The sequence below is a fragment of the Medicago sativa genome, chromosome 3 (genome assembly GCF_051527215.1).
Source record: "Medicago sativa cultivar Bolivia chromosome 3, Bolivia_mono, whole genome shotgun sequence".
Lineage (NCBI taxonomy): Eukaryota > Viridiplantae > Streptophyta > Magnoliopsida > Fabales > Fabaceae > Medicago > Medicago sativa.
The window spans coordinates 79,228,010-79,299,077 of record NC_140751.1 but is presented as its reverse complement, the minus strand read 5'-3'; the positions used below and the strand labels follow the sequence as shown (position 1 = coordinate 79,299,077).

At 34.0% G+C, this 71,068-nt stretch overlaps 6 protein-coding genes across 7 annotated transcripts; 3 read left to right on the top strand and 3 right to left on the bottom strand.

Annotated features, from left to right (window-relative positions):
- Positions 1-14,650: 14,650 nt before the first annotated feature.
- Positions 14,651-15,816, bottom strand: LOC146940600 (uncharacterized). Its single transcript, XM_085749885.1, has one exon. It carries the CDS (start codon positions 15,788-15,790, stop codon positions 14,651-14,653), a length of 1,140 nt encoding a protein of 379 aa, XP_085606011.1. The 5' UTR covers positions 15,791-15,816.
- Positions 15,817-16,597: 781 nt separating this feature from the next.
- Positions 16,598-19,365, bottom strand: LOC146940599 (putative glycosyltransferase At3g07620). 2 transcript variants are annotated; one of them, XM_085754290.1, is made up of 4 exons: positions 19,071-19,365; positions 18,686-18,930; positions 17,450-17,798; positions 16,598-17,361 (listed from the first exon to the last, which is right to left on the bottom strand). In XM_085754290.1, the coding sequence occupies exons 1-4, from the start codon at positions 19,260-19,262 to the stop codon at positions 16,702-16,704; spliced, it is 1,446 nt and encodes a 481-aa protein (XP_085610416.1). In that variant the 5' UTR covers positions 19,263-19,365; the 3' UTR covers positions 16,598-16,701. The 2 variants fall into 2 exon arrangements, with proteins under 2 accessions (XP_085610416.1, XP_085610417.1); XM_085754291.1 differs by having other exon boundaries at positions 18,686-18,909.
- Positions 19,366-34,635: 15,270 nt separating this feature from the next.
- Positions 34,636-35,715, top strand: LOC146940598 (protein TIFY 5A-like). Its single transcript, XM_085754289.1, has 3 exons — positions 34,636-34,849; positions 34,945-35,026; positions 35,329-35,715. The coding sequence occupies exons 1-3, from the start codon at positions 34,806-34,808 to the stop codon at positions 35,542-35,544; spliced, it is 342 nt and encodes a 113-aa protein (XP_085610415.1). The 5' UTR covers positions 34,636-34,805; the 3' UTR covers positions 35,545-35,715.
- A 7,751-nt stretch (positions 35,716-43,466) lies between these two features.
- On the top strand, positions 43,467-52,927 carry LOC146940597 (uncharacterized). Its single transcript, XM_085754288.1, has 18 exons — positions 43,467-43,624; positions 44,415-44,487; positions 45,182-45,225; positions 45,892-45,934; positions 46,017-46,235; positions 46,355-46,471; positions 47,839-47,916; positions 48,605-48,649; positions 48,762-48,841; positions 48,943-49,007; positions 49,096-49,162; positions 49,306-49,419; positions 50,160-50,233; positions 50,987-51,084; positions 51,216-51,272; positions 51,347-51,415; positions 51,500-51,553; positions 52,642-52,927. The coding sequence occupies exons 1-18, from the start codon at positions 43,530-43,532 to the stop codon at positions 52,708-52,710; spliced, it is 1,461 nt and encodes a 486-aa protein (XP_085610414.1). The 5' UTR covers positions 43,467-43,529; the 3' UTR covers positions 52,711-52,927.
- A 1,504-nt stretch (positions 52,928-54,431) lies between these two features.
- LOC146940596 (heat shock protein 70 (Hsp 70) family protein) lies at positions 54,432-64,313 on the top strand. Its single transcript, XM_085754287.1, has 14 exons — positions 54,432-55,285; positions 55,943-56,175; positions 57,039-57,198; positions 58,012-58,257; positions 58,376-58,512; positions 58,644-58,980; positions 59,110-59,271; positions 59,876-59,950; positions 60,028-60,128; positions 60,234-60,303; positions 61,114-61,170; positions 61,270-61,331; positions 63,526-63,598; positions 63,696-64,313. The coding sequence occupies exons 1-14, from the start codon at positions 54,521-54,523 to the stop codon at positions 63,897-63,899; spliced, it is 2,682 nt and encodes an 893-aa protein (XP_085610413.1). The 5' UTR covers positions 54,432-54,520; the 3' UTR covers positions 63,900-64,313.
- Positions 64,314-65,622: 1,309 nt separating this feature from the next.
- LOC146940595 (Cysteine proteinases superfamily protein) lies at positions 65,623-70,748 on the bottom strand. Its single transcript, XM_085754285.1, has 10 exons — positions 70,552-70,748; positions 70,224-70,410; positions 68,920-68,993; positions 68,338-68,392; positions 68,141-68,215; positions 67,842-67,915; positions 67,695-67,743; positions 66,192-66,276; positions 65,964-66,020; positions 65,623-65,846 (listed from the first exon to the last, which is right to left on the bottom strand). The coding sequence occupies exons 2-10, from the start codon at positions 70,398-70,400 to the stop codon at positions 65,803-65,805; spliced, it is 690 nt and encodes a 229-aa protein (XP_085610411.1). The 5' UTR covers positions 70,401-70,410; positions 70,552-70,748; the 3' UTR covers positions 65,623-65,802.
- Positions 70,749-71,068: the final 320 nt, after the last annotated feature.

Below are 71,068 nucleotides of genomic sequence, written 5' to 3'. Positions count from 1 at the left end.
CTATCATGTCTAGTCTTACCACTCATCCAACGCAACATCCTCATCTCCGCTACGCTTACTTTACTCTCGTGTTGGCTCTTAATCGCCCAACACTCCGTACCATACAACATTGCCGGTCTGACTGCTGTCCGATAGAACTTTCCTTTCAGCTTAAGTGGTACTTTCTTATCGCACAAAACACCTGAGGCTCTTCTCCATTTCAACCACCCAGCTTGAATACGATGATGTACATCAGCTTCTATTTCTCCGTCATTTTGTACTACGGACCCAAGATATCTAAACCGTGTAACTTGGGGTATGATATGATCTCCAACTTTCACCTCTAAGGTAGACCCACTTCTCCTTTTACTGAAGTTACATTCCATATATTCCGTCTTGTTTCTACTCAGGCGGAAACCGTACGCTTCTAAGGCTTGCCTCCAAGTCTCTAGCCTCCCGTTTAACTCCTCCCTCGACTCACCAAGCAAGACTACATCATCTGCAAAAAGCATACATCTCGGTGCTAACTCTTGGATGTGTTCCGTCAGTACATCCAAAACTAAAGTAAAAAGATAAGGACTTAGGGTTGACCCTTGGTGCAGTCCTATTGTTATGGGAAAATCTCCGGTATCCCCATCCTGCGTCCTCACACTAGTTGAAGCCCCCTCATACATATCCTGGATAGCTCTAATATAGGCAATCCTCACCCCTTTCTTCTCCAGGGCTTTCCACAAAATCTCTCTAGGTACTCTATCATACGCCTTCTCCAAATCAATGAAAACTAAGTGCAAGTCTTTTTTATCCGTCCGATATCGCTCCATCACGCGTCGAAGTAAGTAGATCGCTTCCATAGTCGACCTCCCAGGCATAAAACCAAATTGGTTATCCGTAACGTGAGTCTCTTTTCTTAGTCTTCGCTCAATTACCCTTTCCCATAACTTCATGGTATGACTCATTAGCTTAATTCCCCTATAATTCGCGCAATCTTGTATATCCCCCTTGTTCTTATAGATTGGAATTAAGGTGCTTCTTCTCCACTCGTCCGGCATTTTCTTCGTCCTCATAATCTCGTTGAAAAGTTTTGTGAGCCACCCAATTCCTCTATCGCCAAGACTTTTCCACACTTCAATAGGTATGTTGTCCGGCCCAACTGCCTTGCCATTACTCATCCTTTTCAACGCTTCTTTCACCTCGTGCTCCTGAATCCGGCGATAATAGTTATAGTTTCGGTCCTCCTCTCTGATGTCTAACCTGTTAGAGTCTGGTAAGATCTCATATCCTTCATTAAATAAGTTGTGGAAATACTTCTTCCATCTATCCTTAATATCTCTCTCTTGCACCAAAACTATACCCTCTTCATCCTTAATACACTTCACTTGGTCCAGGTCTCTTGTCTTTCGTTCTCGTCCCTTCGCAAGCTTGTATATAGATTTCTCCCCCTCCTTGGTACTGTTATACCCTAATTTTGGACCTAAAAATACTAGTCAATTTTTCTTTTTTTGCATTATAAGTCATTTGAACTGTCTCTGATCAATTGCATCCTTCTCTGCATTTTATTTCAATGTTGTCTGCAAAACTCACATGTAAGGGCATTTTAGTCATTTCCTATGTCAAAGTTTCTTTCAGTCTTTTAAAAATTTGTTTGAGTCTTTTCAAATAGGTTGAATAAGTCTTTGTTTCATTCTATGTCAAAATCCATTCCAAATTTGCATTTGAAGTCATTTTGAGTCAGCTTTGCCCCTAGGGGCATTTTGGTCATTTCAAGTGCCAAGTCACTGTTTAAATCCTAAAAATTGTCTCTGAGTCTTTTAATGTTGCTTGTATGAGTCTTTGATTCAATTCCTTGTTAAAAAATCCATTTTAAAATTCGTATCTGAGTCATTTACAGTCGTTTTAGCCCCAGGGGCATTTTGGTCATTTCACACGAAATTTCGGCAGAGAGGTACTTTAAAGTACCTCATTTAGGCCATTGGTTCGTTTTAGTCCGTTTTGTCAATTTTAATTGTTTCACTTTACGTTATTTACAATTACCAATTTTAATTCAATTTTATTTTAATTTTAGTCCTAAATTTCTAATATTTGCATTATAGTCCATTTTTTGTCCAAGTCATCAGGTCTGTACATGTGTCAGTTTCTTATTGGTCCATTTGTCCAAGAGTTTGTTACAAGGTCCAGCGCCACGTGGCAGTATCCTATTGGTCCAGAAGCTACACTTGGCAGCCTATAAAAGGCTCCAATCATTGCAGTGCCATTCAGAAGCAATCATTACAATACACATCATCAAAAACACTTTCTCTTTCTCTCTCTCCACCAAAAACAGATCAAAACCATCAATATTCATATGAACTTGATGAACTTCATCAAGAACACATGAATCCCAAACCCTAACAAACTCAATTTTCTCCCAAAAACAACAAAAATTTCCAGAATTCATCAAGATTCAACACCACAGATTCGAATCGAACAATTTCAGTACCAAATCATCACAAATTCGAATCAAGCAATTTCGGTACCAAAATCATCACAAATCCGAATCCAGCAGTTTCAATACCGAACCACAACCTCATGAATTCGAAACCAGAAACCGAATCGCAACAATAAATTGGCGAAACGATTCCAAGCTGCAAGGTAACAACATCCACAGAAAGAGTGAGGGGAAGACAGATCGTGCTAAGAACGAAGGAGAAGACGAAGATCTCTTCGTTTTTGTTCGAAGATTCGTGGAAGTATCTTGCTCCGTTCGTCGTCTTCACCACAAAACGTTGAGGTAACCTCGTTTTCCTCCCTATTTATTTGTGTGTTGTTTTCGAATCGAAGAAAGTGTAGATCTAGGCTCACATGTAGCTTGTTTTGAAAATCCAGTACTGGATTTGAACAGAGGAGAAGAAGACGAGGACTTTGATGTAAAAAATCGTAAGAAAAACGGAAAAAAATAAGCTCCGGCGGCGGCGCCGCCGCCTCAGGGCGGCCGGCCACCGCGCTGGAGCCCTTGCCTTCGTCTTCTCCGTTCAACCAGTCCTAGAGAGAGAGGGAGAGAGTCTGTCAATTTTAGAGAGAGAAGGTTGGGATCAAAATGAAAAGAAATTGGGTCATAGGCTTATATAGGCCTAGGGCGGGTCGGTTCAGCCCATGGCCTGACCCATAACCCATGGATCAAGCCTGATCCATCCTCCCCCTAGGCCCAACAACGTTTTTTGCTTCTGCTGCTACTCACACCCCCCTGTTCCTGCGTTCTTGCTGTAAAAAACTGCTACATACACCCCTGCATGTTTATTTTTGTGCCATAAAACTCCATAAATTTTTTCATGAGTCCTTGATGTTTTCTTAAACCTTTTTGTGATATTTCTACGTGTTAAATTTTGATAAAAAGATGTGTGGTGTTTTCTTGATAATTCTTTACTATTTTGGTTAAAATTTGTGAAGTTTTGCATGTTCATGAGTCTAAAAATCTTTAAAAAATTCTAAAACATTTTCATAAGCATTTCTTGATATTTTTGTAGCATGTTGTGATAATTCTTACATGATAAAATTGGTAAAAAATAAGGTGTTAATTTTCTTGTTATTTTTGTCATATTTTGTGCTAAAAATAAGTGGAACTTTGCTTGATTTCAATCCAAATTGCTTGATGAATTTTGGTGACCTATACCATTTGATCTCATGGAAGTTTAGCCACTGTTTGTGCTTAATTTTGTTGCATAATTGTGAATTTTGGTAGGTTACTTAGCTTACAAGTCATTAAGTAGTTAAATAATGTAAATATGCTTCAAATTTGTTTTAAAATGTCAAGTAAATCATGTAGCCTTAATTTCCATTCCAAAACTTGTTTCTAAACCTTTAAAATGTAATTGGAATGTGAGGATTATAGGTCACTTGGTTCTTGCATTTTATGAACAAATTTTAGCCATATTTGCACTTATTTTGCCTTTATTCTCTATCCTTTATATTCTAGCATTTCTCCTACCTCATTTCCTTTGATATTGTCATGTCCTACTAACCATTTGTTCATTGTTTCATATTCATCATAAGCATCTTCATTTCATCTCATATTCATCTCTATTTTCTTTCTTGCAACTTAATTTGTACAAAGACTTAGTGTGTAAAAACTTAGGAATTCTTGTAATATTTTACTTTCATGCTTTTAATTTTCTTGGCAAAGAGGCCATAGAATGTATCTAGGGTATGATGTAAAGGACAATGGACTCTAATGATGTACACCGACACAAGCACCGACATATCATCGTTCTCTTGTGTTGAAGCAGGGTCCGCAGAAGGGACGTCATTCCAAGGCTTGACTGTTGAGGGTGCAGAGCCCCGGAGGGCTGGTGCTAGCATGGCTTCACTGAAAGATGCCCAGAAGGCTGTTCAAGCAGGGCAAGCTGCTGGCTGGGGTAACGTGATTCAGATCTTGGAAAACAAGCGTAAAGAGGGCCTTGGATTCTCCCCGACATCTGCTGTTTCAAAGGGAACCTTTTACAGTGCTGGGTTCATCAATGCTATTACTGAAGATGCTGCTGAAGGTGGTTATGTGCCTGCCTTTGTTATACCAGGAGGCACTGTGAGGAATTGGGAAGCCATTGATGTTCCTTTAGTCATGCATGCTTCCATGTAATGTGTTTTGTTGCTCGTGTCTTTTGTTTTCAAAATAACAATCCTTTCGCTCTGCCCAAGGCGAAAGTGATATCTTTGTAAGGGCATGTTTGTTTCGGCATTGCCGTTAATCAATAAAAAGTTGTCGTCTTTCCCACGACTCTTTGTTTTTTACTTTTTAGTGCCTTTTTCTTGGAAATAATGGTAATGCCAGAAAAAACCAAAACATCTGAATTTTTCTTATTAATTTCAAAAATCTGCATAAAAAACATTTTTCTAAAGTCATCCCAATCATATTATGCAGATTGAACCACAATAAACCCGTTGAACACGGTGACCCTATGGTTCCTCCAAATTTTGAATTCCCTGTATATGAAGCTGAAGATGAGGATGATGATTATGAAGAGATACCGTATGAGATCACTCGACTGCTTGAGCAAGAAAGAAGAGCCATTCAGCCTCACCAGGAAGAGATTGAACTCATCAACCTGGGTACTGAAGAGAACAAGCGAGAGATCAAGATTGGTGCAGCACTAGAGCCAGAGGTGAAAAAGAAGATCATCCAGCTTCTCCATGATTATCCAGATGTCTTTGCATGGTCCTATGAAGATATGCCGGGACTAGATCCCAAGATTGTGGAACATCGGATACCGACAAGACCTGAGTGTCCTCCTGTCAAACAGAAATTGAGAAGGTCTCGTCCAGACATGGCTCTTAAGATCAAGGCTGAAGTACAAAAGCAAATTGATGCGGGTTTCCTCATGACAGCTGAATACCCTGAGTGGATTGCCAACATTGTACCAGTACCAAAGAAAGATGGGAAAGTTCGAATGTGTGTTGATTACAGAGATCTGAATAAAGCCAGTCCAAAGGATAACTTCCCACTACCTCATATTGATGTGCTTGTTGACAGTACTGCTCAATCCAAAGTGTTCTCCTTTATGGATGGTTTCTCTGGTTATAACCAGATACGAATGTCACCTGAAGATAGAGAAAAGACGTCCTTCATTACTCCGTGGGGAACATTCTGCTATAAGGTGATGCCGTTTGGCTTGATAAATGCTGGTGCTACCTATCAAAGGGGTATGACAACTCTATTTCATGATATGATTCACAAAGAAATTGAAGTATATGTTGATGACATGATTGTGAAGTCAAGTGATGAAGAGCAGCATGTTGTGTATTTGAAAAAGATGTTTGAAAGACTGAGAAAGTACAAGCTGCGGTTGAATCCTAACAAGTGCACATTTGGTGTGAGATCTGGAAAGTTGCTAGGCTTCATTGTCAGCCAGAGAGGCATTGAAGTTGATCCTGACAAAGTCCGAGCCATCAGAGAGATGCCGGCCCCTCAAACTGAGAAGCAAGTCAGAGGTTTCCTCGGACGGCTGAACTATATTTCAAGATTCATATCTCATATGACCACTACTTGCGGTCCAATTTTCAAATTGCTCAGAAAGAATCAGCCTGTTGTATGGAATGATGAATGTCAGGAAGCTTTTGATAGCATTAAAGAATACCTGTTGGAACCACCTATCTTTGTCCCACCAGTGGAAGGAAGGCCTTTAATTATGTATCTGTCAGTGTTAGACGATTCAGTGGGCTGTGTTCTCGGTCAACAAGATGAGGCTGGTAAGAAAGAGCATGCTATCTACTATCTGAGCAAGAAGTTCACCGACTGCGAGACTCGGTATACGATGCTTGAAAAGACTTGTTGTGCTTTAGCCTGGGCTGCCAAACGCCTGCGTCATTATATGGTGAATCATACAACTTGGTTGATATCCCGAATGGATCCAATCAAGTACATCTTTGAAAAGCCTGCTGTTACTGGAAAGATCTCACGTTGGCAGATGTTGTTGTCTGAATATGACATTGTATACAAAGCTCAGAAAGCAATCAAAGGAAGTGTCCTTGCTGAGCATCTTGCTTGCCAACCTCTTGATGATTACCAGCCAATTAAGTTTGATTTCCCTGATGAAGAGATTATGTATCTGAAAGCAAAAGACTGTGAAGAGCCACTGATCAATGAAGGGCCAGATCCCAATAGCAAGTGGGGATTGGTGTTTGATGGTGCTGTTAATGCTTACGGTAAAGGAATTGGAGCCATCATTGTGACTCCGCAGGGGCACCACATTCCTTTCACTGCTCGAATAACTTTTGAATGCACGAACAACATAGCTGAATATGAAGCATGCATCTTGGGCATTGAAGAAGCCCTTGATCTGAGAATTAAGCACCTTGACATCTATGGAGATTCTGCACTTGTTATTAATCAGATAAAGGGTGAATGGGAGACTCATCATGAGAAGCTGATCCCATACCGTGACTATGCGAGACGGCTGTTGACGTATTTTACCAAGGTTGAACTGCACCACATCCCTCGGGATGAAAACCAGATGGCTGATGCTCTTGCTACTCTGTCTTCCATGTTTCGTGTCAATCACTGGAATGATGTGCCCGTAATTAAAGTGCAGCGTCTTGATAGACCTGCTCATGTGTTTACCATTGAAAATATGCCAGATCAAGCTAATAAAGATGTGAATGACAAAAAGCCTTGGTATTACAACATCAAACAATTCTTGCAGAATCGTGAATATCCACCTGGTGCTTCCAACAGGGATAAAAAGACTTTGAGACGATGGGCTAGCAGATTCCTTCTGGACGGAGAAGTCCTATACAAGAGGAACTATGATATGGTCTTGTTGAGATGTGTTGACAAACAAGAGGCTGAGAAATTGATGCATGATATACATGATGGTACCTTTGGGACCCATGCTTCGGGTCACGCCATGTCAAGAAAACTGTTAAGAGCCGGCTATTACTGGATAACTATGGAACGTGACTGCAACAGACATGCCAAAAGATGCCACAAGTGTCAAATTTATGCTGACAAGATTCATGTGCCTCCACATGCTCTCAATGTTATCTCTTCCCCATGGCCTTTCTCTATGTGGGGTATTGACATGATCGGAAGGATTGAACCGAAGGCTTCCAATGGACATCGTTTCATTCTAGTGGCAATTGACTATTTCACCAAGTGGGTTGAAGCTGCCTCCTATGCCAATGTGACCAAGCAAGTGGTTGTCAAGTTTATCAAGAATAACATCATCTGTCGATATGGTGTTCCCAACAAGATCATCACTGACAATGGTTCCAATCTGAACAATAGCATGATGCAAGCTTTATGTGAAGAATTCAAGATTGAACATCACAACTCTTCTCCTTATAGACCTCAGATGAATGGTGCAGTTGAGGCCGCTAACAAGAACATCAAGAAGATTGTTCAGAAGATGGTCACTACTTACAAAGACTGGCATGAAATGCTACCGTTTGCCTTGCATGGTTACCGTACTACAGTGCGCAGTTTAACCGGGGCAACCCCTTTCTCTCTTGTGTATGGTATGGAAGCAGTTCTCCCTCTGGAAGTGGAGATTCCATCTCTTCGGGTGATCATGGAAGCAAAGTTAACTGAGGCTGAATGGTGTCAAAGTCGGTACGATCAATTGAATCTGATTGAAGAGAAACGCATGGATGCTATGACTCATGGACAGTTGTATCAAGTGCGAATGAAGAATGCTTTTGACAAGAAAGTCCGACCTCGAGAATTCAAGGAAGGTGAACTTGTATCGAAAAGAAGAATAAATCAGCAACCCGACCCAAGGGGCAAGTGGACACCTAACTACGAAGGTCCTTATGTTGTCAAGAAGGCTTTCTCTGGTGGTGCTTTGATTCTTACACACATGGATGGTGTTGAGCTCCCAAATCCTGTCAATGCCGATATAGTCAAGAAATACTTTGTCTAGAAAGAAAAGAACAGCGTGGTAGGTCGAAAACCCGAAAGGGCGGCCTAGGCAAAAATGCGCTTCCCGGTGGATCGAAAACCCGAAAGGGCGATCCAGGCAAAAGTTAGGGACAAAAAAATGAATATGAAAGAGCTCGCTGAGATTGTACGCAACTCAGGCAAGAATGAGCGCCTCGATGAGCCGAAAACCCGAAAGGGCGGTTCATGCAAAAATGAGGTTGACAATAAAAGACAAGTAACTATATCTGGAAAATCACCATCACCCCTTGGGGCACCTGCAACTGTCAATGATCTTCTTCATCAGAGGCTTCTATACTTGTAAATTCAAAATTTCTATGAAATGTAGCGGTCATCGTGTTCAATGTATCACCAACCAATAAAATTACCATTTTCCAAACTTTGTAAATCCGTGAAGTCATGCCCTTGGCTGACTCTCACTCTTCTACGTCAATTTGAGCCTTTCTATTGTTTGAAACTCTATTTTTCTTCCTACTTTCAATGCTATATACAAATATTTTCTTTCTATTTTGATAATGTCAATGGCTGAAACAAACATCTTTGAAAATTGAAAAATCTTTTGTCTATTTTGAAAACAAACCTGAGCAATAGGGTACATTTCAATGAAATGTGCATGAATGAATGGGTGTCAATGTCTATTTCAATACATGTTACAAGCAGGTTACTCCCCGGGATAATCTGTGGTCAATGGCAAGAATGAAAAAACAGAATGAAAAAAAGTGAAAAGAAAAGCTCGCTAAGTTGAAAACCCGAAAGGGCGGCTTAGGCAAAAATGAGCACCCCGCTGATTGATAACCTATGAAGGCAATTCAGGCAAAAATGGGGCAATGAAAAGAACCTACTCCCCGGTGAATCGAAAACCCGAAAGGGCGGTTCAGGCAAAAATGGGGTTTTGAAAATGAAAAGTGAAAGAATGAAAAATTGAAAAGCATTGACCACAGATGCGAACATCCAATGTTTACCCAGCACTGACACGCCTAGCAACGGCGACCTGTATCCAAGGACCTTCCAAGGGTCCCTCCTCTACAAGTTTTATTGCCCTCAGCCATGGTTTTGATACGTCTCCCAACGACGGTCTCTCCAAAGAGGTTTTCCCCTGTGAATATGTTGCAGCACGAGCCACTACGTGCCCAATCTTCCAATGTCTTGTCCATCTCTGTGAAACTTTCTCTGTCCAATTGCCAACCAATCATGCATTTCAAGCATTCATACATGCATAATCATACAATCTATGTGCGCATACATCCAATAATCTTGCTATACCATACATACATGTTGCATATCCAACTTTCAACTGTCAACTGTCAAATTCAATCCAAATTCCAACTGTCAAATTCAATTTCAAATTTCAACTTCAAATCCCAATTCAAAATTCAATTCAATTTCAACCTGTCAAATTCGAAGCAATTTCCGATCTCAATTTCAATTTCAACTGTCAAATTCGAAGCAATCTCATTTCCAATTCCAATGTCAGTATCCAATGACAATGCCAAATTTCCAATCTCCAATTCCAATTTCAATGACAATCTCCAATGTCAATTTCAATGTCAATCTCCAATTCCAATGTTGACATCCAGTGACAATGTCAATGTCAATCTCCAATTCCAATTCCAATGCTAATCTCTAATTCCAATTCCAATGTCAATTTCCAATTCCAAATCCAATGTCAATGTCAACGTCAATATCCAATGTCAATGTCAATTTTCAATCCAATTTCAATCCAATTTCAATGTCAATTGCAATTCTCCAATCCAATGTCAATGTCTATGTCTCAATCCAATTCCAATTTCCAATCTCAACTTTCGATGTCAATTTTCAACTCAAATCAATGTCAATTTACTCTCAATTTACTCTTGGGCCAACAAAAATGGTCATGTCTATTTCCAAATCAAGTCAATGACAATTTACCCTCAATTGGTATCTTGTTAAACCAGACTCTCAATTTGTATCTTGTTACTGATCAAGCGCCAGGTTCGATCCAAAAAAGAACCACTTGTACTTGCTTATATACCTATGCTTCCGGACAAACGGCGAGTTCGATTTGAAGAACAGTTTGTACCCAGCTTATGCTTTGTTATCAGTCAGACAGCAAGTTCAATCTGAAGAACAGTTTGTACCCAGCTTATGCTTTGTTATCGGTCAAACGACAAGTTCGTTCTAAGAGAACAGTCTGCACTCTCCCACATGATGTGGTGATAATCCAACAAGCAAGTTCGATCCAAAGAAACAGCTTGTATCAACCCTTTTGTCTATGTGTCCAGCCAAACAGCCAGTTCAATCCAAAGGAACAGTTTGTGTCTGTCTATCTGTTTGTATTTTCAACCAAGTGTCAAGTTCGATCCAAAGAACAGCTTGTATCTGCCTATATGTCTATGCTTCCGGTCAAGTGCCAAGTTCAATCCCAAGAACAACTTGTACCTATCTCTTGTCTTGTATTCCGGTCAAGTGCCAAGTTCGATTCCAAGAACAGCTTGCACCTATCTCTCGTTTTGTATTCCTTGGTCAAGCGACTAGTTCGACCCAAAGAACAGCTTGTACCTTATTTTCTATCCCTGGTTTGTCTACCCTGTCAATGTCCACCTGAATCCCCAGTGACATGATAGGTTCCATAGACTCCAGTTGTTTGTCTTGCATTCATAATCAAATATTGCATAGCATTCATAATTTTGAAAGTCTGAAAGCGTATTTTTACGTCCAAAAACAGTGCAAATGTTAATATTTAAGTATCTTCGTCCCGTCAACTCTAAGGCTTCGTCTCTTGACTCTCCGGACAAAGAAACTTAAATAGGGGCAGCTGTTATACCCTAATTTTGGACCTAAAAATACTAGTCAATTTTTCTTTTTTTGCATTATAAGTCATTTGAACTGTCTCTGATCAATTGCATCCTTCTCTGCATTTTATTTCAATGTTGTCTGCAAAACTCACATGTAAGGGCATTTTAGTCATTTCCTATGTCAAAGTTTCTTTCAGTCTTTTAAAAATTTGTTTGAGTCTTTTCAAATAGGTTGAATAAGTCTTTGTTTCATTCTATGTCAAAATCCATTCCAAATTTGCATTTGAAGTCATTTTGAGTCAGCTTTGCCCCTAGGGGCATTTTGGTCATTTCAAGTGCCAAGTCACTGTTTAAATCCTAAAAATTGTCTCTGAGTCTTTTAATGTTGCTTGTATGAGTCTTTGATTCAATTCCTTGTTAAAAAATCCATTTTAAAATTCGTATCTGAGTCATTTACAGTCGTTTTAGCCCCAGGGGCATTTTGGTCATTTCACACGAAATTTCGGCAGAGAGGTACTTTAAAGTACCTCATTTAGGCCATTGGTTCGTTTTAGTCCGTTTTGTCAATTTTAATTGTTTCACTTTACGTTATTTTCAATTACCAATTTTAATTCAATTTTATTTTAATTTTAGTCCTAAATTTCTAATATTTGCATTATAGTCCATTTTTTGTCCAAGTCATCAGGTCTGTACATGTGTCAGTTTCTTATTGGTCCATTTGTCCAAGAGTTTGTTACAAGGTCCAGCGCCACGTGGCAGTATCCTATTGGTCCAGAAGCTACACTTGGCAGCCTATAAAAGGCTCCAATCATTGCAGTGCCATTCAGAAGCAATCATTACAATACACATCATCAAAAACACTTTCTCTTTCTCTCTCTCCACCAAAAACAGATCAAAACCATCAATATTCATATGAACTTGATGAACTTCATCAAGAACACATGAATCCCAAACCCTAACAAACTCAATTTTCTCCCAAAAACAACAAAAATTTCCAGAATTCATCAAGATTCAACACCACAGATTCGAATCGAACAATTTCAGTACCAAATCATCACAAATTCGAATCAAGCAATTTCGGTACCAAAATCATCACAAATCCGAATCCAGCAGTTTCAATACCGAACCACAACCTCATGAATTCGAAACCAGAAACCGAATCGCAACAATAAATTGGCGAAACGATTCCAAGCTGCAAGGTAACAACATCCACAGAAAGAGTGAGGGGGAAGACAGATCGTGCTAAGAACGAAGGAGAAGACGAAGATCTCTTCGTTTTTGTTCGAAGATTCGTGGAAGTATCTTGCTCCGTTCGTCGTCTTCACCACAAAACGTTGAGGTAACCTCGTTTTCCTCCCTATTTATTTGTGTGTTGTTTTCGAATCGAAGAAAGTGTAGATCTAGGCTCACATGTAGCTTGTTTTGAAAATCCAGTACTGGATTTGAACAGAGGAGAAGAAGACGAGGACTTTGATGTAAAAAATCGTAAGAAAAACGGAAAAAAATAAGCTCCGGCGGCGGCGCCGCCGCCTCAGGGCGGCCGGCCACCGCGCCGGAGCCCTTGCCTTCGTCTTCTCCGTTCAACCAGTCCTAGAGAGAGAGGGAGAGAGTCTGTCAATTTTAGAGAGAGAAGGTTGGGATCAAAATGAAAAGAAATTGGGTCATAGGCTTATATAGGCCTAGGGCGGGTCGGTTCAGCCCATGGCCTGACCCATAACCCATGGATCAAGCCTGATCCATCCTCCCCCTAGGCCCAACAACGTTTTTTGCTTCTGCTGCTACTCACACCCCCCTGTTCCTGCGTTCTTGCTGTAAAAAACTGCTACATACACCCCTGCATGTTTATTTTTGTGCCATAAAACTCCATAAATTTTTTCATGAGTCCTTGATGTTTTCTTAAACCTTTTTGTGATATTTCTACGTGTTAAATTTTGATAAAAAGATGTGTGGTGTTTTCTTGATAATTCTTTACTATTTTGGTTAAAATTTGTGAAGTTTTGCATGTTCATGAGTCTAAAAATCTTTAAAAAATTCTAAAACATTTTCATAAGCATTTCTTGATATTTTTGTAGCATGTTGTGATAATTCTTACATGATAAAATTGGTAAAAAATAAGGTGTTAATTTTCTTGTTATTTTTGTCATATTTTGTGCTAAAAATAAGTGGAACTTTGCTTGATTTCAATCCAAATTGCTTGATGAATTTTGGTGACCTATACCATTTGATCTCATGGAAGTTTAGCCACTGTTTGTGCTTAATTTTGTTGCATAATTGTGAATTTTGGTAGGTTACTTAGCTTACAAGTCATTAAGTAGTTAAATAATGTAAATATGCTTCAAATTTGTTTTAAAATGTCAAGTAAATCATGTAGCCTTAATTTCCATTCCAAAACTTGTTTCTAAACCTTTAAAATGTAATTGGAATGTGAGGATTATAGGTCACTTGGTTCTTGCATTTTATGAACAAATTTTAGCCATATTTGCACTTATTTTGCCTTTATTCTCTATCCTTTATATTCTAGCATTTCTCCTACCTCATTTCCTTTGATATTGTCATGTCCTACTAACCATTTGTTCATTGTTTCATATTCATCATAAGCATCTTCATTTCATCTCATATTCATCTCTATTTTCTTTCTTGCAACTTAATTTGTACAAAGACTTAGTGTGTAAAAACTTAGGAATTCTTGTAATATTTTACTTTCATGCTTTTAATTTTCTTGGCAAAGAGGCCATAGAATGTATCTAGGGTATGATGTAAAGGACAATGGACTCTAATGATGTACACCGACACAAGCACCGACACATGCACACACATCATTATATAGCTAGAATACGCATGTTTAGATGTATGCTTAGGATTGTATGTTTAGATGAATGCCTAGGACTTATACTTAGAAAAAACCCAATTTTCCAAACAAATGTGAACAACTTCACTCAAACCTTTTCCAAATAAACCTTGGGATCCAATATCCCATTGTATTTTCTTTTCCATTTTCTTAATCAAATTTCAATGAAAATAATCAAACTTTGACTCCTTTTGCAATTCACTAATCCAACCTCACTATTTCCTAATCTCATGCCCTTGAGGCCTCTTTCTATTCTTCCAAAATCCATTTTCAAACTTAAAATCAACCAACAAAAACAAAAACATTTTTTTTGAGAGAGAACTACGGTGGATTTGATCCCTTAAACGGGTACGTAGGCAAGGAACAAAATTCCTTCAATTCAACTAAAATAAAAATCCAAAAACATTCTTCTCCCTCCAATTCTTCACTTAGAACATTCTTAGGTTTAATAAACACTTTCAAAATAGCATTTAAAAATAAAGCGCGCGCGTAGAAATTAAAGACGGTTCCTATAGGTTACTATAGTCGTTATGGGTGCCTAACACCTTCCCATAGCGAAAACAACTCCCGGACCTCGATTCTCAAGGGTTTTGCTTACTTTTTCCCTTCCCAAGAAAAAAATAAGATATCACCGGTTAAAAAGGTTCAAACGTAATCAATGTTTGACACCCGAAAAACCAAGATAAAACAGGTACCTAAAGATTGGTATAATCCTTCAAATGCTTGAGTTCTCGCTTCGCTCACCGCCTTCTTAGCCTCTTTCCTAGCTATCTTATATTTATCCCAAGTTTCGGCATTTTTACACTTAGACCAATCTCTAAAACAATCTCTCTTGATCCGAACTTTACTCTGAACACTGTCATTCCACCACCAAGATTCTTTACCCCTAGGTCCAAAACCTCTAGATTCTCCCAATGTCTCTTTTGCCACCTTCTTAATCTCATGAGCCATCCTCTCCCACATATCATTAGCGCTTCCATGTGGTTGCCTGAAACCTCCCTCTAATATCTTGTGTTGGAATATCCTTTGTTTGTCACCCTTTAAATGCCACCACTTGATTCGCGGAGCCCCGCTACGGTCTCTTCTCTTTGCCCTCCTCTTAACCCTTACATCCATCACCATTACTCTATGTTGGGTAGTTAAGCCCTCTCCCGGTATGACTTTACAGTCTAAACAGATCTTCCTGTCTGTTTTCCTAATGAGAAAGAAATCGATCTGAGAACAAGAGGCCCCACTCTTGTAAGTGATGAGATGCTCCTCTCTTTTCCTAAAACACGTATTTGCTATTGTAAGATCAAAAGCCGATGAAAAATCTAAGATGGAATTTCCCTCCGCATTTACCTCCCCGAGACCATACCCCCCATGCACGCCCTCGAAACCTCTCGAAACCCTCCCTACATGCCCATTCAAATCCCCTCCTAGAAAAATCTTTTCTCCTAATGGAATATCCTGAATTAATCCTTCTAGCTCCTCCCAAAACTTTACTTTAAGGTGTTCTTCTAGTCCTACCTGAGGTGCATAAGCGCTAATTACGTTAAAGGTGTCTTGTTCCACTACACACTTTAAGGCTATAATCCGATCTCCTATCCTTTTAACATCCACAATATCTTTCTTCCACTCCTTATCCACAATGATGCCTACCCCATTTCTCGATCTAACTTCACCCGTGTACCAAAGCTTAAATCCTGAACTATCTAATTCTCTCGCCTTTTTCCCCACCCACTTAGTTTCTTGTAGGCACATAAAGTTAATCCTCCTCCTAGTCATAGTGTCTACTACTTCCATAGATTTACCCGTAAGAGTACCTATATTCCAAGGAACTATAGACTATGACCATTTATAAATCTCCAAGAATATTGATTAAACATGTAAGGATGGAAACATTATTACCATGGTGGAGTGTGTTAGATTTCAATGGCACACTCTCTGACCTCAGGTGGTTGGTTTAATGGCACACTCTCTTACATCAGGTGGTTTACCTTGACCGTCCCATACTTTAGCCTGGAAAGTTGTTATAGCAGGAAGGATCTTCTTCTGGTTTTGCTTGAAAGGTAAGTAATACATGGTACTATGACTAGTACCAACAGTATGGGTACAATTGACAAGGTCATGAAACACAAAAGTTGGACCCTAATATAATTAAGATGAACAATTAGTTCTGGTTAATGAATAAACATGCAACAATATTCATTCTCTTCTGTTAAGGATTGAACCTGATCATTATTTTTTGGATTGTAAACAATCAACGCATGGTCTCAGAGGTTTTTGAGAATAAGGTGATAAGCATCGGATGTGTGAAAGGGTATGATACCGCCAGCTAAATCTAGTCGTGCAAATGATGGACAGGGGATAGCATCGTACGGCTGTGTTGTGTCCAGAATGAATCAAAATTAAGAGAGTGAAACACAACAAGATGAAATTAAAACAAAATTGAAATAGATAGATAGATGCGTACACTTAGGTTGCGACAGCGCTTCTTATAGTCATCCATTGCAGCATCCATTTCCTTCCTGAAGAATTCGTTAAGAGTTGATTATATGGATTACTTGTTGTAGAAATATTAAGAACTAATTAAGTATTTGTCACTACATGTATATAAACAATGTTCCATTTATCTTTCTCACATTTGTTAATACAAGCAACGACCCACATTAACAAATAAATGAATATTGAGAGAAACACAATGAGATTATGACTTATTTCACAAGTACATTCAACCTCCTAAGCCATATAGAATGAATAATCATATGAAATACATCATATCTCTTAGGAGGATTATTCACTTCAAAATGTCTTTGAACTTGCTTAACACCCTCTTGCAATCTTATATATTTCTCCTCAGAGATACCCAACAAAATTTCCTTAAGCTTGGGAATTTCACTAACTTCAATTTGAACAGAAAATGAATCCCAATCAAGAACATCACTAAAAGGAAGTACATATTGTTGTGATATTATAATAGGTACACATTCAGCATAAATTGCCTCAACAATTCTTGGACTTGCCACTTCCCACCCACTTGGACAAATACAATATTTACTCATCTTCATTGTTTCATGGTATGAAATTTTTTCTGGAAGTTTTTCATAAACTAACACATCTTTATCTTTGTTCTTCCAATGTTGGAAAAGCAATGGTCTAATTCTACCATGCATTTGTCCTGCAAAGAAAGCCAGAATTGTTCTGTTCCATGTTGGATAGCCACCAAGTAAACCTGTTGTTTCTCCTGTTACCAAGTTGATTTCAGGAAATGATGCATCTTTCTTTGGATTGAAATGCTCCGAGATATTTGCATTGCAAAGTACTCGAATTGCAATGAAATACAATTCCTTCACATACCATGTTGCCCTTGGTCCCTATACACAAAACCATTTTCATGAAATATAAAAATATTAGTCACATACTCACACTATAATTAACGGAGAAAATTTGAAAAATAAGTACCCAATCATGACAAGAAAGCATGAAATGGTCAGCTCCATAACTTCTATTCCAATATGCATATTTGTGTGATATGATATGAACATAATCACCAATAGTTCTTCCCAAAACAGCTTTGTCACGAATAACTGGGTGAAAGAGATGTTCAAGGATCATAACAACACTAAATGGAAGAAAGTAGACATGAGCTTCATTTGGATTCTGAGTTCGAAACAAAGTATTGCTTTCCAATAAGTTGATAAATATTCCCTCCATTGAATATATATTCTTGCAAGGACCATAGTGAAAAAGAGGAGGTTCTCCCTCTTCATACACAAAAATTTTAAATAGCTTCTCCATTAAGTGGTAACTCCTATATCATCATTATGTAAAAACAATTCAAAAGAATGAAAAAATAGAGCATGACATGTAAGAGGTTAAAACTTCCTTCAAAAAAAAATGTAAGAGGTTAAAACTCTTAAATATGGTTTGATCTCAACCACATATTAAATAGGCTTCAATTTCATCCCAAAAGATAGCTCAAAAGATGAAGGTGTTTAACCAGTTGAGCTCAATCACTTGGTTATGAGGTGTGAATGTGAGAACACAAATGTTAAATGGGCGCATTCCAAGCTAAGAAACTATTTTTAATACTCATTTTCATGTATGACGTGAAACTTGGGTTAAATTCTCACATTATCATATTTTACACTGCTCAATACCTATGTTAAATGAATTTGAATCTCACTAAAGTTAGCTCACAAGATGAGGATGACCAACTCCATATTCAATAATGTTGTAACTTCTATTCCCAGGTTGTTAGATAAAGTGAAATATATGTCTTTAGCCTGGTTGAAAGCCAAAAAGGCTGCCTTTAGGTTTGGCACAGATAGGTGGTGCTCAAGCCCGTTTCAATGCTTGGGCATCGCTTAATGGTTTGTATTTAATTGCTTGACTGACTCTTTGTTCTTACGGTAATTCTTTTGGCACATCTTGTGCTAGATGAGTTGCTTTTTGTGGTTAATATATAATCCCCTTTTGATTGTTCAAAAAAAATCTAAGACCTTTGAACGTAAACTCTAATACAACTTCGATATTGCAGGTTCGATTCTCCTGATATCAATTAGGTGGATTTGTTTAGCTTTCTTTAAGAAAAAAAAAAAACTTTGCTATGTTACTTAAGTGGCGCTAACTCAATCGTTAGGTGGATTATGAGTAGTAAAATCCTTATCTCTCATGATATAGTTCATAAAATCCTACCTATGAAAAGCAAAGGCATTTCTGTAGATGTCTCCTTGTGGAACATAATCATGAGAGTCCTCAAGAGGCAGTACGGTGTCATTGGTTCTCAACAAGGCTTGTTTTATCAATGCTCTTGCTTTTGCAAGACTTCCTTCAACCTTCTCCAAATTTCTATCTCCTTGCATTGATCTTCTTATAGGCAATTTGTTACCTAAATTCAATTCTCCATTGTAGGCCATTGTCTTATATCTTCCCTCATCCTCCTACATGTACAAAATCAACAACAAAACAAAATATTGATCAAACATTAATTACCATTAGCTAGGTGTGCACAAAATCAAAATCACATGTATAAGAAGACAATTATTGGACAAAATATTCATTCATATTATTATATATACACCTTGTATGATGAAAGGGTAGATTCTGAATGTTTCTTTTGATTCCTTTGATAATTCAATGAGTAATGGGGTGTGGATGCATACATCTTGGATACCCATTTTGCACCATCAAATGAATCGATACCAAAAAATACCACAAAAACAATGAAAGAAAATGTAACTAGACTCAAGTGTATTTTGTTGAAGTGCCACATTCTCTCAGAACTCAAAACAAACTTTTATTCATTGCCATGTCTCTCGTCTCATTCTTTGACGGAGATTTTTTTGTGGACAAAAATGCATGCTGTGTATGCTCCTAATTTTCCCCCACGTGGCTAGTATAATATATAGATATAATTAATTGTACATTAAAACTAGTTAAAACATTTCAGAAAATAAACGAAAATCAAAATGTGATATTGACTTGACCCTGTAAATCTTGGGTCCATCCCGTCTGACGCAAATAAAGTTTGGATAGAATTCATATTAAAAGAAGTACCAAAACAAGCTACACCTCCGTCTCGGAATAACTGACCCATTTTCTAAAAAAAAGTGTCCCAAAATAACTGATTCATTTCAATTTTCAATACAACTTTCATCATTCCCAATACAATATAACACTAAATAATACATTTTTCTTAATATGTGTGAAAAACAAAATTGTGTCAATTAAATTGGGACGGAGGTAGTATGATTTTATTATTATTTAGATTTAGAAGTGCTGTCAAAAAATATTATTTAAAAGCAATGAACAATTATGCGTGTCGTGTGTGTTGTATGCTTCGTAACAATAATATGACACATCGAAAAAATTCGATCTCTCTAACAAGTGACTGAAAGTTTGATATCTAATTCTTGCTTATCAAGTAAATTCGGTTGACAAATGAGAACGTATCTTGTATTTTTTTTACAGGATCTCTAACATGGATTAGTCACTGTTCAACGACAGTAAAAATTTCGCACTAATAATATGGTAACTCAACGTAAAAAAAAAAAGTTATATTCAGATATTTTTCATATTAAATTAGTGTGAAGTTTCTATTCGGATATTTAAGTATCTTGGATAATTTTTTTTTTAGGGAAGTATCTCGGATATTATAGCTTACTTAAAGTTATGTAATTTATGGAAATTTATATTCGGTAATAAAAAGTATCTAATATCCAAGCAAAATGAAGAAGTAGAAAAATAAAGTTATATTTGGATATATTCCATATTAAATTAGTGCAAAATTTATATTCGGATATTTTTAGTATAATTCATTAATTTGGAAGTTATAATTTATTACTAATGAAAAATATTATTTATGAAAATTTCTTCAAACTTTAGTCTGTCAAATTATTTTTTTACCAATGCTAACAAGTTTTGTTTTACAAAAGTTCACGTCACATGTTTCAAATAATTTTTTTATGACATATCATTGTAAAGACCTTAAAATATTGTTATCTTAACAACTTAGGTTTTTATTTTATTTTTGAGGGAATCTTAACAACTTAGATATTAAATCTCTAATTTAAAGTTATAGATAAATTTATAAAGATTAAATTGTTAAATTATTAAATTAATAATATTTTAAGATCTTACCAATGATATGTCATAAAAAAATCCTATATATAAAGTATTTATAAGTTGTTTAAAAAAATACTTAAGCTAAACACATTTTCAGTATAGAAATAGGAAACGAAAATGAAAACAATCACATCATGTCATTGACTTCATACTGCCAATATCGAATATTAGTTTGGTCCATGTGAACAAAATTATTTTCTCATAATAAATAGAAATATTTGTCACCATATTTAATTAGTAGCTGCTAATGAATAAGTGGTTGCAATTTATGGTTATCCAATTATAGGCGTTTTTGTGTACACATCTAAATTAAGTGCTTAGTATTCATTAAGTAACTACTTTATAGGTTATGTTAATCGACTCTTTTATATAATTGTTTATACTGATTTTTGGTAATATAGATTATATTATTCAAAAACAGTTAACGATTGAATTAAATTTTTTTTTTGGTTCTTTGGCTTTAGCGATTTATAGTCTATTTCCTTAATAAAACAAGTTATCAAATGAAAACTTAAAAGAAATTAGACTCAAATGAGCATTTAAAAGAAAGAAGAAGAAACAAAATGAAAGAAAAAGTGCAGAATGTAGTAAAGAATAAGGGAAAATAGAGCATTAATAAAGTAATTAAATTGCATGGAATATGATAGTAGCTTAAATATGCCTATATGCCCACTTCTGAACCTGTTTGCTCCATGACGCGGGTGTTACAGAACTTGCAGGAATCAAGGATTTCGCCCCTTGTTCTTATTACAAACTGATATATATTGACGTTGCAGGAAAAATTATCATTAAATCTTATGGTCTAATTAGTAGTAGAAATAACTTCCTATACTTAGAGCCCTACACTTGGCATAATTACAAGACACCAGAAAATAACTTTTGTGCACTCCAATTGTAAGTTCAGATTATTTCTCCTTATCTTTGGTCAAAAATCGTATGCATGGAACACATTAAATCACTTGATCAAAAATGCGGCATGTTAAAGTTTGTATACTCTTGGTCGAAATCCATTTGCACTTTGCAGCATGTCAAAATATTTTATTTTTGGTATTAACAATAAGTTAATCTTCATAAACTCAGACTTTGTTTAAATATATAACTTGAACGACTATCATATAAGTGTTTAGGGTTTTGCTAGAAGCCACTCATGAAAGTGTCTTTTAGCAACCCACACTTCAAGGTGTGATTTCCACTTTTTAGTTATAACTTTGGTAAAAGACACCTTCATAAAAATTAGTTGGTATCTTTTAACAAATGTTCATAGAATAACTTGCTAAAAGACACCTTCATAAAATGTGTCTTCTAGTAAAACCCAAGTGTTTATATATACTTTATTTCTATATAGATAAAATCAAATCAAATTATTTTTTTTATAAGTTATAAGTTGTTTTCAGAAGTACTCCCAAATAGTCTAAAATGTACTTATAGATAAACTAAGATAAATCAATCCAAACAAATCCTAATTGAACGAAAGGTTAAAAAAGTTTAAGGAGTTGGAAAGTTTTTTTTTATAAGCTTGAGGGTAAGATTTACTTGATCACAACACCAAATTAAAATAATTTTTACACATACATAAGCGAAAGAAGATAAAAGAAAAATAAATTAAGCAATATTTATGATTGATTTATGTGCATACAAATCATTTATATTTGTGATTGTGCCAAGCAATTTTTGTTTTAAGCTTGATCAATTATATTATATGTTTTAAGTGTTAGTGTAAAAAGATAAGTTGAAAGAGACTTTTTTGTTTTTTGAGCTGAAGTTTAAAGTTTTTTTTTTAAAGGAGGAAATTCAAAGAAACTTTTGAATCGCTCTCTTGAACTTATTTTAATCGGTACTAAATATTTAATTTTACTTGCCCAAAAAAATCAATCATGATTCAAAATCACATATTCGCTTTCTCCTCTTCTACTTTGTTTCTCTAATAAAATATGACTGACTAGTAATAAAATCTCTATCCACCCCTAAAAAATGACAATCTATTATTACAAAACTCCCCTCATGGTAGAATTCAAGAAAGGGGAAGACTTGTTATGGATCAATTATTGAAGCACGCCATGTTACACCATTTGTTGTTACCATTGTATTGTTATTATCATTGTGGTTAAGTGTCATGTTTTATTGAACAATTGAAAGGAAAGTGATGGACAGAGAATATTTTTTATTTTTTTAAGAAACAAAGGGGATATATGGTTTGATTCCTAAACCATGAATTCAAGGAATTCACATTTTTTTGGTGTCACTGATTGCTTAATCGATGCTCGTTGAATTGAAATCAACGATTTTAATTTGAAGTTTAGTATTTGAATTTCTAAATAAATCAAAATTTGTATGATATTTAGAACGTTCGATTACTTCAATAACCATTAGTTATGTGTTGACTGCGTAAATGCGGCAATAAATATCGCATGCAAATCCAATTTACAATAACACGAGGTAAAATGAAAATAAGTACCCAATCATGACAAGAAAGGATGAAGTGATGTAAAGGAGGGGTGGGATTTAGCATGGGAAAGGAATGTTGTTTCCCACCATGGGAAAGTTAATGTTAGCCATTAGATTAGGTAAGGAACATAATCTTATCATACACTCTTAACACTAGATTTTTTTGTCACCATCATCCACCACCATCTCTCTTTCAATATTATATCCAATCTTTCTGTTCTGAAAGAAGAAGCAAACAAGTTGAATTAAATTAACGCTGAAATTGAATAGTCGCTATGCAAACAAACCAAACCACGCCTCCGAATTCACTATTTTCTTCGCAATGAAAACAACCAGCCCTTGTATAAGTATAAAAACATTTCCAGAAATTAAAGCTTAAAACATCTTCCCTCACCTGTAATCCAGATCTCAAAAACTATCCAAATCCAAAATTTTGTATCTTAATTCCAATTTCAATTGCATTGGCATTATTCACACTTCAAATTTTCTCATCATCAAAACCATGTGTTCAATATCTTAGTTGTAATCAAAATAGTAGCATGAACATTATTGTATTTTCGGAATTATTTTAGTTGATTTTTTTACAACTTCCTTTTATTGTTAGTTCTATTGTTGTGGTGATTTTCCAGATCTGTACATTTTCTTGTTGTTGTAGTTCTTTAGATCTGAACTTTTGGTAAGAAAAATTGGGGAAGATAATGAAGAATCATTTGAAGAACACATGAAGATGAGAAATTAATTTCTAATTAAAAAATGTTATATTAAGTTGTTTTTAGGAACATGAAGATGATGATGATTCCTTTGAAGATCACGTGAAGACTGTCAATTTAATATCTAAATAATCTGGGTTTTTTTTGGGACAAATCATAATATGGGTTTCAATTGAAAAAGGCAGATTCTTTATGAAAAATATTTGTGATGAAAAAAATACATGTGGGGTTTACTTAGAGAGAAGAAGAAAAAACTACAGATATGACAGTGAGTGGTCAAATACACGGTGGTGGGAGACTGGGAGTAAAGGAAGACGAGGAAGCAATGTTGTGGGTTGGAAATTGGTATGAAGGAGAGAGAAGGTGATAGTAGATAGTGACAAAAAAAATCTAGTGTTGAGAGTGTATAATAAGACTATATGATCTAATGGCTAACATTTACTTTCCTATGGTGGGAAACAACTCCCCTTTCCCATACTAAATCCCACCGTAAAGGAGGTGGCTCTCCCTCTCCCTCTTCATACATGAAGATTATGGATAACTTCTTTATTAACCGGCGGTAACTCAAATATCATCATTATATTTATAATAATAACAATTCAAAAAATAAACCATATGTAAGAGACTATAACAAAGTGATTGAAGTCTAGTCACCAATAAACTTCATTATGACAAATCTTTTGAAATAATTTGTATTCAGATTCTACTTAGAATAATTAATGGTTATACTTAACTTACCATTCAAAGTCTAGGTAACTTTTGTCAAAAAAAAAAAAGTCTAGGTAACTATCGCCTAAGATTGGGAGGAGACAAACTAATATACAAAAAAATAATTGTTTTCAACTTAGAAACTTCAAATTAGGGCGGTCGATTATAATTGAAGTATTATGTCTAATTATTTTGCTTAAGATTTATTTGTTGTTGTTTATAAGGAGTTAAACATATCACCTCACATCCACTAAAACATCATATCATGTAAACACATGACTTAACCACTTAGGTCCAATCGAGTGTATTAATTTTGTTTAAGTTCAACGCACCATAAACATGGAACTACACAAAAAAATAAAATAAAAGTATCTTCTAACTCCTACAATGTCTAAGTTCAATAATTGGGGATGAAGAATGATTTACAAGCTTCTACGATATCTTTTGTAAAGTCTCTCAAAGATTAATTTTCAGCACATGACTGTAGTACCCAAAAAGAATTCATACCTTTAGCTATGTGGTGGTAATTAAATGAGAAAGATAGGAATAAAAAAAGTAAGTGATGAAACAAAAAATAAAAAATAAATTGGGTTGAAGAGAGCAAAATGGATCTTCTTCTCATTCTCTTTTTCTTCAATTTATGTCTATCTCTCTCAGGATATTTTCTCTCTCGATCTTTTTTATTTTATATTTTCTCTTTCTTGACCTTCTCTCTAAAATTTAGAGAGAGGTACAAAGTGGATGTAGAATTACTTTTTTGATAACGAGGTGGATGTGTAGTTTTTTTTTTTTTTTGTCAAGTAGTTTAGAGGTTAGAATTTCACCTTTACGGTGAATAAGTGGAGAATTTGGGTTCGAATTTGATCCCTACATATATAATGTAACGTCTTTGCCAACTGAGCTACACTCATGGGGACGGTGGATGTGGAGTTTTAAGTGTGAAAAAATCAGTGTTATTTTTTTAAAATGTAAGGCATTGTCTTTTTTCTTTTGCTTGTCTTTATAGCAAATGATTCAATATTTACTTGCTAATAGAGTGGGATTTGAGCCTAATTCTACCTTTTTATGGGGTGTGAATGTTAGGTTACTATGTACTTAAAGTGCCACTCAAGCTGAACTTTCATGAAGCATTGGGTAATCTCTAACTTTCGATCTATAATTTCTTGAAATGATTTTTTTAACACAAATATGCATTTCAAATCAAAGGAATCAAAGGATTAAACTCAATTGATTAATAAATTACATCTCATGACGAACTGTTCAGAAAAATTTAAAAATTTTCAAACTTTATTTAATTCATGTCTAAACTCGGATTATCATAACCTCATTCTCATGGCAACTAAACATTTTATTTAATACTATCTCCGTCCTTATATATAAGACCCTTCAATTTAGATTTAACTTTTTCCCTTCGTTTTTAATTTTTATTGAAGCTATTTTATTTATTGTAATAGGTAAATTTCATCAAAATAGGAACAACCCAACCCCTATAACAAAATATTGAACATTATAAAAAGTGAATTCGCTTTCATTTATTTATTGTTTTGATTTGAAGTTATTATATTTCTTGTAAGCGGTGGTATTAAGAAAGTATGTTATTTGTCGTTAATTTTAATTTGAATGTGATGGACATGACTTTGTGAGAGCGATTGACATGCATGTAATATCATGACTGCAATTGAAAATCATGCTCATTTCAGCATCAAAGACCTTAACTAAAGTACATACATAAAATTATATGCATGTTTAAATTATGTCATATTTTTCACACTCACATATTGGTAGCTTCTTAATAGAAAGATGTTGCGACAGATGAGCAGCTCCACATAGTGATAACAAGGCAACATTTATCCTATGAAATATAAGTCCATCAAATGCAACAATGATCGTGTTGAGTTAGGATGTTTGTTGTAACGATGGATGATAAGATTGTTTCTTTTCGGTGACCAATTTAACGATCATTTAGAGGTAGAAATGTGAAACTGATCATTAACATTAGCGACTAGTGGTTTAACGACTTTTCACAAATCGATTTTTAAATCGGTCAAAAACTCATTTAGTTATCCATTTAGATCCTTGAGTTAGCAATCAATTTTTCAAATCAATCACTACAAAATTGAAATATTACGGTCATTAAATCAGCCGATATATTCTGAATTTTTAGTGGTATGCATCAACTCATCTGACTTGTATTGATAAGAGTAAATGTTGAAGCACTTTGTCGGTACATTTTGACACCAAGCAGTGAAAAAAACAGCATAACTAAAAACAACAACCCAGGTAGAGACTTGGTAACTTGATGCTCCTCTCAGCCAGACAAGACTTGTTTACCATTATTAAGTCTCTCATCAATTTGTCACTATGTCATGTAAAATTCATGTGTAATTGAAACGTGTACTTCATTTCTATTTCTACCGATTATTCAAAGTCAGTTCCACATTATAAGAAAACACGGTATAGTTGTAAATTATATTTTATCGGCAAATACTAATATAGTTGCATTCATCATATTGCTCATTTATAACATGAGAAATATGTTCTATTAAACTTGCTATAACATGGTATCATGAGGTGTCAAAGGATACATTTACGGTTGGAAAGAACAAGATAGAATATAATGCAGAAAACTATAAAACCAGAGAAATATCACTTTCGTAAACTAAAAGGCAACCAAAAACCAACACTGAATTTTTTTAAAGCAAATATCCAAACTACATCTCACAACACACTAAGACAAGACCATGAGCAAGGATGGATTCAGTGGGGCGAGCATGGACTCAAGCCCTCCCCCAAAGCTCACAAGCTACATATAATTGGTTTTCTTTAATTAACTATTTGGCTTAATTGGACATTTGGTCCTCTAAATAATTATGCGTTTACAATTTAGTCCCATAAATTGTAAAACCCACATTTTGATCCTCTTGGTTTTACTCCGTCAGTCAAAAAGGTCTTGACTGTTAACTTTAACCCCCAAATGTCTATTGTGGACCAACTTTAAGAGTGGTCCACCATAGATCCTATTAATTATTCTAATTTAAACCGTTTGATTTTTGTTTAAAAGGAGGGTCATTGGATTACGCAGGTGTATTTTATCTTACGGTGAGTCAACAACAACTAATTAATTCTCCTTTTCTTCATCCTCTTCCTCACTCTTCTTCATCATCTTCATACCATTTTCACTAACATTCATAAAATAAAATAAAATAAAAAATCAATTCTGCACCAATTCAACACCATTTTCAGAATCAAAACAACAACAATTCTGCACCAATCCAAAAAAAAAAAAATAATTCTGCAATAATTCCATAACATTCAACATCAACAAACATCATCAACGGAAGAAAATCCAGCTTTTCCTATGATTTTTCACTTCAATTTAATTTCCCTCACTCCCGCAGATCTAACATCTCCCTGTGTTCGTACAGCAGCAAAAAACACAAAGTCACAAAATATAAAAACACTCAATTCAAATCACATTCCAAAAACTGAAAAATCAATCAAACAAATCACATTCCAAAAACTGAAAAATAAATCAAAACCGAGTTCCAATTTCAACCAAAAAACATGTAACCTCCCATTCTTACTACTATACCATAAAAACCCCAACAAACAACAAACCAAATGGGTCTGAGTTTGAAGAAAACAAACATATGGGTATGCTTCAACATTACTTTAAATTACCAGAAAATTAAATGATGAAAATGGATCATGACACTTAATGATGTACATTAAACCTGCCTTGACATATGGGTCATGTTCAACCATCAGCGCCGCCGCGTATCCAGTCGCGTTCATCTCTTTATTTGCGGTCGTTTAAGGTTTTTTTTTTTCATTATGTTTTCTGGGCGCTGGCTCTCTTCATCAACATTTCATGCTTTGTTCAAGAAATGTTGTTTTTGTGATGAATTCTATTTTCTTGTTGTTTGTTTCAGTTTGATTTTGAAAAAGTTTCCTTTTGATTTTGTTGGAGTTTTTTTTATTTTGCTGGAGTTAGTGATGAGATGATGGTGGTGATGAAGGTTGTTGTTTATGTGTAGTGATGAGATGATGGTGGTGAATTTTTCTTGAAGGTTGTTGTAATTTGTGTGTTATGTTGTGTTTCTTTGAATTTGTATTTTGGAAGAAAAATAATTCTGGATAAATGTTTATAGATTGAGGAAGAAGAAGAGAGAAGATGATGAAAAACGAAAAAAATTAGCTGCTGACGGTTCACTATAGGTATAATGGACATGCAATCAAACGGTTAAAATCATATCAAAAATTTTAGACATTGAAAAACTAACGGAGGGGATCAATTTGACTGACGGAGCAGAACCAAGGGGACCAAAATGTTGGTTTTACGATTTATGGGACCAAAATGTAAACGCATAATTATTTAGAGGACCAAATGTCCAATTAAGCCTAACTATTTTACTCATTTTCATGTCTTATTATAAAGCCATTTAAACTTGTAAAAGATATTCCAAGCATTATCCTAATTTTATCTCAATAAGCTAATATTATAATATATAAATGTTATGCAAATATTATACTTCAATATTTGCAAATTCAGATTGGATTTAGTGAGACTCTAAACAGTTACATGTACTTCGGCCGTTTGATTAAATATTGATGGATTATATTTTAAAATCACATGGCTGTGAATGCACACAATTCAGTTGAAATCTAAAATAAGGAGTTTAAAACCTAAATTGTACACTCTTAATTGAACGACTGAGATGTCCGTGACTGCATAAAGTCGCATAGTTGTGAATGCACAAAAGTAGGATACAATATCGACATATTTTTAGGGTGGGATTTAGCCTGGGGAAGTGAAGTTTTTTCCCACCATGGGAAAGTGGGTCCATTATGGACAGGTGGCAGTTTCAACCTGCTGCAATTAAAGAAAAGAAAAATTACTTTCTACTTATTTTATTCGGTTATATGTTTTGCAATTTCACCTCCTTATTGCTGCAATCCACCTCATCGGCCATTAAAAAGGATTATTCTCCTCCAGTAAATTTGCTCCAAACCAACCTCATCAGCCATCTCTAGACCTCATCTGTGCATATCCACCACTGTGAATACACCACCCATTTGTATTTTTCTCTTGCCATCTTCCTGAGGAGCTGCTGTGAGTGATGCCCTGTTACCCGCGAAATACACCCAAACAATTTGCGCACAAACTTTCCATGAATACAAAACGGACTCCTTTTGTTTGACACATGCGTTTATTTTGTTTGGATGGTATCATTGTGGAGAGGGTTGGGGAGAATTCCATGACGTGATTTTCTTTTAGCTGAGGAAGAAATTGGAAAAGAACCATTTTTTTTCTCTACCCATTATTTTATATGTATATATAATTGAGGGTCGGTTTCTTTTTAATTTTTTGGTTTGAATCGAATTTTTATTAAATTTGAAAAACCCAGTTTATTTTCTAATATAAAAGTGTTATTCTACCGCCTGAACAAAAAAAGTGTTATTCTACCAAAAAATATTTAATTAAAAGCATTAATTCTACCCAAAAATACAAATTATTTTTTGCATTTATTTAGTAAAATATGTTGGGGCTCATTCTTAGAAGGAAAAAAAAAAAACGGAAGCCCACAATCAATTATAAACATAAACAATTTGTTGTGGGGTCAAATTTTTTTGTAGTAGGTTCAATGCCAAAAAGTTAGAAGAAGGTTGCCATCAACAAATCTGAACCACTCATTTAAAATATTAATATATCAATGGTTAAAACATCAACTTTCCCATGATGGGAAAAAACTCTCCTTTCCCATTCTAAATCCCACCTATTTTTAGTCCCTAGTACGATGGATTTATGGATTTGTCCCTGAGTATAAAAGAAAATAAGAAAATCACATACAATCTTAAAGTATTTTCGAGTGGTGCATCTTGTTACAAAGAACTTGAGCCAATATATATATATATAATCTCGACCTCCTTTCTCATTTACCATATTGGACAAAGTGAGACTTGTTCCAATATGCTTCATTTCAACCAACTTTAACACTTACATCACAAAATGAGTACACGAAATTGATATGTAACGAGTGTCATCAGGACACTCTTTAAACATTTTAAAATAAGAAAATATTCTTTACAAAAGTGAAAAACTTCAATTCTCAATGCATTGAATACACTTTTTTTTAATAAAAATTTATTATTTTTTTTTGAGGAAAATAAAAACTTATTATTTAAAATCCTTAAAGAGTGTTCCGGGAAAACTCGTTAATATTTACCAATATATTAATAGATAAGGAAACCATAGACTACAAAAATACAATAAGTACTTAAAAATCCCCACAAAAATAAAAAGAAAAACGAAAGAAGCGATATAATCAACAAAATGGATGGAAAAACAATTGAAATAACAAAAGAATAAGCATAGGCCAAACAAAACTCCAAAGGAATCACCCACAACCAAAACACCCAAATCGAAAGAACAAAAACCATAGGAGGGGAACAAAAGTCGGACAAACTACCCCCGCCACGCCGCAAGATTGGCACAATCTCTCTTACACTCCGCTTTCGATCACAATAGAGGACAAGTTCCACCCTTAACTCATAATAGGTACAAGTATGTCCAGATGAATTTCCACAAAACCAATTTCAGAAGGGAAGATAATATGATCCATCAATTGTTCAACATAGATTGTCCTCTCCGAGAAAACAACTTTCTTCTTGGCTTTCCAAATGAACGACACAACTTTATCCCCAAAAAAAGTGTTGTACATTCGGACTCTTAAAATCACACCGATAAACTTAGATGTGTGAGGTTAGTATCAATGACAACCAATAACCAAAATAACCACAATCAACAACAATAGATCACACAAGATAAAGAGAGAAATAGTATAGAGAACAAAAAATGGATACAAGAAATTATATTCAACAACTAATTTCTACCCATTTCTCAATCTCTTCACATGAACAAGAGACTCAATTATTTCTCTCATCCAAGGTGTTTTTCAACTCTTGAATCTAACCCTCAAAAGTAACCAACCCTAAGCCTTTGATTTTTTAAGGACCTTCACTTTTGGTTTCCTTAAGATCCATCCAAGTTGCTCACAAATGACTCTCCCCTCCTGTGTCTCCCAGCCACGTGAATCTCTCCCTAAAAGGCACAAACCCTTTTCAAAGAGTCTACTATTTTGGTTCTCCAAAAGAGGTCCACATCTTGAAGCTTTAAACCTTATCCAAAGACCTTTCAACCTTTAGTTTCTAAGTTGCCTAAATGTTATTTCCTTTGGTTTCTATGAGATTCTCAAGTTGTTTCAACAAATGGGCCGTCGAGTGCTTAAATAACACTTTAAATCTAGTAAAATTATGCCACGATTTGCATCCAATGTGCCATGATTTCACGTTTGTACATAATACAATCTAAACACTATCCTCAAATCGTGCTACAATCTCATGCTTTTGCGGGACAATATTTCCAGTGACTCATTCCAAACTTGAGAACCAAGATCGTGCTACAATCTTCAAACCACATACCAACGATTTTACTAAAACCCAAGCATCAAATTTTGAATCAAAACTCAACAAAACAAAGTTACATCTTTTTATATGCAATATGTTAAAACATTACTTGTTCAATTAATTGTGAAACAATTACTTGCAACAATTATCTCTTCAAAAATTTAATAGCACAACCAACTTTTTTTGATTCCGTTAAATTTATTCAAAGGGGTCCTTTATTTGGGGATATTGTAGTACTCAAGGCATATGTGGTAGGTTCTCTGCCTCTTACTACTAAGACCATGTACAATGGTCTTTTTCTTTCAACACCCTTCAACACCAACTTTTTCAATTTCCAACACTCCACATTATTTTCTCTCTCTTAATTCAACACCCATTCAATTTTTACCTCTCCAATAGTTTTTCATTCAACACTTTACCCCACCACATTTTATTTCTCATTCAAATTATTAAGATAAAAAAATATCCATAGAGCCAATAAGCAACAAACACATGTCAGAACTTATTCTCTCACCAACTTTCTTTATCTGTGCCTGCTGCTTCACACTCCTTTGTTTGTGCCTGTTACCCACGAGCCAGCCTCAGCTAATGGAAACGCTCCACATCATCCCTTTGGCAGCAGCTTCAACATGTTGAATATATTCACCATCTCTTTCCTCTAGCTCATATTCAATAACCCTCTCCAATGGTCTAAACATGTTGAATGGCAGATTCAATAACCCCATTGCACTTGGTCTAAGAAAAAACCTCAAAGCATTTGTGCACGTGTTCGCAGAAAACTGAAAAACTTGGGTTTCCACTTGCAAGGAGGGATTCAACTTGTGAAAGCAACACTAGTAGTCTAGTACACTACTACACACTTATTTTCTCATGGCCACATGAATGGTGTCTAGCACGTGGCACGTGGGTATTTTTTTATTTTTTATTTTAAATAAAGGAACGTGGGTACTTTTTCTATTTCAGCAAGAGCATAATCAAATAAAACCCATGTGGTGACTACGTTTCGTAAATTTATAAAATTGAGGAAGAATAGGGGACACATCACCCCCCATGTTATATAATTCGAGTACTATATATTTATTGTTAAAAGTGGCCTAAACAGTTTTGGCATGATTAAGTTTAGCTAAACTTATAGCTATAAGTTTAGCTATAAGTTTTGGATGTGTATAAGAATAAGATTATACTATATACACTAAGGTTACAATGTGGTTTGTGATTATAAGTTTTGAATGTGTATAAGATTATACACTAAGGTTGCAATGGTGTTTGACCATAAACTTTAATTGGGGAAAAGATGAAGATGACACTATTTCATGACTCATAATATAAGGTGATCATGTGACATGCAAGTCTAATACGTCCGGAGGAACTTTCAGTGCGAATATTTTGAGTAAACTTGTTTTATTTATCAAACATTTTGAACTTTATTTATTAAGACAATGACTTAGAAGGTGCTCAACTTTTTTAAACCTTAGCCAAGAGCTGAAATTTCTCATCTGAATGGACTCCCTCCATCTCTTGCTGATAGCACTAAGTAAGCTGAACTAACCGAGTAAACCCTATTAGTGTTATGCTTCAAGACCAAAGATCATCAACATACGATCAGAGTGGAAAATAATTCAGAACGTGGTCTTATTGCCTACCAAGTCATGCTCCCAAATAAAGAGACCTCTCCTCCAAAGAAGGTTCCATAATTATCTTAGAGTCGGTCACGGATCGGGGAACTGCCCCCACTAATGTTTCGGTTATATTTGTTAAGTCTTTGATATTTTAATCTCCTCTTAAAGTAATAGATTGTCCTCATTAAATGAAAATTTATACCGTAAAAAAAGTGTTTTGCTCATGAATTTTATAAAATGTAAATAGTAAAACACAATTGACTGTTTATTTTTTTTTTTTACTATTGACTGATTTTTCATGTAAAATTATTACTCTTTGGACAGAATATGTAAAATTATTTTAAATTAAATAATGACATTCCATATCAAATCAAATAAAATTTTGAATTTTTTTTTATTTTCTCTTAAAAGAATTATCTGGCAGGTCTAAAATATCTCCCGAAGTATCTCAGCAGTCTTAAAAGTAAAGGGCCAAAAAATCAGCATCAGAAAATGTTAAGGGAAAAAAAAGTTAATATAGAAAAAGTAAAGGGCAGAAAAAGAACAAAAAAGAAGGTAATAGTACGAATATGAAACAAAGGCTATAATATACGAATCGACATATAATTGTCAGAAGTAGTTGAAAATTTAAACGCTGTATATTACTCTCGGATTCTTTTGGTCCCAATCGTACATAAGCTCATAATTTCATAAAACACTTCCAGTGAAATATACAAAAGAGTGTGATTTAAATTTCATCATCTGAATTTCATCACGTGAAAGAAATGGAAACACCAAAAAGACATAATGCATTGAGTGTGGTTACACAAAGAAAGCAAAATTTCCATTTAGGGTAATTTCCACTTCTAAAGGGCAAGCAAATGTAGCTGCAAAGAAATAGAAGGCACGTGAAAATACACATCGAGTTACTGTGTGGTGTTAATTGATTTTCAATACAAAATGTACGTTACTAATGAGAGCTACAATGCTATACAAAAGTTTTTGACATGTTTAACTCATTTCCCACGTGTCTAGTCATTCAATTTCTATACCCCGACACCTATATATATCACCCTTGAAATATATGTCTCATGCATTAATCAACTTTGAAATATATATAGTGCATGTGTGATGTGTCTTCTTCTCTCTACATATCCTTTCTTCTCCAATATGTAGCATTTCTCATACTCTCATATTAATATTGTTTCTTCTTTGTGTTTAAGAAGCTACATTGCAAAGCTAGATTTCAAAATTGGCATCACGATGAAACGAAATTGTTGTTTGGATTCATCATCTCGTAAATCAATGTAAGTGATTTCAAAGTTTTTTTCATCTTCATCATCTTGATAGAATTTGAGTCGTTTATGCTTTTTGTTAAACTCTTGGAATTTTTTTTTTGTAGGAATGAGAAGTTGAACGTAAACAAGAAACTTGTTGCAAATCCTCGCAATGGACACCACAGATTTGACGAAAAGGAGCTTCAAGTAAATATGCGTATCTAAAAACTTCATTTTTGACGATTTCTTCATCCTTGTTTTGTGGAAGAAAATTTGGCAATTTATAATTGACATTTAATAATTATTTTCCTAACTTTTTGCATGCGATAATTACGTGTATGGCAAAAAAAACATGGACAAATATTTTTTGACAATAAAACATGCACAAATAAACTCCCTTGACCACACTGTGTAATGATCAATGTATAACTTATTTTTCTCAACAAAAATAACACCATAATATACTTATTTTTTCATGATATAAATCTTAATATAAACTTTGGCTGCAGGCTAGAGCGATAATATGGTTGGCAAGTCAAGAAATGGAAGGAAAGAATGGTAGCAACAAAGAATCAATTCCAACACTATCCCTTTCAATGCAACCTAGTGCATTACAAATGCATGCCTCACATGGCTTTTCCATAAAGCGATCACTTCAAAATTTCCTTGAGAAGAGAAAGAAAAGGATTCAAAATGATAATGATAATAATAGTAGTACAAATTAGTCGGGATATGAATTAATTAGAATCACTTATTCTCTTAATTTGTGGGATCAATTGAAGCCTACAAATCTGGGTATTTTATTATATATCCTAATTAGTGTAGCCATGACTAGTGACAATTAAGGCATGTATTTATTTTTATTTTTATGAATGAAGAACCACTCTTTCAGTCTACTGCTAGAGCAATGATTATTATGAGCAAAATGTGGATCTGTCCCATTCAAGATAACTCCAAAAAAGTAGAAAAAAAATAGGGAAATTTTTTTGGCACGAGTTTATAAGAGCATAGACATGCAACGTGGGTGAAATATTTGAAAATTTATTGCATAAAATAAAATAAAAATGCACAGAAAAAGAAATAACAAAAAATACTAGAAATTTGAAATACTAGCAGGAATTTGAAATGCCAGAAATACTAGCGATTTTCACAAAAAAACATCAAATGATATTCAATGTTATGCAATTTTCATTTTTTTTTTTGTAATCAATGGATCGGTTTGTAGTTTTTTATTTAGATTGATTTGATTATGAATATTCCTTATTATTTACAGCAAAAAAAAAATACAGACAAATAATGGCATTTTGATAATAATTTTTTTAAAAAATAATAATATAACTCTTATTGAATGGGCGGCCTAGGTCCTAACCAGTGTTTTAAAACCCAGACCGAACCGATCGGTCGGACCGGTTAGACCGGGAACCAGAGGTTGCAGCGGTTCGGGCAGGCTACTGGACCGGATATGCAATTAACCCGCTGAAACCGTGTGACCCGACGGGGTCAGTGGGCGGACCGCTGAACCAGTTTAACCCACCCCGACCCGACCCGTTTTTTTTTTAAAAAAAAAAAATGAAAATGCAAGGCATATATAAATACTATGACAATTTGACTCCATGAGTATAAATAATTTATTGATAAGTGAATTTTATAACTTATTTGTGTTTCTGTTTTTTGTTGACTATGTTTAAAACTTGGTTTTGTAAGTCTATTATTTTTTGTTGACTATGTTCAGAACTTACTTGGGTTTGTAAGTCTGTTATATTTTGAAGCAAATCGGTTTAAGTCATCATCACCGCATGATCAAGATCACATGGTGGTTTGTGAATCACACTGAGAAACTCTCATCGGATTCATTGGCCTTGCGTCAAAATCCGCATGAGACCACATCTATAAAGGTATATTAACACCACACGAAATGTAAATAATCCACTAGAGTTTCTGATTAAATTGGCATCACGATGAAGCAAAATTGTTCATCATCTCATAAATCATTGTAAGTGATTTTGGAGTTTATTTCATTATGGAGTTAAGTAGCTCAACTGGTTTGAGCAAAGAGTTTAAAGAAGTTGAGAAGTTCAAGATCCAAAATTCAAGTCTTGATAAGGAGAAAAAAATATTAACATTTGCCCTAAAAAATGATTTTGGAGTTTTTTATTCTGCATTTTCTTCTTCTTCATCTTATAATAAGCTAATTTGATTAGATATGGTGTTTGTTATTCCCTTGGAGTTTTTCTTGAATTTATCAATGAGAATTTCTTTCTTTTTTCTGATTATTTTTTGTAGGAAGGAGGAGTCGAACGTAAACAAGCAACTTTATTTCCATTCATCGTATTGGATTGGATACCACAAGTTTGAGAAAAGAGAAGTGGTGTGTTTGTTTTAGGTTATATTCGTTGATTTATGAGAATAAAATGATATAAATATACATATTCGTAGATTTATGAGAATAAAATGATAGAAATATACATATTTATGTTTTTTTTGTTGGTGTTTGAGGTTTGAACATGAACCTTGCATATATTATGCATTGTAACTGAACTAAAACTTACGGGGACATACATGTCTATGTTTCTTACAAGGTTACATGTTTACTAGATTTTATTCTTTGGTATAAAAAATTCTTGAGAATACAAAAAAAATTCTAAAGACAGATGAGAATAAATTTATGTGTAACTACCTATTAATATTTTTATTTTTAAGGTTTCCGTGTTTTTTTTAGGGATTTTGTGAATATTACAGTGTTAACCAAACATCATTTTTCTAAATAACTTAAAATAAAATTCACATATTTGTATTTCAAAGGATGTTATTCCTAGTAATAAATTTAGTTTTGTAAAAAAAAGTAATAAATTTAGTAAACGTGAAACAAATATGCTAATATGCAATTATCAATATCCGTAGATTCCATCTTTGACGATTTTACCATCCTTAATTGTGGAGGAATGTTTGACTATTTATTTGACATTAATTAATAATTTTTTCTTCATTTTTTGCATGCGATAATTACGTGTATGAGAAGGAAAAAACATATGGACAATGTGTTACTCACTTGACAATGTATAGGCACCCTTATATGATTTTTATTTTATTTTATTATCACACTTATGATAATTTATCTCTAGTGACAATACTTCTCTTTTTCGTACTAAAAGCTACTTCTCTTTTTCGTACTAAAAGCTTAATGTGTAGTTTACTAGTTTTTATTATTGATTGAAATAGTTTGCAGGCTGGCAAGTCAAAAGAAATGGAAGGAAAGAATGGTGATAGCAAAAGATCAACTCCAACAATATCCCTTTCATCGCAACCTCGAGCATTATTAATGCATGCCTCACATGGCTTTTCCATAAAGCGATCTCTTCAAAATTTCCTTCAGAGATAAAAAAAAATGCACATGAAAAAAATAACAATAAAATGTGTTTTGTCCGAGTAAAAAAATAAAATAAAATGTGTATATTCATATATTAACTTCTCAAACCAAAGTCTTATGTTAAGAACCCGAGTTTGTGCAAGCAACAAGATTTGAAGGACCAATCTCTGCAGTTATTTTTAACATTCACTCACCTATAAGATAAAAATATTGTGAGCTCCATACTTTGAAAAAATGGTGAAATTCACGTTGATTTTACTTAATAAAAGAGTGAATGTTAAAGAGAGTATTGAAAAAAGAACATTCTTAATGTTTCTTAAAATAGAAGTCACCTTAGACAAGGAATGTTAAACCGAGGGTTTAAAACGAGTAGAGTACTTGAAACTAAAAAATACTTCAAAAGAAGAAAGGTTACAGCTCCTAAAGCCTCTACTAAGTACATCAGATGAAATTTAGAGCATAAATATCGGTTAGCTTTTAGAGTATCTTTGCGGAAAATTTATGACACTGTGTCAGAATTTCACTCTGTCCAACAAATGTGGTGGTTCTGCATTGCCACTGTTTCTTTTCTACTTTTTTGATGTAAAAAATAATATAAAATTAGAATGTGATTTTAAAGGCTAAATTACATATTTGGTCCCCTAAATAATTTGTGAGTTTCATTTTGGTCCCCTAATTAATTAAAGTTCCGTTTCAGTCCCTTAATTCTATTTCCGTGAGTCAAATTAGTCCCCTCTGTTAGTTTTCTAACGTCTATTATTCTTGATATGATTTTAACCATTTGATTGCAAGTCCATTGTATCTAACCCTGAACCATCGGTACTTGATTTTTGCACTTCTTCATCTTCTCTCTTCTTTATCTTCAAATTAATTATCCAGAAAGGAAAAAAACATCATATCCTGGAATCTCAATAACTCTCATCTCTTTCTCCATCGATTCCTCCTTTCTCCCCAGTTGCAGATTCATTGCTCTGCGTTTTTTGGTCATCAAATACACCATGAATCATGTGTTTTCATCAATGAAAAATAAAGATCCGAACATAAACAATGATGGGAAACTAAATTTATTAAACTGAAACACAAATCTCTAATTTTTCAAAGATTCAACATTTTCTTCTCTCCAATCCTAAAGCTGAAAAGAGTGAAAGAGGTATTCTATTGAGGTGAGGGTGAGTGCTGTGTATATTAAGATTGTATAGAGAGAGATTTGTTGATGGTGGTAGTGATATAATATCCCCATAATTCACCATTAATTTGAATGGTAATGAAGTTTTCATTCACCGTAAATTTGTACAGAAAAAAGTTTTCCAACGTAAATTCACCATAAATCAATGTTTTGATTCACCAGTAAAACAAAAATCTCTCTGAGGTGAGGATGAGTGCTGCGTGAATTTATATTTTTGTTTTGATTCACCAGTAAAACTTTGTGCAGAGAGAGATTTGATTAAAGAATTTTAATGGTGAATTTATATTTGTTTTTCTGGATTTTTTGGGCATTTTTTATATGAAGATGAGGAGGAAGAAGAAGAAGAGGGTTTTCCTCAGGTTTTACAGTTTGTTCTTCTGCGAATTTAGGTTTTCATGGTTTGAAGGTAATGGTTTTTTTGGGTTTCATGTTTATGGCTTTTTTGGATTTGAAGTTCTTGAGTTTTTTGGCTTTGATGTAGGAAAGTAGAAGAAAAGGAGAAAATATATGGTGGTGACATTACATTTATTATATACAGTAGACCTGCAAAATCGAATGGTTTATTTTCTTAACAAAAAGATAGAACGGTTAATTAATAAGGTATACGGTAGACCATCTATAAAGTTGACACACCTTAGACATTTTCAGTTAAAATTAACAGAGTAGGACCCAAATGACAAACTGAAATGGAATTAAGGGACTAAAACGGAACTTATATTAATTAGGGGACCAAAATGAAACTCACAAATTATTTAAGGGACCAAATTTGTAATTAAGCCGATTTTAAACTATAAATTTGAGGTGTATTGTGTGATTAGGTGAGAACTAATTTAGAGTTTTAGATGAGTAGTATAGATATTTAAAAAATGTAGTTGAATGCTTTTATTAATTGAAAAATATAAAGTAATATTATATATTATGTGGGACCCATTTATACGATCATGGATGGTATGAATGAGGATGCTCTTAGCTACAAAAAAGTACAAAGTTGAGTATGGAATTCTAAGGGCCTGTTTGATTAACTTTTGCTTTTTAGTTTTTTAAAACTATTTTATAAATCGATTTTCAAAAACAGGTTTTTAGAATTCAAAAAAAGAAAAACTTGTTTGTTAGTTCTATTTTTAAAAACTGTTTTAGAGAAGAGAAAATAAAAAATTTGTTTAATGAATTTGTTTTTACAAATCACCATTTTCGGTGTTAAATTTTTGAAATAAGACTCTAATTGCAATAAATGTGATGATATATGATAGACTAAAAAGCTTGTTCTAAAAAAAAAAATTCTATTTTTCTGTGTATAATAAACTAGAGGACCAAAAATGTAATTAAGTCTTATAATTAAACAAAATATTATGTGTACAAATTCTACCTCAACCAACCAAAATGTCAAAATTACTAGATCAGACGTTGTGCTCGACTCTTACTTATTTGTGTGAGTTCAAAATTTCACAAGGCTGATGTCATTTCGTCTATCTAAAAAAAATTATTAACTAAAAGAACACTAGAAAAAAATTAAACTTGACTAGTCATATTAAACTTTAGATATAAATTGTGTTTGGTAAAATTAACGAATAGTTGATAAACTGACTTATGACGAATGACTTATAACATATCACTTATAAGATAGTTTATAACGAATAAATTAGCTGATTGAATTTGTAGTTTTTAATAAAAGCAATGACTGAGACAAGTTATAAAATGAAATGACATTAAAAAAAATGTATATTTAATTCATATTAATTTTTTCAATTAAAATTTCAGGGGTAAAATTGAGATAAAAAGTGATAAGATGTAAACTTTAAGTTGTAAGCTATTTGAAGTAGCTTATTAAAAAACGATATGAGCTTATTAAAAATAAATTATAAGTTCGTTAGAGAATGACAATTACCAAATATTTTTTTGTCATACAAACGTAATCTTATAAATTATAATTTATTAGCAATAAGCTCAAATATGATTTGAGAGAATTTTGAATCGTTAATATTTTTATTTTTATTTTTTTGGTACAATAACAAGCCATATCACACAATTTGACGTTGTTGAACTAGGTGGCATTTAACATGGACCAATGTAAAACTTGCCCATGATGGACCACTTGTGATTATTGGCTAGATTATGCAAATCTATCAAATTTTATTATACACCTTCCACACCATATGACATCTGCTTCTTCTTCCTTCTTCCTAGTCCTCCTTGCCCGCACCACCACCACCAACCTACTCTCACAAAAACATTTGCAACAACTTTCGCTCAGGTTCTCTTTTGTTAACTCTCTTCACCGAAACTCTCTCTTTGATCTCTATCTCGAACAACCCGTATTCCGACGAACTTCCGGCGGCATTTGGAAACTAGAAGAATCTCACTGCACTTTCCTTTGAGATAAACAAGTTACCGGTTACATCCCTTAAGGAAACTGGAGAGCTATGGAAGCTTGAAATTTTACCACTATGATTTACCCAAAGACCAAACTTACCTTCCTTATAACCCTTAAGTAAAATTGAAGAATTCAAACCTTATCTCTTACCTTAGTATGAGCGAACAACTCCCAATTGAATTTAATGAATTATTTTAAGTTATTTTTTTTAATGGATGATATTATTATAAGTGTTTGATGAAAATATGAAATATTTTCTAACTTAAATTTGAAACAACATCCATTAAATCTTGGAACTTTAATTTGTGTTTACATTGGAAGCCATTGTGAGAGTGGGTTGGTGGTCGTGGTGTGGAGCAGGGAGGGAGAGAGGGAAGAAGAAAGAGAATTCATATGGTGTGGAAGGTGTATGATGAGATTTAATAGACCACTAAAATCTAACCAATAATCATAAGTGGTCCATCATGGGCAAGTTTTACATTGGTCCATGTTAAATGCCACCGTTGAACTAATTCAATTCCAACTTTTTTACTTTAGCAAAGCAATTTTTTCACTTATATTATATTTTAATATGCATTGCCAAATATTACAATACTGCCATTAATGAAAACTGTCCCTTTTCTCCGTGTTTTTACTTTGGCTGCTGGAGAATAGAAAAGTGAAAATAGAAATCTGAAAACATCTTTCAGCTGTTTTGCTTTTTCAGTTTTAAAAACTATTAAAATGAAAATAGTTTTATAAAACAGTTTTTGGAAACATGTCAATCAAACAAGTTTTTTTATTTTAAGTTTTTAAAAAGCAAAAAACTGTTTCCGAAAACTGAATCAAACAGGCTCTAAGTATTGGCCTCTCAGTCAACATGGAACATCCAAAGTGTACTCTTTAAAGAGTGGAGTAAAAAATTCTTTTTAGTACAATAAACATAAGGCGCATAGATTGTTGTTGTTTAATCAAGTTTTGGCACATTAAAGGAATAGTAAACAACTTCTAATTTTCTCCTTAAAAAAACTTCTAATTTTCTTGAAATAAAAATAAGTATACTTCTGGATGTACTTGTTTTTATTAAATTGATAATTTGAAAGAATACTTTTGGATGTGTTTTATAACCTAAATTACACATAAACGAGTGGTTCTAAATTCTCGGAAGTATAACTATGAAGTAAAGAAATAGTCTTAAATGCAGCTTTATTCTTTTCATTTGAGCAAATTCAGGCTTCCTTTGTCCAAAAAAATAAAACTTGTGATTCCAACCTAAAAAATAGTCTTCTCTTTAAAATCTCTTTTTTTTTTTGACAAATCTTTAAAATCTCTTGGTATCAAATTTTAAAATTAAAGGTATTTTTAATTTAACCTTTTGTCAAATTTTCTGTTTTGTACCGTCAACGGTCACAAAAGTCTAAAATCAAAGAATCTTTAAATTACAAGATTGAAATAAAAAATTACAGAAAGGTAAAACATCATTCACTCAAAAGACAGGGATCAATTCCAGGCTTAGGCCCTCATTTCTATCAAAAAAAAAAAAAAGACAGGGATCAAAGTGCATTTAATCCAAAAATAAAATAAGGGGGTTTAAAAATAATTAGGGGTGTAAAAAGAAAAGCTTCCAATGTTTTATATTAATTATTACCCTTGTATTGGGCCTTAATATATATCCGCCCATTCCAATAAGTTGTACCCGACCCGACCCAATAATTTAGTTCGACTTCAATTCAAAGATTTATTTACGCTGCTTCTTCTCGAGTACTGGAACACTGTGGAAGAAGACGAAGAAGAAGCAGAAACGGTTATGGAAGACGCTGAAGAGGAACAACGTCGTCGTTTGAAGCTTGAAGAAGCTCTTGAAATTCAATCTCTAAGACGCATCATTAGCGCTTACCTCAAGTAAAATCATTTTCAATTCAATTTTTTACATTCAACGATTCGTCATGTTATTTTTGCACTTTTTCTTTTCAGTTTTTTGAATTTTATTTTGATTTTAAGCATTTAGATCAATTTAATGTATGCTAATGTTGATGTTATGAATTCAATCAAAGTGATGAATGCGCACGCAGTATGTAAATCCTTAGATATTGAATTGTTATGATCCTTCAAAAAGCACTTATCATGATAAGAGCTTATGTATAAGCTATTTCTGTAGCAAAAGATAAAATAAAGTAAAATTGTTTTCGTATAAGCTATTAGCTGTTTTCATAAGCTATATTGGAGAAATTATGAATATAAGCTGAAAACAGCTTATGAACAATAAGTTCTCCCAAGCAGTATCACAAAACTTATATTAGTAGATAAATTCAAATAAGTTGAAATTGGCCATGTGTCAGTTAGTTGAAAGTTAGTTGAAACAGAGTGGGTTCTGCTAAGTGCTACTAATCCATAATTATCTGTTTGGAAAGCTATAAATACATATTCACATTGTGCTAATCCATATGCACAGTCACCGAAGGTGTAGCCCAGTGATTAATGGGTTGAGACGCTGAAGGAGTTTAAGAAGGAGGGCCAGGGTTCGATCCCTGCTGCTAACATTTCCCTCCTCCCCTGTCAATATACTAACAATTGACATTTGCTTATAAAAAAAAGTTAATACAGATAGCTTTTTTCAGATCAGTTTTTCCTATTATCGAATCCTAATATTAAAGTAAAACTTAAGCCTTTTTTTCGCTGTCTTCTGATGTAGCTATCCTGATGCCGCGGACGAGGATGTTAGAAGATACGAGAGATCTTTTAGGAAGCTTCCGCCTGCCCATAAGGTATTTGTCTCTTCTGAATATGCTTGATGTCACAGTTTGATGCTTGAGCAAGACTAGGTTCTCACTCATAGAAAAATGATATTTCTCAGAGTTGCAGAGTTGCACTGTTATTTCAACTATTTTGGGGACTTCCTAATCTTAACTTGAACAGGACATGTACTGTTTGGTCAATTCGGAATGTATCAATTGAGCCTTTTGATATCATAACCATTACCGTTGGATATAGGGATGCAAAATATGAAAGGCATGGAAATTCGAAAATGCCTTATGGATCTCACCTTGCCTAGGCTGCCACGTTCTCTTGATTTTGTTTGCATTTGAATGACTGGTTATTGACACCCTTTAGTAAATAGATGAGTTGAAACATGGTTGTATACCATTTCTAAATTTGTTAACAGGGAGAATATGGCTGAAATTGCGTGACTGATATGTTAGCGTCGTAAAATAAATTCATTCCCATGTACATGATTTATTGAACGAATGATTGAATATCAACTCTTATTTAGCTCCTACATTAGAGCATTAATATACTACACATTGTCTAATGTCTAATAGTCTATAGTTTCTAACAGTTCTTTTGTTGCTTTCACATAATTTCTTCTAGCAGTTTCCCTTAATTCTGACGTTTGCTTCTAGCAGTTTCCCTTAATTCTGACGTTGCCTTGTTTGCTAAACCTTTTTCTTGTGTTTGTAGGCTTTGTTGTCCCACTATCCTCTAAAGTTTCAAAGATTACGCCGGTACATTTTCTTGCTCTTTTTTAATCTTATATATTGAGGTAAAAAATGCTGAGATATTCTGAAGTTGATGCTTATGGCACTTAGAACAGGGGATGAATTGAACTTGTGGCTGCATGGTTAACTTTTATGCCCTATCATAAAACCACATATGGAGAATTTTAATGACTGAAATTTTTGAAAGTGCACATTAATAAGCTGTTTTAAGTTTTTGGCTTTTGTAGAAAAGCTTCTGTCAAAGCATGTTTTGGATTTTGCAAAAAAAATTAAGTTCGTAAGAAACACACCAATATTAGATGTATCATTCTGAAAATGTTTAGGTTAGTTGTATTATAAAAATACAAATATAATAATATAATAATTAGTAAATTTGTATCTTTGTATTTATTACATTTATTTTATACATATCGAGTCTGTGCTGTAGTCAAAACACTGGGTTTTCAGCATACACATGAACATACTCTCTCGTCATGGTATTTATAGTGTAGATAGAGGCAGCTGTAAAAATATGTGCATGTCGGTAGACCTGTTTTCCTCTTATGAAAAAATAGTTTATTTGATGTTTTACTTAATAATGGAGAGGCTGAGTTTGATTAAAAAATGGAAATATAACTTGAAGTTTTGAATCTCAGAAATTTATGGTTTTTTTGGTGCCTTCCGATGGTGCAGGTGTATATCGTTGAACTCTCATTTCATATTCAGCATGCTTCAGGTGCGAACCTACTATTTCAGTGGCTTGCTCCTTTTTGTGTTATGGCAATATTTGATATTTGATACAGGCATAACTTTTGTAGGCATTTGAACCTCCACTTGATATGAGTCAGGACATAGATTTAAGTGAAGATCAACATCCTGAATATGCCCAAAACGACCATTTATTTCGTGAAGGGATTGATTCTTGTTCATGTGAATCAGCTCCGTTGAGAATAACATGTTCTGTATCTAATCGACATGGTTGTGTGGAGAGCAACAATGATTCATGCAGATCATCAGTACTGGTGCATCCCGATGAGGTTTCTTCTGCATTCATGACTCCATGTCTTGTTTAGTTCAGTACATAAGAACTGTGATGTTTTGTTGGCTCTACCATTGTTTTTTTCATTTAGAAATTTGACCCTGTAGATAACAACAGGAGATGAGCATTGAGAGTCACCATCAGTCAGATACTGGTAGCCATCCTTCAAACACGATACATGCTAAAGAGACTAGTGGATATGGTGAAAGAACTATTGCTGATTCCAATGAAAATGTAATTTCTTGTCTGTGTCAGTAATTTTTTCATTTTTTAGAGTTTCTATTGAAGCTGGTCATTTGTTGTGCATTGCTTTTGCTAAATTGGTGTTAACGAAATGGCTATTCTTAAAATAAATGGTTCTTGATACCTTTCAGAGTAATTGGATAATTTTACTGGTGGTGACAGCCCTTTTTTTTCTTCTTTAATTCGTTCCTCCTCCTCTTCTCTCTTTCAGTTTTTCTTCCCCTCTCTCAAATCTGTTTGTGATAGGACTCGGCCATCTGCTGAAATTCCACGTGAGCAGCTGATTCATTATGAGTCAAATGGGCCCAAAGTTTGGAAGGTATATTCTAGGAGGGGTAGGAAAGGGAATGGTAGCTAGTTAGTTACTGATATGTGACGTGTCCAGGAATGAGAGAGAGTACCACTAGTTTTCCATTATATAAGGAGTCAGGAGGGTAGTGTGAAGGGCATTCAAGACTATAGCAGATTCTAGAATGTATAGGAAGGTCTAGCTTCCTATTAGGAGCCCAGCTCTGTGTCAGATCTAGGGATTGTACTTCCCCTTTTCTGTATTAATCTACATTTGAACACATTAATAAAACTCTCTTTTCCTCTTTTTACTCTTTTTCTCTGATATCTGTTGTTTACAATTTCTGGTACGTATCAGTTTGCAAATAATCATGGTTTATGCATTACAACTAAGTCAACAACAACCTAGACATGACTACCTAGAGAAATTAATATTTAGCTCTGGAACCTCATTGGACTAATCTATCTTTCATTAACTTAGTCGTATTTGGAAAATTGAAGTACAACGTGAAGAATACATATTTCACACCATTTTTTTTTTTTTTTTTGAAGAAGCAAACCATTGTTTTATTATGAGAGTTCGTGTTGACTGTTGAGGAGTGGCGCGGTTAGACCTTGTTGCTGGCAGAATTTTATTGCGTGTTGATTATTATGACCGGTTGTTTTATGGAGGAGATGAAGAAGTTCCTATAATTTGTATCCGCTTTCTTTCATCTCAATTTGTTCTTCTTGTGTGTCCATTTCTGGAAAAATATAATTCGCTTTTTGGTTTGACTGCTATTATATACCCATGACAATGATTTGATAATAATGTCAGTATATGCAACAAGTTCGAACTGCTAAGCAATTTTTAGTTGAGTTGTTGATTTGGTTAAGATTTTGGCCAAAGCTAATGGAAACGTTTAGTGTCCCCATGCACTTTTTCTCAAAGCAATGATTTATAACTTCCACCAAAATCTAAAATCAAACAGACTTTGTCTTCCAATAAGCATCACTTTTGTAGATACTAATGAATGTGTTGTTAATCTTACATCTGCCTTTTTTATCCCTTGTTTCCTTCATTATATCAGGCCACAGTTACCTCATCACAGCAACAATGGTTGGATCCATCTTTCCAGTTGAATGTTCCTTTAGTTGATGTGGATAAGGTATGTTTATGTTTCCAGCATCCATTCTTTTTTGTTGTGTTTTGTTCCACTGCTGATATTGGAAGGATATTGATTTTAATGGGTATAGGTTTTCTCGTACGAATCAACAATACAAAGTAGGTAGTGACTGGACAGAACTTGTTAATTTAGGGGACACGGGTTGGGGTTTGATGGGTTTTGTGTTAAGTTCAACGGAGAATGAAGTAGAATTTTGCTTATGCAAATTCTCAATATTGCTTGAAAAAAAAACTCCTAATCAGGGTAGTTGATAAAGTTGAAGAAACAGGACAGAAGATGAGAAGAATATAGGATTTGAATGATTGAGAGTAGGAGATTAGCTGGATGCAGACCTACTGTAATTCATAAATGTGCTTCCCTATCTAGACAAAGAACTACTGCTGCCTAATTGACCTCTTATTTTGCAAGAATCAGGAATAGAATCCGAGTCTTGTGAAGATTGAGACTCTTCTGCTAGTCAACTAAACCCATAAGGGAAACATGGATAAAAACTAGTCAACTAAACCCATAAGGGAAACATGGATAAAAATACAGTGCTACTACTGCCAATTTACCTGGTTGATGCTACGTGTTTTGCATTGTTCTGATAGCATAACAGTTTTAGTGAAGTGATGGTTCTCTTACTGTTTTGCTGCTACTTAAATACGTTTTATTAATGCTTTTGTCTCAGGTACGATGTATTATAAGGAACATAGTTAGGGACTGGGCTGTAGAGGTACTGTTTTTGTTGCTCTTTTGTTTGAAATATTCTAACTATGATCATCATATCAAAGATTCAAAACTTAAATTGTTACACACGTTTTCCTTCCACAATTGTATCTTATTAGGGTCAAAAGGAGCGAGATCAGTGCTACAAGCCTATTCTTGAAGAGCTTAATCTCTTATTTCCTAATCGCAGTGAAGAGAGGTAGACTGTAATGCTCTTAATATAAGTGGAAAGTTCTTATTTGGGCTGAAGATTGTTTTCACGATTTATGTTTTGCTAATCTCATAAAATTTCTCAAACAGTCCACCTGCTTGTTTAGTTCCTGGTGCTGGACTTGGTCGGCTGGCTTTGGACATTTCAAGTTTAGGTTTGTGTCTATTACCAGGCTTACATATAAATTACCTTCAGATGAGATTTTGTCCTATGTCTAACAAATGCATTTTATTATGGTGTAGGATTTATCTGTCAGGGAAATGAATTTTCATACTACATGATGATATGCTCAAGTTTTATTCTTAACCAGTAAGAACAAGTGTTGTCTCTTCCATCTTGATATTTTTAATGTTACAAATTACCTATTGATAAGTCACAATGCAAAGATTGCTCTTCTGATTATCTTTTTTTTGTTTTTTTCTCCAATCAATTGGCTCTTTGGATAATTTAAGTTGCCAAACTGCTGGTGAGTGGACAATATATCCATGGATTCACAGCAATTGCAATTCACTATCAGATAGTGATCAACTTCGTCCTGTTACGATACCAGATATTCATCCTGCCAGGTACATGCTTGGGTTCTTTTAATAAAAGAAAATTAATTAAAAGGAAAATGAATAAAAAGAAAAGAAACATATATGGGTCCTCCTTTGGCATAAAGCTAATAGGAGAATTTTCAGAAAACAAAACAATGCTGCTGAATGATTAACATAAAAGGGATTTCCCTCTTTAAGAATCTACTATGGATATTCCATGAAACTTTCGAGCATCACATAGAGCCAATACGATCGGTCGCTTTTTCCCATCTTTAAGGGGAGAAATAAATGCCAATACAAACCTAGTCTTCCATCTTTAATATAAGAAATTCATCAAGACGGAGAAGATGATTGGGAACGAGAGGCAGAATGATTGTGACAAGTTTCAAACTTTTTCCCACTAAATGATATTTTTCATTCTTAATATTTATATTTCTGCCAATTGATTTTCTTGAATAAATGTTAATTTTGCTTCTGTCTAGCTAGTCTCCTAGTTTAAATTCAAAAGTATTTCAGTGAGGCACTCGAAATGAGCCAAATGAATGGGCTATATGATGCACTAAAGTTGCTCTTGGTCACAATATTTGATTTTATTACCTTCTTTCTTTATTGTTAGGTTAAAAAACAAGACCTGTTCAAATAATGTGTTCCCACTTTCAAATATTGAAAAAGGGACGTGGATAGCTTGTAGATATACTAAATTATCAATAGATTGTTTGATATAATATTTATATATTTTAATCATACTGTGTTGCAATGTGCGAGAGCAGTGCAGGAATTACTGAAGGCTTTTCCATGTGTGGAGGTGACTTCGTTGAAGTCTACAGTGATCCAGGCCAAAAAGGTAAGGGAAAGTATTAGTAATTATATTTCGTTCTTAATTGTTATATTATATCGGTGGCTCTAAAGAGAAAACCGAAAATATTAGTCTTCTTGTTCTTTTCCTTACGTGCAACCTTTGTTCTTTGTTGATCCATCATGCAACTTAAGCAAAACAAGAGGATCACATGATTTTAATTAGATACTCTTGCACTTCTACCATGATTACAAAACAAGATGCTATAAATGCTTGAGCTTAGAGAGTCTGAGAGGCAATTACTCCAAATATATTTTCAACTTTTAATCAATAGCTGTAATATATGATGTAATGGTAGCCACTTTTTAGTGTACGGTCTGAGTTAAACTGGACTGCTTTAAATATTTGTAAAGTGTAGACTAAACTTACATACTGCTAATGTAATCCTACAAACATAAAATAAAGCTATCTATAGCTGCTTCAAAATTTCAAATTGAAACTGAATGATTTCTTTCCTCTAAATTTAAACTTTCTCAGTTTCAATTTTAACATGCACCGGCTGCTGTGTAAATTGTGTCTAGTCTGTTGTTAGACATGAAGTTTTCAAATACAACAGAGGGTGTACAGCACACCGATCACACTTTTCCTTTATCGAGATAAATACTAGTGAAAAGTTATTTTGCATAAATTGAACTTGACAATATAATTGCCATTCTAGACAAACCTGTATCTTAAATTATCTATAATATAACACCCTATCCCATTGTAATTTTCTAACAAGACTTTACAATGGCCATGCAGGTGCATGGGATGCAGTTGTAACTTGTTTCTTTATTGATACTGCTCACAATATTGTTGAGTACATTGAAATTATTTCAAAAATTTTGAAAGACGGAGGAGTAAGTTCTTTAATCGAAATTCAAATAGATCTTGTGTATCTCTTTTTTTCCTTCATCGTCCGTTTGTGCTCTTGTTGCCATTCTCATTCTGATATTGTCCTTCGTACTGGATGAAATTGACACCATCACAGGTTTGGATAAATTTGGGCCCTCTACTTTATCACTTTGCAGATACATATGGACAAGATGTAAGATTCTTTTCACATAGAATAGCACATCATATTTGTGTCTTTGTATCATCTAATTTGTAATTTATTTGTAGGAAATGTCCATTGAATTAAGTTTGGAAGATGTTAAAAGGATTGCGTTGCATTATGGATTTGAATTTGAGGTAATCTCATTTGATTTGGATAATACCCCTTGTAGTTATGCCAGTGACTAATCATATTCAACATGATCTTGTCATGGAATGCAGAAAGAAAGGACTGTTGAGACAACCTACACGACCAATCCTAAATCAATGATGCAAGTAAGCTTCTAATTGATCACAAGTGTTCTTCAACCTCCACCCTGTTTCTGATTATTTTTATTCGCCTACAATCCGGTTATTCTTTTTTTTTTTTGGAGGGAGTAAATCTTGTTAAATGTCGCAAGTTTATAGTTGGTTGTTTAAATTAAGAAATTTTAAATTGGCCAACACACATGAATTTAAGAAACTGAATTGAAAGTTATTATTTGAATCAAGTCTACAAAATTTTATAAAATTTGAAAATTATTTGATTTAGGCATAACTTTTTTTAACACATAATACATTAATTTAAATATAAATAAATTAATAAAATACATACTCACGAGTGTCCAAATTATTTGAAATTTTTGTATATATTATCAATGATCTACACGGCAACATAATGTGATTCAACGATTGGGTTGATTAAATTTGCATTTTTCAAAAGGTAATTTAAGATATAAGTATGTCAATTTTGATGGGCAGTGTCGACAGATCCTGTTCTCTCTTTGTTCCGTTCGTAGGACTTGTTTGGTTTTTATATATATTTACCATTCAAAAAATTATTCTAATTCTCTCCCTCTCTCTCTCTCCCTCCTCTAGTATTTGGAATCCATTGACACTAGGTATTAAAGTTGACATATATACACCTTCAAAGACTTTACATAGAACGAAATTATAATAAAACTCAATTGTTGAATCAATGTGATGTTATGTTTGTTGATTTACACAACTTTTTTGGTTATTTTGGAAAATAATTTTGTACTCCTAATTCAGTAGCATATATTATGTTTTAAATAGTGCATTATTCTTTGAAACAAAATGATGCTGTGAAGTATTATTAAATAATTTTTGATGTACAAACTTGATCGGCTTAAGGCAAAACTTTCATTTAAACAATCAAATTGGTTTAATTCAGATACAACTAAAAATTATTAAAGTTGCAAGTATGTTGATTTAGATATTGAGTGTTGGCCAATCTCGACTTAGCACTTTTAAACAACTGCATAAAGACTAACACTTACACATTTCAATTTTTCAATACCACTAGAAAACGTTGTTTCTATTCATTATTATACATGCTAAAAGAATTGTGAGCCTCTTTGCAGAATCGTTACTTCGCTGCATTTTGGACAATGAGAAAGAAACCCACTGCAGCTCAGCAGCAAGTGCCTTGAGAAGGGGGGACGTGATTGTTGTGATATTAGTTAAAATAAACTAGTTTCGTTTTACTCGCCAGACTTTGTACCTTTTTTTACTCGCCAGACTTTGTACCTTTTCTTTTGACAAACTTGTACGTTTTCTTTATAAAGTGGAGAATATTTTTGCATTCGAGAAATCTTGACAATTTGTCTTCATTGAAAAGTTTTAAGTTGTTACATTTGGTTGAGGAAATGTGTGTATCATGAATATCTGTTTTTAACGGTTAAATGCATAGTATGCATCGTTAGATACCGTTAGACAAAAACTTCAGTGTGAGTTGAACAAATCTCTTTGCTTGCAAGTGTGAGTTGAAATGCATACCATGCATTTCATAGTTTTTCTGAGTTTTGAGAGCTAGTTTGGTTAGAGTAAATGTTTTTTTTTCCAATGTACCAAAGAATATCCAGCAATCTAGTAACCCTATATATTCAAACCACCCCCAACATAAGAACCTTGAATTCGGATCAGGTGCAGATTGCTATTGCATGTAGCTAGCATCTTGAAACCGTCAGATAAGATCAAATTTAAGTTGGTTTTCTTATTTTTGTTTAAACATTGATGTTGAAATCTGGATCATTCGATTTGTATCATTTAGTCTAAATTGTTGGCTCTGTCACATTTGTGACTGCACACAAGTTGAATACAAACTAATCATCACATACTAGTGGCAGCTTTAATATTTATTCACTATCTCTGATCTAACCATTTGTATATCTTCCCCTTAAATTATCCATTGAACACCTTCCCCTTGCACATCATTGCTTGATCTGTCTTTTTAGTAGTTTATATTTTGCTTGTTTCAAATATAGTCCTCCTTTTCTTACTAAAAATGACATAAGAACAAGTCAGACCTACCGGATTTGTATTATAAAGGATACAAACAATACCCATGTTGTTGAAATATATATTAGATCTTACACGAATTTTGTTGTATTACATGTTATAACTCTAAACAATACCTATGTTGTGGAATTACATATTAATTTGGACGAGTAGTCATTTTTGTCCTTGAATTTTTTCGGAGTAGCATTGTAGCCCCTCAATATAGCAAAATTTTAAAATAGTCCATTGTACACTTCATTGGTTAAAATAGTCTTCTATATGCATTTGATCTGTTAAAAAAAAGAAAGACACGACAAGACAAATTTAGTTGTGCAATGTTTGATTTGTAAATTTGTTTTAGGGACATGACAAACTAGAGGCAAAAGACAAGACAAAATCTAAAAATTTTGTCTTTCACTAATTATAACACAACTTTTTGTCACAAGTACAAATTGTTTAAAATACGAAAATACACTTTTGTCCACCAAAAATCATTTGAGACAATAAATTGTATGTATTGTTCTGTCTTGTGTTGTCTTGTTTAATTTTATGTTGTTATGTCATTTACTATTTATTACACATTTAAAAACGAAAATGATTATTTATCCGAATTCATTTTAGTTATATAATGTAAGTTAGTAGGAGTATGAACTATGATCTACGTTAAGGCTAGAAGTGTCATTCGCCGAACCTACTAGTATAGTAGACTATTGACTCGAACATCCCGCAACCTGCAAGAATAACAACATCACACAGCATCTCATCCTCCGCCACGTGTCAATAATTCCACGTGTCTTCTTACCACTGGCTAAACCTTCTCTCTTTTCGGTCACTCCCACGTAAACAAACACCATCACTCCATTTTCCATTTTTCACCATTAAACCCATCACAACTCGTCGGAGAACAAACAAAATCACACTCACTCGCCGGAGAACGAACAAACACAAATTCTCTTCCACAAAATGGCGCGGCTCCTCATGAAGCTGACGCTAATTTTATCGATTCTCGTAATACTCTTCTCTCCGTCGCATTCCGCTGTATTCAGCGTAGATCTCGGCTCCGAATCGCTCAAGGTAGCGGTTGTTAATCTAAAACCAGGTCAAAGTCCGATCTCCGTCGCGATCAACGAAATGTCGAAACGGAAATCACCGGTTCTCGTTTCATTTCACGACGGCGACCGTCTCCTCGGCGAAGAAGCCGCCGGTTTAGTAGCACGGTATCCGCAAAAAGTTTACTCACAAATGCGTGACTTAATTGGGAAACCCTACACTTCCGCTAAGAAATTTCTAGATTCAATGTACTTACCTTTCGAAGCGAAGGAGAATTCTTCACGCGGTACAGTGAGTTTTGTTGTTGACGAAAACGGTACAGAATATTCACCTGAGGAATTAACGGCGATGATTTTGACTTATGCTGCTAATTTGGCGGAGTTTCATTCGAAAATTCCGATCAAAGACGCTGTGATTGCTGTTCCGCCTTATTTTGGACAAGCTGAACGGAAAGGATTGCTTCAGGCAGCGGAGTTGGCGGGGATTAATGTGCTTTCGTTGATTAATGAATACTCCGGTGCGGCGTTGCAGTATGGGATTGATAAGGATTTCTCGAATGAGTCAAGGCATGTTGTTTTCTATGATATGGGTTCGAGTAGTACCTATGCTGCACTTGTGTATTTTTCATCTTATAAGAGTAAAGAGTATGGGAAGACAATTTCGGTGAATCAATTTCAGGTATGATATATAGTTTGGAAGAATGTGTTCATAATTTGTATTCATTATTATGTGAAATTTACTTGTTGGAGTTTTTCCTTGTTTAGTTTTAAGCAATTAATTAAGCATGCGTTAGTTTTAGTTTGATATTTTAATAGTTTGAATTTATGATGTTAGTGAAGGAATAAGACCTTGTTTTTCCTTATGGATGCGCTTATGGATAAGCTATTTCTATAACAATAGACAAAATACATTCAAAATGTTTTTGTAGAAGCTATCAGCTATTTAAATTGTTTTCGTTTAAATCTATTAGCTGTTTTTATAAGCTATCTTAGAGATCTTACTAAAATAAGATCAAAACTTCATGTGAACATGTCATGAGCTGTTTTCATTAGTTCTCACAATCAGTCTCTCAAATACTTATGGCAGTAGAATAGTAGATAAACTCAAGTAAGTCAATCCAAACAGGCCCTAAGTGCAAAATAGAGGGACCATGATTGCCAACTTGAAACAAACAATATAGGAAGAATTTTCTGATTAAAGGGTTTGGAATTTCATTCATGCTAAATGCATGTGCTTAAACTCAACTATTCATGCTAAATGCATGTACTCAACTAAATTTGAACTATGCGTATCTTATTGGTCTAAATTTGATCACTTGTTTCGTAATTCATGTAGGTTAAGGATGTGCATTGGAACCCTGAACTGGGTGGTCAGCATATGGAAATGAGATTGGTAGAGTATTTTGCTAATGAATTTAATGCAAAAGTTGGTGGTGGAATAGATGTGAGAAAATTTCCCAAGGCTATGGCTAAGTTAAAGAAACAGGTTAAACGAACAAAAGAAATTCTTAGTGCAAACACTGCAGCTCCCATTTCAGTTGAGTCACTTCATGGTGATGTGGATTTCAGGTAGATCATTAGTTCAAAGCTTCTCATTTGTTCAATGAACTTGTGCGTATTAATATCTATAATTCCAAACTAAAGTTGGTTGTTTGTACTTCATAGATCATAGTGTTTGTCCTTGTCAAAAAGTGTACTGAATTATGCTGTTTCACTAGCTAACATATTCTTTTGAACAACCGCAAGAAAATCAACCAAACAATCCAAGTATCATTATGAAGATAACATGGAAAATGTTTGATCTAAAATAGTCTTTTGGAAAATCAAATTCAGTAGAGCATATTTCTATTTGTTTTGTAGCACTGCATTACTATTTTTGGCACATGGTGCTGAAGCCTGAATGTGATTGTAATCATTCTTTTCTGTGGGTTTTCCTTTATCAAGGTGGTATGGCCTTTCATTTCCATGTTTTTGTAATAGTAGACAACACTATGAAGGGTTATCTGGACATTCCCATGTACAAAAGTTTTCTGCGCAGATTTCTTGCAAATCTGATGCCAGATGAAAAAAAAAAATTACTAGCCTGTTTTCCTTTATGCATAAATTATCTGGGTATTTTATTTTAAGTTTAGAGTCACAAGTGAATGGTCCACAATCCTCTAATATGAAAATAGTTGACACATAAGGCCACATGGGAGTTATCACTCAACAAGAGTCATTTAGAAACTAGAGGCGTCAGTTGTGAAATTGGGAAATACATTTGAAGAAAGTAATTCCCTTACATGTGAATGCTTGTTGAGTGAAATGCATTCAACAAATAATTAAAATATAAACAATAACAAGGAAGCTATTTTTATAACTATCATGTCATGAAGTAATTATACTATGTATTACACACACAAATCCTTCATCCAACGCTTCTTTTCTTATAGGAGCACAATAACCCGTGAGAAATTTGAAGAGCTCTGTGAAGATATTTGGGAAAAATCTCTTTTACCGCTGAAAGAGTTACTCGACCATTCAGGCTTGTCAACAGATCAAATATACGCAGTGGAGTTAATTGGAGGTGCTACCAGAGTGCCAAAATTACAGGTTTGAATAATCTTTCTCCTTCTACTATCATGTTTTCTGCAATGTGTATTAGTGGGATTAGATCTGTTGGTATTTCTACAAGATAGAGCTCCATGATTTATATTATTTCGATAGTCAATATTTTTCTATGTATCAACTATCATCTGTTATATACAACATAAAGCTAGTTTTTCAACACATTGGTAAACATGACACTATTATACGCGAAGATGTGCGTTGCTACTTCCATCTTTCGGTTAACTTGACGGAAAAATAGAGGTCAGCTGACAGCTGACATGTTTTTTTTTTTTTATTTTTTTTTTTAAGATATCTTTTAATGTAGAGATGTTACGAGAATCAGACTGTTAGATCGTTAGTATGTAGGGAGAGGGGAATTGTATGATATAAATAATAGAAAGAATGATAGGGTAGGCAGACCATTCAATCGAGTAAGAATATTTGGTCTTTGGGCATGGAGGAGCATATCTTCATATTACTGTGACATTTTTCTGTAATTTGGGGAGTTCTTCCCTATACTAATTCAATTCCAGCTTCCTATCAAGAGATAGACAACATGATTGTGATTCAATTGCATAAATTCTTTCTATATCAAATGTAAATATGATCAAGTTTCAATAATAAAAAATTCACGACATAGTTGTTAACTTATATTTGATCTTTTTATTGTCAAATAAAACTGCAGTACTTTGTCGTTTTATTATGTATTGTTCAATAGTGTTTTCACTCTAGTTTTACAAATCAAGTATTTTACTTGGCAATCCGGCGTTGATACATGGAAGTTTACTATTGTTATTCTTTTAACTATTATTACAGGCTAAGCTTCAAGAGTTCCTTGGTAGAAAAGAACTTGATAGGCATCTCGATGCTGATGAAGCAATAGTTCTTGGTGCTGCTCTGCATGCTGCAAATATAAGTGACGGAATCAAATTAAACCGCAAATTAGGAATGGTTGATGGTTCATTATATGAGTTTGTAGTTGAATTGAATGGTCCTGATCTTCTGAAAAGTGAAAGTTCAAGGCAGTTACTTGTACCCCGGATGAAGAAACTCCCGAGTAAGGTAAATCAATTGATGTTTTATGCAATGCATATAGTAGAATTCTACTCCCGAGTAAGTGAAATGATCAATTATATTCTCCAATTTTACTAATCAATTGTCATACGGTTTTACTTAACAGATGTTCAGATCCGTTAATCATGATAAAGATTTTGAAGTTTCACTGGCTTATGAAAGTGAACATCATTTGCCACCTGGTGTTACCTCTCCTTTAATTGCTCAATACCAGATATCTGGTTTAACAGAAACAAGTGGGAAGTAAGGATAAAAAACCTTCTGAACATTTATGGATATAGTTGCTAATTTAAACTCCTCAAGGAAATGTTTTGATACAAAATCTTAAAATATCTGATTCCTTCTTTCTATTTTTGGCTTTTCTGTTCTTATAGATACTCATCTCGGAATCTGTCATCCCCCATTAAGGCAAATGTACATTTCTCTCTTAGTAGAAGTGGAATTCTTTCTCTTGATCGAGCAGATGCTGTTATTGAAATAACAGAGTGGGTGGAAGTTCCCAAGAAGAATTTGACCATAGAGAATTCAACTATTTCGTCAAATGTATCAGATGATTCTGGTGCTAAGAACAATTCCGAGGAAAACAATGAAAGTGTGCAAAGTGATGGTGGTATTAGTAAGACATCCAACACGAGCGCTGAAGAGCAAGCTGCTGCTGAACCCGCTACCGAAAAAAAGCTGAAAAAGCGGACCTTTAGGGTACCATTGAAGGTGAAAGCTAACCGACCACCCTCTGTAGTCATTAAAATTACTGGTGATTATCTGGATGAGAAAGATTGATACATTGAAATGAGATCTTCTAATATACTCTTCTTGCCTCTTCCTTTTTACTGGTGGCAGATTGTTGAGAAGTTAACAGGACCAGGGATGTCGCTATCGAAAGATTTTCTTGCTGAAGCTAAAACAAAATTACAAGCACTAGACAAAAAAGATGAAGAAAGGAAAAGGACAGCCGAGTTCAAAAATAATTTAGAAGGATATATATATACCACTAAGGAAAAGGTTGGTAAAAAACAATATGCTTGTGGTTTTTTTAATCTTGTAGGCCTTCATCTTTTTTTAATCATCTTACAGAGATTCTCTTAAATATTGGCCTTTAATTAGTTCACTTCAAGTTTATACTGAAAGGTTTGAACTCATTGGCTTGTTTTTTATTTTTTAGGAAAAAATGTAATCCAGAATACAATTAAGAACTGAAAGAAAGATCATTGCCTTGTTTTTATTTTTTTTAGGAAAAAATTTCATCAGAATACAATTAAGAAACAAAAAAATGAGCTGCATCTTTTAAAACCAAACATACCCCCAATCTCTAGGCCAATGAACTCAAGAATGCCCCCCTAATCTTCATGTTTAATGTTGTTCTCGCAATCACCATAATATACTTATGTTAGTAGATATTTTTTTCTGATTGCCATATAGCTTTCTACTGGGAGAGGGTGGCATTTAGGAATGATCCTCCCACTCTTATTTTTATGGTTTTACATACTATAATCTGATGTTCATTGTTTTTTTTAGGATGTTACAAAGTTAACTATTTATTTTTTGTACTAGATAACGTAGCTATTTATTTTCCAACTTGTCTTATTGCTTCGCTTGTTTTTATCAGATTGAAACTCTTGAGGAGTTTGAGAAAGTTTCTACGAGTGAGGAACGTCAGTCCTTTGTTGAGAAGCTTGATGAGGTTATAACCCTTTTTCTTGGCCAACAAACAAGAAATTTCATTGATACAAATTTTGACTTAGGCTTGCATTCTGTCAGGTGCAAGATTGGTTGTATACAGATGGTGAAGATGCCAACGCTACCGAGTTTCAAGAGCGTCTAGATAAGTTAAAAGCTGTTGGAGATCCAATTTTCTTCAGGTCTGTTGTACTCTATGTTTCAAAATAGCTTTATCATGTTTACTAATCACTATGGACCCGTATAGTATGGTAAAGCTTTTCTGAAGGTTTTGACATCTATTTTAGGTTAAAAGAGCTTACAGCTCGACCAGCGGCAGTTGAGAATGCCCGTAAGTACATTGATGAGCTGAAACAGGTACCATCAACAAATTTCTGATTAGTATGCTTTGGCTTGTTTCACTTTACATGTGTTCATTTTTAAACTGAAATTTTGTATCTGGTAGAGTCCAATAATCGATCCCTGTATTTGACCACGCCTAGTAGAATAAGGCTTTTGGTGGCAGTGGTTGTTGTCAAACTCAAGTTTCTAGATAAACTGGTGGTGTAGGTAAACTTGACTTGTAAGATTCTATCTTATGTTAAAAATAATTTTAAGAAAATTTATGCATGACATAATACCTCAAGACAACGAACGTTATTGAACTCCAAAATAAAGCAAATTAAGAACTGCTGAATAAAGTATGACAAAACTTGAGAAGTTCAGTTTAATAGAGAACGACAAAATTTAAATTTATGCTTCCAAAGAGATGATAAAATATAGCTTTCACGCAACTACGATAATATCCGAATAAAGTCACTTTTGGGGATTAATTTCAAGGTTATATATGGCTGAATGTCGTTTAAACAGCAACAACAACCAAGCCTTATCCCACTAAGTGGGGTTTGAATGTCGTTTAAACACTGACCAAAAAGATGTACGGCCAAAAATGGAGACTATTAAACACCCATCATATTGCTTTTGGCTATACAACGATGTTCTTTTTTTAGAAAAGCTTTTTTTTATGTTAATGGTGGACAAAGCGAATCTTTACAATGTGCAATTGATAAACCATCTTCTGAAGCAGTATATTTTGACTTATACAATATTTTGACTTGAACTAGCTATTTAGTATTAGGTGATGCAACATGAAGCATTAATATATAGATCTTTTTCTGACATGCACAGATTGTAGAAGAGTGGAAAGCAAAGAAGTCTTGGCTCCCAAAAGAACGAGTAGATGAGGTATTTGATTTATCTTGATTTCAATCTTCTTGAATCTACTAAAATTAATGTGTTCCCTCTGGAAAAATCATTTCTTTTTTGGGATTGCTATTTTGCCAGGTGATTGATGTTGCAGAAAAGTTAAAGAACTGGTTGGATGAGAAAGAAACTGAGCAAAAGAAGTAAGTTCCTGTCAGTAATTAGATGTTCTTGTAGTGTTTATTTTTGGGTTAAATATAATTTTGGTCCCTACGAAATACTCTATTTAAATTTAATCGGTATAGAATTGGTCTCCTAAGTTTGGCCCCCCACTTATTTCATGTTTCCAAAGTTAGTCCTTACCATTTTAAAATATTAAGCCAAATTATTATTCATCAACCATTTTAAAACAATGAATTAAAAACGAAACTGAATGAGCTGCCACATGGATGCCAAATCATTTAAAAAGTCCTCTTGGTAAGTGTTGACTTGGATTTTCGTCTGCCGTGTCAAATTAAAAAATGGGAGGGGTCAATCTTGAAATTATGAAATAAGTTGAAGACTAAACTTGTGAGTTTTTATTTTTTTTATTTTTTTATAAGGACTAAACTTAGAAGGGATGTATTTCTAGGGGACTGAAAACATATTTAACATTTTATTTTTATCTTGTCCTGCACAGATTTTGTAAGTGTCAAAAAGAAGTATCTTCATGAGTAGATGCTTGCATAAACATTAATCTCAAATGTCGCTGTTGGTTTTCCTAGAGTTCTAATACTGATTTTTACATCCATTATTATGAAATGAAACTTAATGTGTGTTTTTAATACATTTTTTATTTGAATCTGGTTTATTTTTAATTATTTACATGATTATTTTAATCTTAATGTTGATCTAAGGTAAAGAAGTTATCTTTAAAAATTGTTTCCTTTCATCTTGTGTTACCAAAGAGTGTATAGACACTTCCAAAGAGTGTATAGACACTTTAAAATAGTAACTGTGTATGTGAATTCTTTTTGTATTCTTGCGGTATTTTTATACGAAATATATGAGAATGCTGCAATAATTAGATAAATGATGTCATTTTATTATGTCGAGAATGGCTCGTGTTAATTTTTAAAATATCAAATCTCTCGTTTGATTTAAGATTAATTTTTATACTAATTTTACGTGTTCTACTATAGCTACATAATGTCCTATATTTTTTAAGTTTTATGTTTCCCTTGTCTGTGTGTGTCTGTAGTGTATCTTATCTGTGTTCTGTCCGTGCTTTTTAGTTTGTTACTCTTCTAAGGTTGAAAAACTACATGGACTCTGACTTGTGTCAATTTTATGTAGCACAATATGATCAATGCAAATGGTCTATATAGTGAAATAAGCTTAAATTAAGGTTTCATTTTCGTACGATAGTTTCTTCTAACCTTAAATGGTCTATACTGATTATAGGCATCTTCTTTTCAATAGCCTAGAATTAGAATATAGAAAATCTACAATAAAAAATGCTTGACTTGGAGCACTTGTGAAATGAGTGACGTTCTTGGATTTTTTCAAAAAGCGTGTTGAATGAGGACAAAACACGCTGATAAGACTCATGTTGGTTTGTTGAGACAGTTGGCAAACCTAAAAGCAGTCCAGGTCGTTACATCAAGTGCTAGATATTCAGGCAGGATTTGAATCCGTCAGTAACTGTAGCTGGGATTAGTTGGATAATTTGTTGGAGGGTAGTTTTAGGAGTGAAGGTAGAGTGAGAGGGGTCTTTGGTTTTGAGGAGGAATTGTGCATGAGAAAGATGTGGCTCCATTGTTGTAAATAGAAGCCGCCATAAGCAATTTTGCGGAGCACCACTCTCCATGGCTGTCAATAGTTCACAATTCCACTTTTTTTTTTGTCAAGTAGCCTAGTGGCTAGAAATTCACCTTTTTAAAGATGATTTTTTTTTTGTCAAGTAGCCTAGTGGCTAGAAATTCACCTTTTTAAAGATGAATAAGTGGGGTGTCCGGGGTTCGAACCACGGCCCCTGCATATATTATGCTATGTCCCTACCAACTGAGCCAAGCTTGCGGGGACAATTCACAATTCCACATTAATATAGCGGAACAAGTTTTGCCATCTGCCATTGACATCATTTCCAGGCTTTTGAATACTTGGGGTGCAAGGAGGAGATACATTTCCACTGCTCCTTCGTGGTGTCTCATTGTGTATCACATTGATATACTGATCAGAGAATGTACTCTCTGTAATGTAGATCTATGTTTCCCTATTTCTGTTCCAGTTCTATCAATTGATGACTATTGATTTGATTTTGTTCATTGAGTAAATTCCAGTGCATGTAATAATAGTTCTAAATAAAATGTAATTAATTATTAACTTTTATTCTGTTTTTGTTTTGAACTTTTGAAGGACTTCTGGATTCAGTAAGCCTGCATTTACATCTGAAGAAGTAATCTTAAAGGTGTTAGATCTACAAAACAAGGTACCATATCTTCTACTTTTCTAGTTCAAGACACTGTATGGGACATGTCCATGAAAGCAGTTCCATTCATGTTGAGGTTTTCAATTTATATTTGCAGGTTGCCAGTATTAATAGAATCCCCAAGCCCAAGCCCAAGATTCAGAAGCCTGCAAAGAACGAAACTGAGAGCAATGAGCAGAATACTGATAATTCCGATTCTACCTCAACTGATAGTTCCTCTCAAAGTGATCAATCCTCTAATTCAGAAGGCCAAAACAAAGAAAAGGTTGAAGAGCAACCTGAAACTCATGATGAGTTATGATTTAGCTGGGAAAGCACGTAGGTCCATTTTTTTTATATCATCTACCTACAAGTTTTAATTAGTTAAAGGTCTAGGCCGATAATGGTAGAATGGATAGCCGAATACCAAAAAGGAGTGTCAGTTTTCAGCGAGTAAGAATAGATTATGGCAACATTTTCTAGATGAATGCTAAAATTTTGAGGTTAGATGTACTGCAATAGTTTATTTATAATTGATTTCCCTTTGCTATTTAAGAGGGGTAAGTTGTAATTTAAAGCCATATTAAATGTGATATAGGTAAAAAAAAAAATTGCTTATTTTATAATAGAATTGCCGAAAACACCACATATAAGCTTTGCCGAGAGCGAGCTCGCATAAATCTCAACGATGTATTTTTTTCATGAACAATTTTAGTATTTTTACTCTATGGAAAAACTACTGGTGCTAATGCTACTTAGATGCATGATTTCAGTGGAAACTAGTTTAGCATGTGATATACGAGATGGTATAAATTATGTTATTTATAATACACAACTTGGTTGATAAAGAAGTGAAAGGATACTAGTTCTTATAGAAATAGTATTGCTTTTCGACTCTCATGCGATTCTCCGATATTTGAAGAAAATGTGTTTGGGTGATGGTCTTCACGGTTTACTTTGGATCAATTTTGTGGTAAAATTTATTAAAATTTATCCAATACGAAGACAACTGACGTGCAGGTTGGTTCCATGTTGGAAATTGGATGGTACACAAATCTGAATCCAGTAATATAGTATATGATTTGAATCGGTTTGATTTATTGCAAACAATATATAGTATTAACAAACAATATAAATATTTGATTTAAATTGAAAATTCATTATTCACGTTTCCGTGAGACTAAGTAATATGCATGCTCGTATCAATTACTACGTTCTTCACTATTTCAAATGCATCCATATTTAGTGGCTGAACACCAGAGGTAAGTTTAAATTGATCTAGAAAAGCATAAGCATTACAATACAAATTATTTACATCACTACTGAGCGACTATGTTCTAAGCAGACATTTGTATCCATATCAACCTACATGACAAAGCATATAATTTGCATCCACTTTTCAGTCTATGATAATATATACAATCTAAGACGCGGATCGTTTTTCCGCCATGTAACTATATTTGCCACGTCAAATATATTCCGACGTGTAACTCTCGAAATTAGATCTAACGAGAGTTCCCTTCATCTCCTACGTTTACAATCATTTTTATACCTCATTGTGTGTTAACTTAACTGTTAAGTAACCACATTACAATTGTTGCAAGCGGTTTTCCATTTCCCCAATCTCAGCATTCCCCGTTGAAGGATGTAGCTACTGCCATAATTTGTGCTACCAACCACTGGGTTTGCAAACAATATCCACTTCGAGTTGAATATCGTTGCTGCTCCAACTAATAAACTAAGATGATTTTTCAATCCGCCCCCCTTATGTTCGATTTACTTTGACATATTTGAGCAATATAGGGGTGGATTGAGAAATTATCTAAACCAAATGAATGATTACAAAAAATTGAACAAGTTTGTAATGCATAGATCTATTTTTATACAAATTAAAATTTAAATTGGTTGTTTATCTACACATGGGATGCCAATGTAACAAAAGCGAACCTTGGCAAGGGGAGAAGAAGATATAATAAAAGACCAAATTGTTTTAACCTTCAATGTAAAGAAATAAATTTTGCACTCTACTTGTAAGGAAATCAGACTGTACAATGAAAGTTAGGATAAATTAATCAGAGTTTAGCTATGCTTACATAATGCAATATGTACAAATATGATAGTTTGCTAAATATTATGCATAATCTGTTTTCCCTAGAAGGGACTACAAGGTTTAAAAATAGTATCCATTATAAACTCTTCGTATGATTTCGTAACCTGCCATCTGTCTAGAAGAGCCAATACTTTTTCTTTGGTACTCTAGAAGGAACATCTGCAAATTCATTGAATGAATAAAATATAAGCTTATTGTTTGACAGCACTTCTGACAATGAAGACAAGATAGAGTAAGTAAGAAGAAAAATCCATTTCAAAGTTATCAATACATCACCTCCGCTTGTGTACAATGAGTTATAGTGCACTTCACTCCAAAAGCTTAGCCACAACTCTGTAATTCCAAAAAGAATCATAATCAGATATTAATAAGAATGAAATATAAAGCCGGGAGTTAGGGATAAACTAATAACTAAGGATGAAATTTGTTTTTATTCTGTGTCTGTGTTTTGACTGATAATTAATCTTTAAAGAATAAAAAAGTAAGCAACATAGCAATACTTGCCTCTTGTGGGCCTTTTGTTAGTCGGAAGAATCTCAATATAGCAAGTGTCTCTGAAAGAGGTCACTAAGCAAATTTTGGCATCAAACTGAAGAAAAACCATGAGTAGGTCAGAAAACAATTTTACAAATATATCAACAAAGAAGTATGTTAGCTTAGTTACTACATACTTTAAATATTGAAAGCAATTTTTTTTTCTAGAAATTTACAACAGAATAGGAAATAAACACAAAATGAGCACCCTAAAAGTAGAATTTCAACGAGTAGGCAACATATTGTTTGTTTGACCGACTTAAGTCCATGAAAAATAACAGAGAGCCCCTTCGTTTAAATAAACACATTGAGCTTTCCTTATTTACTCAATGTGGACATACCATTGTCAACCCTTTAAGAATCACAAGGTTCACCACAACTTCACCCTATTGACACTTGTGGATTCATTCATATCAATATTTGGTACAGAATCGCTGCGAGTACAATGTACCTTAATTCAGCCTATAGATAGTCCTTTCTCTGAAAGCACTAATTTTAATGGCTAAGCTCTTAAGAAAATCCTAACCCAAAAAATTAGCACTATAGTATTGGGTGGGGGAGAGCCGTATGTCTTAAAAACCAGACTAGCTTGCTTACTTAATCAACGTTGGCCACAGTATATAGCTTCCTAAAAAAAATTAATTATAAGAAAACAGTGTGCCTACTAGGCTAAAAATTGATCAAAGATGTCACAACCTCTTCATACTATAAACTATAGAGAGAAACTAAAATTAACCATACAACAGACAAACAAGAGTTCCCTTTCTTTTGGCTAATTAATGTTACTGTACAGTGTTCTCTAATTGATGAATGGAATCAAACAATTAATAGTTATAATTTTAGTAGCAAGCTCGTCAAAGAAGTACTATTTAAAGTCCGAATTTGATGTTGCCGTATTATCTAATTCCTTATCCCTAAACCTTGTAAGACAAGCAAAGGAAATAGATTATGATTTCCTTGTAAGATCAAGAAAAATATTATAGCCAACATAATCAGTAAAACAAATAATTCCTAAACGAATAAGCAGAGCCATACTTCTCAGACCTGCTAAAGAAAAAGGTGAATTCTACCAATACGACTAAACAAAGAAGAAAACAGTTTGGTTTGATCCACAACAAAGCTGACTGCTCTATGCTCTATAACCATACGACCCAAGGTTGCATTTGGTTGTGTAAGTGGACAATAGATATCAATCTCGGATAGTGGAGTGAAGCGAATGACCTCAAAAACAATACAAGTAGAAGACACAAGCTATTGAAGTGTATGTGATGTCTTCACATACAAACCGATATTTTTATCAGTCTACTGTAATTATGGTCTTTATTCTATCTAGATATATAATGGTTCGCAGTCTCCTAATTGTACAACAAAGTCCTTAGAATGACAACAAATATGTATTCAGGGAGGAAAACAAAGATGAAACTTGTTAAGCCTTTAGCTAAATTAGAGATCTATAGAATTTAGATTACTCACACGGTCTGCTGCTGCTTGTAGAGTAACATGATCTCCCCACTCTCCTGATCTATTGCCAGACAACATGAAAGTATCCAATTAGTTTTTCCATTGATACTCTTCTCTCTAATGAAATCAAAGTAAAATTGATCAGTACTGATAACTAACTTTTTCATCTGCTTGATGTAGCTTTTGTATTTCATTGGTACATAAGACTCATACAATTTTTTGTGATGCTTTAGCTGGGAGAAACAATACAAGCCAAAAAAGAAGTGATAGATTAGAATGTGAATAATAGGCTTGTTGAGAAAACTGAATACTTTGGAACACTGTCCAATCGCCAGTACACTTAAACGGCACGAAGTAAGAAAAACAGGTGAGGACGCCATACTGTTTTTCACTGAAATATTTTAAAATAGCTGAATGAAATTTGTGCACTAAAAAGGCTATGCCTGTAACAAACCTACCTGCTTAACGACCTGCCTCCTCACATACTTGTGGTAATCAGGATTTTGGAACAACTGATCAGCTATAGCTCGGAACTGTTAAGTTTTTCACAGATATTAGACAATAAAACGAAGGAACATGTAACAAAAGTGCCAAATAATGGGTAAAAAGTAAGATGGCATACAAATTTTCTTTTTAAGGAAAGAAACCTAAGTACCTGGCAATTCCCATCACCCTCCATCTGTAGCTCAGACAAGCCATATGTAACCAACCTGTAGAAAATGATGCACCATAATTATTACATAGAACAAAATACCTTATTGATAAAAACAAATATCTGGATTTTGTTTCACATCAGCTATGCTCCCTCCCTTCCACTGTTCCACGATTAACACTGTCATTATTGACATAATTGCATCTCTCTATGGTACAAAATACTCAATCACGTTATCTCTTGATTTAACTAAGGTTTCTCTATAACGAAATATGTAAAGAAGTATAGAATTCTCACAGAAATTGAAAAATAAAAGGTGTATCATAAATAAATCTCTCAAAGAACAAACTATATCTCTATCTACATATCTCCCTCATCACGTCATTAATAAGATCAAGGAAATTGAACATGTTTGCTTTAGCATTCGCAACAATCTGACTGAAAATTTCCAATATGCAAAGCATACAAACATGGCAATATTAATTTCATTTATAATACAAAGACAAATATGTGAATAAAACAGTTGGTTCGTGTAGTTTTAAAACAAAAACAACGATAACTGTACATCAAGCTAGTGTTTGACACCTTTCTGACAGCGTCTCGTGGTCTAGTGTTGCGTCATTGACATCAGGAATCTCTCCATTAACACGGGGAGCGTGCTGCCAAGTGCCAACATACTGAATTAGTATTCTCATCTCAAATTCACAATGCAGGTAACAATATACAAACAATATCACAAAAACTAAACAAAGGGTTGTGTAAAGTAGGTAGCCCTTAACATGGAAATTTTGTATGGGTGAAGTGGTCACATGAAGATTTGGAAATCAGAATAAATAATGCATATAAGATACAAGCATTTTAGGATGTTAGTTGATATACAAACTTGTATATTTCCAATCTCTTATACACCAACTTCAAGACAGATTTCAAGTTGCACTATATCTTCTATTATATTCTAACCTAATCTAACATATTCTGATCAAAATAGGAAGAGGTTTAGAAGGTGTAGCACTCTATATTTAGCAGCGCAATCAACATTAGTTGAAAGATGAAGTAAAATCTACAATAAGAAGGCTTCTCCTGGTTTACTGCAGTTTACAGTACAATCCCAACAGGGCTGTCTTAAACATTTTAGAGGCCCAGTTCTAATTTTAGGTAGCAAAGTTGGTTTGTATGTAGTACTCCCTCCGTCTCACAATTATTGTCTCTTTAACATTTTCTCTTTTTCTCAAAATAATTGTCACTTTACAATACCAATGCAGCATTTATTATTTTTTCCAACTATTATACCCTCATTTATTGAATTTCATTCAACTTAACTACTTCACTAACTACAATTAATAAGGGTGTTTTAGAAAATGCTACTAATTTTACCACTGAAATCAACATAATTAATCATTTCCTTAATAATCGTGCACAAACTTTAAACGACTAATATTGTGAGACGGAAGGAGTATTTGTTTACAGTGCAATCCCAACAAGGCCGTTTAAACATTTTAGAGGCCCAGTTCCAAGCAGGTTTCATAATCATAACAGACTCTGATCACCTCTCCAAATCAGTTTTACAAACTACATTTTGCAAAATATCCCTTTAGTTGAGCTTAACATTTATATTCTAATATCTCGTAGTTTGGTTCTACGTGACGAAAATTGATTTTACTTAAAATGAGTTGAATGTAAAGTGATTTATGTTTGAATACATTAACGTAAAAATGAGTAGAACAATAAATTTCAGTGTAAAAATCATGTCTAGACTCAAAGTTACAAATCCTGACTTCAAGTTAAAATCAACTCTCAAAGCAAAATCAATTATACTCGAGAGCAACCAAACCAAACATATCAAAATTAACTATACACCTCCAAAATCAATTATAGCGACAAAAACATACTGGAATGGAATCTAAGTGGGAAAGGCGCTTCCCGAGCTGTCTGCTACCGGCGTGGAGAGTTTCGTCTTGAGCCAACATGTTAGCAATGGTTTGATCATCCTCAGTGTCCTCATGAAAGCTGCTGCCCAAACTTGAGCTGGAACTCCCACTTCCATTCCTTCCTAGGTTCTCACCCATACTTACTTTCCTAACATCAATCAAAACAACAATTACAAACAAATTAGGAATCTGAACAAAAGAAGAAAAAACACAATAATAATCAATGGAAAGATGATATAATAAATATCGATATGGAACAAACAATATAAGTAAATATGAAATTTCTTACCCTTAAAAACTGAATAAATTAGCTTGGATAAAAGAAAAAAAGAATATATTGAGATTGTAGTTGAGATCTTAATTTGTTAAAAAAAGTAAAAGTTAGAAGAGAAGAAAGAAAGAGAAAGAAAGAAGGGAGGTGAAGTAAAGAAACGTAGGCGTGCGTGCGTGTGATGGGAAGAGTTCAAACAGTTTGGCTTCTGGAATGAAGAAATGAAAAACCAAACACGGCTGCTTCTATATAAAGAATTGTTACGTAATTGACCACTGTTGAGTCTTATTTTCATTTTGTCAAATCATCATGCAATTACGACTAATTACCGAATCTAATATTTGGAGGGAGTCAATTCAACGTTACAACACATGCATAATATTTTAGTATTAAGTTTTACTCATCTTATACAAATCACCATTTTCAGACCTCATCCAAAAAATAGGATTCTTTTAAAATCTATCATGTTTTTTTTTTAATGTCGCATTTGTTAAAAAAAATTATTAAATTATTAATGTATGATTTTCAAAGATTA

What these genes read in the sequence shown, in the direction of transcription:
- LOC146940599 (XM_085754290.1), bottom strand. Translation starts at nt 19,262, where the DNA reads ATGTGGCACTTCAACAAAATACACTTGAGTCTAGTTACATTTTCTTTC. An exon ending in AATGCCTTTGCTTTTCATAG is followed by an intron (nt 17,799 to 18,685) that starts GTAGGATTTTAT and finishes ATGATGATATAG; the next exon opens with GAGTTACCACTTAATGGAGA. An exon ending in TGCTTTCTTGTCATGATTGG is followed by an intron (nt 17,362 to 17,449) that starts GTACTTATTTTT and finishes TTTTGTGTATAG; the next exon opens with GGACCAAGGGCAACATGGTA.
- LOC146940598 (XM_085754289.1), top strand. Translation starts at nt 34,806, where the DNA reads ATGAAACGAAATTGTTGTTTGGATTCATCATCTCGTAAATCAAT. An exon ending in TCATCATCTCGTAAATCAAT is followed by an intron (nt 34,850 to 34,944) that starts GTAAGTGATTTC and finishes TTTTTTTTGTAG; the next exon opens with GAATGAGAAGTTGAACGTAA. An exon ending in TTGACGAAAAGGAGCTTCAA is followed by an intron (nt 35,027 to 35,328) that starts GTAAATATGCGT and finishes CTTTGGCTGCAG; the next exon opens with GCTAGAGCGATAATATGGTT.
- LOC146940597 (XM_085754288.1), top strand. Translation starts at nt 43,530, where the DNA reads ATGGAAGACGCTGAAGAGGAACAACGTCGTCGTTTGAAGCTTGAAGAA. An exon ending in TTGCTGATTCCAATGAAAAT is followed by an intron (nt 46,472 to 47,838) that starts GTAATTTCTTGT and finishes TCATTATATCAG; the next exon opens with GCCACAGTTACCTCATCACA. An exon ending in ATCCTAAATCAATGATGCAA is followed by an intron (nt 51,554 to 52,641) that starts GTAAGCTTCTAA and finishes GCCTCTTTGCAG; the next exon opens with AATCGTTACTTCGCTGCATT.
- LOC146940600 (XM_085749885.1), bottom strand. Translation starts at nt 15,790, where the DNA reads ATGGAAGTAGTAGACACTATGACTAGGAGGAGGATTAACTTTATGTGC.
- LOC146940595 (XM_085754285.1), bottom strand. Translation starts at nt 70,400, where the DNA reads ATGGGTGAGAACCTAGGAAGGAATGGAAGTGGGAGTTCCAGCTCAAGT. An exon ending in CACGAGACGCTGTCAGAAAG is followed by an intron (nt 68,393 to 68,919) that starts GTGTCAAACACT and finishes CATTTTCTACAG; the next exon opens with GTTGGTTACATATGGCTTGT. An exon ending in TAACAAAAGGCCCACAAGAG is followed by an intron (nt 66,021 to 66,191) that starts GCAAGTATTGCT and finishes TTGGAATTACAG; the next exon opens with AGTTGTGGCTAAGCTTTTGG.
- LOC146940596 (XM_085754287.1), top strand. Translation starts at nt 54,521, where the DNA reads ATGGCGCGGCTCCTCATGAAGCTGACGCTAATTTTATCGATTCTCGTA. An exon ending in ACATTGATGAGCTGAAACAG is followed by an intron (nt 60,304 to 61,113) that starts GTACCATCAACA and finishes TGACATGCACAG; the next exon opens with ATTGTAGAAGAGTGGAAAGC. An exon ending in CAAAAGAACGAGTAGATGAG is followed by an intron (nt 61,171 to 61,269) that starts GTATTTGATTTA and finishes CTATTTTGCCAG; the next exon opens with GTGATTGATGTTGCAGAAAA.